The sequence below is a fragment of the Papio anubis genome, chromosome 5, assembly GCF_008728515.1.
Source record: "Papio anubis isolate 15944 chromosome 5, Panubis1.0, whole genome shotgun sequence".
NCBI lineage: Eukaryota > Metazoa > Chordata > Mammalia > Primates > Cercopithecidae > Papio > Papio anubis.
In genome coordinates, this window is record NC_044980.1 from 123,336,532 (window position 1) to 123,408,620 (window position 72,089).

General features: G+C 37.0%; 1 pseudogene; it reads left to right on the plus strand.

Moving 5' to 3' along the window:
• The first annotated feature begins 22,005 nt into the window (after positions 1–22,005).
• LOC108586209 lies at positions 22,006–22,884 on the plus strand (annotated as a pseudogene).
• Positions 22,885–72,089: the final 49,205 nt, after the last annotated feature.

Consider the following 72,089-nt stretch of genomic DNA (forward strand, 5'->3'; position numbering starts at 1 on the left):
CGCCTGTAATCCCAGCTACTCGGGAGGCTGAGGCAGGAGAATCACTTGAACCCAGGAGGAGGAGGTTGCAGTGAGCCAAGATCACGCCACTGCACTCCAACCAGGGCAACACAGCAAGACTCCATCTCAAAAAAAAAAAAAAAAAAAAGACATGAAAGACAAAATGAGTAATTTAGCATATGGAAACACTCCTACCTTGTTATTTTGGGGAAAAGTTTTATGTTATGTGAGATAAAATTGAGGATGCAAATGGCAGCAATTATCCTTCTAGGTTTATATACTAAAATACTAAAAGCTCCCTAACATGTGCACAAAGAGACATATATAAGGATGTTTATTGCATCACTTCATAATAGCAAAAAAAATCAGCACATGAACACTTATGAACTGAGAAATACGTTGGTCCTACTACTTCATGGTATCAGCAAAGTCAATCATTTGCAGATTGAAAGTATACATATTTTTTAGTCGCATCTGTACTGAACAAACTTTTCTTTCTTGCCATTATTCCCTAAAAAATAAAGTTTAACAACTATTTACATTATATTTCGTACTATAGGTAATCTAGGAATGATTTAAAATATACAGGAGGATGTGCATAGGTTGTATGCAAATACTATGCCAATTGCATCACTGACTTAAGCATCAGTCAAAGGTCGGTTGAGGAAGTCCTGGAACCAATCTCCCAAGGGATGATTGTACATAAATAAATTAGAATCCATATTATATATATTACATTAATTAAAATACATTTCATAAAATGTGTATGTGTATATATATTAAAATGAAAAATCTGTAAATTTTTTTTTTTTTTTTGAGACGGAGTCTCGCTCTGTCGCCCAGGCTGCAATGCAGTGGCGCGATCTCGGCTCACTGCAAGCTTTGCCTCCCGGGTTCACACCATTCTCCTGCCTCAGCCTCCCGAGTAGCTGGGACTATACACACCCGCCACCTTGCCCAGCTAATTTTTTGTATTTTTGGTAGAGACGGGGTTTCACCATGTTAGCCAGGATGGTCTCGATTTCCTGACTTCGTGATCCGCCCGCCTCGGCCTCCCAAAGTGCTGGGATTACAGGCATGAGCCACTGCGCCCGGTCCTCTAAACTTTTTAAATGCACTTTTTTTGGGGGGGGCGGGGGACAGAGTCTTGCTCTGTCACCCAGGCTGGAGCGCAGTAGTGCGAACTCAGCTCACTGCAACCTCCGCCTCCAAGGTTCAAGCAATTCTCTGCCTCAGCCTCCTGAGTAGCTGGGATTACAGGCACGCGCCACCATGCCCAGCTAATTTTTGTATTTTTAGTAAAGACTGGGTTTCACCATCTTGGCCAGGCTGGTCTTGAAATCTGGACCTCGTGATCCACTCTCCTCAGCCTCCCAAGGGGCCTGGATTACAGATGTGAGCCACTGCGCCCAGCCTTAAATGCACTTTAAAAAACAAATCACATGGTGGTGGGTGGTTGTACTCCCAGCTACTCGGGAGGCTGAGGCAGGAGAATGGCGTGAACTCAGGAGGCGGAGCTTGCAGTGGGCCAAGATCGCGCCACTGCACTCCAGCCTGGACAACAGAGTCAGACTCCGTCTGAAAAAAGAAAAAAAAAAAAATCACAAAACGATACGTAGAAATTTGATAATCAATGGTACAGTTATTAAAAGCACACAAAATAGTTTATCATTACAACACAAAATCATAGATAGGATGAATATAAACAATCCAGGATAGGGATTCAGGGAAGAAGGTTCAGGAAAGAAGGTAGAGAAAGGGGACAGGAAGATTTCAACTTGTATCTGCATAAAGTTTTGGTTACTTTAAAAGCAAATTGGAAGAAATGTTAACTTTATAAAATTTCGGGGAGTAACCCAATTCTATTAGGCTTTATTCTTCATTATCCCATTAAAAACAATCTTGCAAATAATTTACAATAAATTTTAGGTTGCAAATCCAGTGGATACCTGGCACTCGTCTTACTTGACCTCTTGGCAGCATTTGGCACAGGCGACCAATTGCTACTTCTTGAAACTTGACTTTCAGTAGATTATGTTTTCAGCAAACATCGGAGTTACTCTCTTCCTGACCACTATGTTGGGGAACCCCACAGGGAAAGCGACAGTTGCTTTTCTTTTTTTTTTTTTTTTTTTTTTGAGACGGAGTCTCACTCTGTCGCCCAGGCTGGAGTGCAGTGGCCGGATCTCAGCTCACTGCAAGCTCCGCCTCCCGGGTTTACGTCATTCTCCTGCCTCAGCCTCCCGAGTAGCTGGGACTACAGGCGCTCGCCATCTCGCCTGGCTGGTTTTTTGTATTTTTTAGTAGAGACGGGGTTTCACCGGGTTAGCCAGGATGGTCTCGATCTCCTGACCTCGTGATCCGCCCGTCTCGGCCTCCCAAAGTGCTGGGATTACAGGCTTGAGCCACCGCGCCCGGCTGCTTTTCTTGATGTGGAATGATCATTGACTGATCTCTCCTCCATCATGGCTTTAAATACTCTCCTCTATTTGCTGACTACTCCCAGATGAGTGCTCTGGTCCCGACCTCTCCTCAGAACTCCTGGTTCACATGGTGCAATGGCCTATTCTACATTGCAAATTTAACATATCTAACAAGAATGCTTCCCCCCAACACCCATTCTACCACATCATGAAGAATAATGTAAATAATATATCACTTCCATGCAGAAAACTTTGCTGGTGTTCTGTGACTCTTAACATCTTGATTCCTTGCTGTAGTTTCCTGAGCTTCACATGACCTGGCCTCTAACTACTTCTCCAAACAGCTCAGTAGCTTTTCCCTAACGAAGTCAAGCACAAATGCTCTTTTGTAACAATCTCTATAGCTGTTTCTTCTGCCTAAAAGCCTCCTTCAGAAATATATTTAGTTTAAGAACTCCTTTCCTGCAGCTTCTGCTTAAATGTTACCTCCTCAAAGATACTTTCTCTTATCACCATACGACTCTCTATATTCTATGCACTTAGCTTGCTTTGTCTTTTCTTCATATCAGTTTTAACCTGACATTTTATATTTATTCATTTATTTTTCTGTCTTGTATGTTTCCCCTACAAGAATTTAAGTTCCACAGGGTCAGGGACTTTGTCCATCTTGCTCGCAGCCATGTTCAATGCCTAGAACAATCTCACACAATAGAACAATCTCACACAAAGTAGGTACTCAATAAACACTTATTGAATTGCTGAATTGGCTATTAGTATATTACATTTTTTCAGTGTGTTTGAACTCTTCCGTTACAGAAAAAAAATAGTAGCAATTGTCTTAGTAGAAATAAGATTTTCTAGCACTTTCTTTACGTTTCCTTTTTTTTTTTTTTTTTTTTTAGACGTAGTTTCACTCTTGTCACCCAGTCTAGAGTGCAATGGCAATGGCACAATCTTGGCTCACTGCAACCTCCACCTCCCGAGTTCAAGTGATTTTCCCACCTCAGCCTCCCGAGTAGCTGGGATTACAGGCACACGCCACCACACCCAGCTAATTTTTGTATTTTAGTAGAGACAGGTTTCCACCGTGTTAGCCAGGCTGCTCTCCAACTCCTGACCTTAGACAATCCACCTGCCTTGGCCTCCCAAAGTCCTGGGATTACAGGCATGAGCCACTGTGCCCGGCCTAGCACTTTCTTTTCATCAAACAATTACTTTTTATTTATGTATTGAATATTTCGATCTGCAGTATGGTAATATATTATTATATTCTCAGTTCACCTATCTCAGCAGTAGATGGCAAGAAAAAGGAGAGAAATTTGTAAAGGGCAGAAGACATTTGTCTTCCTGGGAAAGACTGAGCGACATTCACTTTCTAAAGCAGTCAGGTTATTATTTTATACCATAACCTAGCAAGTGTAGCAAATATCACCTTCATGTAAGATTTAGTTTAACTCTAAAACGGAACTAATATGGGAAAACACAGGATAATTTTTAGTTGTTAATTCAAAAATGCTTTTTAATTTAATAATTGGTTTAAAATTAGAAGAGCCTTTTGGAAATAACCTATTGGAGGCAATTATTTATCCGAAGTAGAAAATAAAATCAGACCCTTCAGAGTTTCATTTGGTGGAAAGAAGGGGAAGGCTAGGAAATAACAGCAGCGATGGAGTGCATGGCAAATGCATGGCTAATTCTCAGATGCTAATACCTGAGAGTTCCCTCCTCTTACAAAGCTAGAAGGAGCCAATAATCTAAGGATGAAGGGGGCATTGCTGACTGGGTGCGTGCAAAAAGAGGTAACCGAAAAGATGCTATATTCCCAGATTAAACAAATGTGAGTCATAAAACAGTTCTTCAACTCCTATGTGAGAACCCTGGGTACCTTATCTGGAACTGTAGCAACAAAGGCAGTTATTTTCTAAAGCTGCTAGTCAAGGTTGTGGGCTCTTCAGGTGAAAATTAAGCATATGGTTTTCTGAATCTTAACAAATCCTCCTCCTTCTGGAGACTAATCATTGTTAATTTCCTCATTCCTCTATTAAAGGAATGATGCCATAATTATAAAGGGAGGGAATTACACGCCTGCATGGAAACAGATCTATGTTTATGGATTTTGAGGCCTAGTCACTCTGTTTCTAGCAGAGAACTAAAAAAGCCTGCAGCTGAGAATTCTTAGAGTTGAAAAATAGTGGTAATTGTCACAAATTACCGCATGCAGTTGCCAGCTATACTCCTAAACAATGGCCCCACTTTAGAAATACAACAAAAAATTCTTGTAGCTTTCCTTTAGAAAATGTGAGTGTTACCCTTTAACACTGTCTTGAAAATCGCTGGATTTCAACCTTATTATGCACTGTTAATCTTACTGGTATCTAAAACAGAAGTTCCATCATTTCCCAAACAGACTTTGTGTTAATGTCAAGACTCATTGGGATATACCTCAATTCTTTTTGAAATTTTGTTTTAATTAACACATTAAAATTATATATATTTATTGTGCACATGATGTTTTAATATATGTATACATCGTAGAATGGCTCAAGCAAACTAATTATCATGAGAATTATGTTGCATCCTTATTTTTTGTGGTGAAGACTCCTTCAAATCTACTCGCAATTTTCAGTAATATGAGAAATTGTTATTAATTATAGTCATCATGTTGTACAATAAATCTCTTGGACTTATTCTTCCTAGCTAACCGAAATATTATATACTGTGACCAACATCTCTCCAAAACTCCCACATAGCCCCAGCCCCTGGTAAAACACCATTCTACTTTCTAGTTTTGAGTTCCTTTTTCTTGGATTTTATGTATAAACACGATCATGTTCTAGCTTGATCTTTCTGCGCCTAGCTCATTTCACCTAACATGTCCTCCAGGTTTGTCCACATTGTTGCAAATAATAGGATAGCATTCATTTTTAAGGCTGAATAGTATTCCATTGTGTATATTATACCACATTTCATTGATTCAGCCACTGACAGACACTTAGGTTGATTCTAATGCTACAGTGAATGTGGATGTGCAGATATCTCTTTGATATGCCAATTTAATTTCCTTTAGAAGCATACCAACAGTGGGATTATTGGATCATATAATAATTCTGTTTTTAATTTTTTAGGAATCTCCATACTGCTTTCTATAGTGACTTTGCTAATTTACATTTTCCCCACATCCCTACCAACATTTATCCTTTGCCTTTTTTATAGTAGCCATTCTAACAAGTGTGAGGTAAGTATCTCATTGTGATTTTAATTTGCATTTTCCAGATAATTAGCGAGGTTGACCATTTTTTTCATGCACTTGTTGGCCATCTGTATGTCTTCTTTTGAGACATGCCTATCCAGGTCCTTTGCCCTTCTGTTAACCAGGTGTTTTGTTTTTTTTTTTTTTTCCCTTGCTATTAACTTGAGTTTCCTACACATTTTAGATATTAATCCTTTATCAGGTATATGGTTCACAAATATTTTCTCTTATTCTGTATGTTGTCTTTTCACACTATTAATTGGTTTACCCTTGCTGCACAAAAACTTTTTACTTTAAAGAAATCTCATTGTCTATTTTTTATTTCATTTCCTGTGTTTTGGGGATCATAGCCAAAAAATCATTGCCCAGACAAAATGTCATGGAGCTTTTCTCCTACGCGTTCTTAAAGTAGTTTTACAGATCCAGGTCTTAAGTCTAAGTCTTCCAATTATTTTGAATTGACTTTTGTATATGACATGAGATAAGAGTCTAATTTTATTCTTCTGCCTTTAGATATCCAGTTTCCCCAAACCATTTATTGAAGAGACTGTCCTTTCCCCATTGTGTGTTCTTGGTACCTTTGTCAAAAATCAATTGGCCATAAATGCCTGGATTTATTTCTGGGCTCTCTATTTGCCTATTTGTAATTTTTTATGCCAGTATTATGCTGTTTGAGTTACTATAGCTCTATAATATAGAGTTATATTATGTATATATTATTATTATATATTATTATTTATATTATATTATATAACATTTATATTACATTTATTATATTATATATTATAAATATATTTATATTATATTACTAATTATATATTATTATATATTATGTATATATTATTACAGATATATAATAATTTTTAATTATGTGTTTGTGTTGTTTTAAAGTTGTATGAAAAAATTCATGTAAATTGCCTAGCACCATATATAGCACATTCCAAATGCTCAAAGGATTATCTATCTCATTGTGCACAGAATTAGACATTATCATAAGGAGGAAGATTTCTGGGTTTGTCTGAGGAAATACTGATGTACAGGGTAAAGGACGCTATAGATATAAAGCTTCTTGAGAATTTGGTCAACATAAATCCTAATCAATGATGTAACATATATTATGGAATGTTTGACATTTTTTCAATTAACTTGCAAGGACCTGGAAGATATCAAAATGAAAGACATTACATTTGTCTTCAAGAAGACCTCTCCTGGTCTGGTTGTAATAAAGGCAAATAATAAATATAACATTCTAAATAAAAGAAGTAAAAGCTGTTCATAAAGGAATACACAAAGTCTTAAAGGAACTAAGAAAGGGCTTCAACCTAAAGCTTGAAAAATCACACACGACTTTTCAGAGTCTACATCTCATTTGATATATCTTAAAAGGAATCCAGGGTTGGAGAGAGGATCAAGATGAAGTTGAAGACTTAAGGAAGGGTCATATATTGAAGAATACTATGTAGCAACCTAAATATTCAGTTTTATCCTCTGAACAATAAGCATTCAATGAAGTATTTTAAGCATGAGATGAATACAGATACATGCATGCTTAGAAAGTCCTTCCAAGAATGGATATTAGCTATTAATAGATTGAAGATACACTATATTGACTGGATTAAATTTGGCTGCACTTAACAGAAATCACAAAATAGCAGTGGCTAAGTGCAAAGGTAGGCAGATACAAGATAATGTATTGGCTTCACCATCACCATCATGAAGGACCTGCCATCTTTCTCTATCATCCTTTTAGTGTTTGGGTAAAATTCTCAAGTTCACCCCGAGATGATAACTGAGGTTGTACTGAATATTCCAAAATGGAACAGAATCTGTTACACAGAATAAACAAAACAGAGAAAGAATTATTGAGTAGTTAACTAGCTGTATGCCTGGGTAACACTGATAAATACTGTTAAAATAATTCAGAAGAGTTCTGAGAACTGGCACTAGGCAGTAGCTGTGAAAGTACAAAGAAGGGATTGAATTCCAGAGATACTGAAAATGTTTATAGAGATTTTTTTCAACATTAGCAATTTGCTAAGTGATTGTGATTTCAGCTTTTGCTTTCAAGTGGAAATACCAAAAGTGCATACAAGAAGAAAATTTTCCATTTTGTACATGATGAATTTGAAGTCTATAGGGGCATTTAAATATATATCTACACCTATATCTCTTATTTATTTAGCCTATCAGAAAATAGGTAAATGAATGGGAGCATATACAAATACACAGAATAAGGGAGATATAAAGACATGTTATTATAAGTATAGTTCAGAGTGAACAGTCAGTGGAAGGCAGGCAGCATAGTATAAAAAAGCCTGTTAGGAAAATACTAAAATTCTTTGTATTGAGTAAAACATGGCTAAAAAGGAGTTTAAAATATCAGAAAGGACTGAATGGCTTAAAGATAATTGCTATTGCTATATACTCGTCTCAATCTAGGGATGAATCTGTACTTATCAAATATCAACTATGTGTCACCTGCTGTAGTAGTGCTCTGCACAAATTGCCATAAAATGGCAATAATAACTACGATGTGTTTCGTCTTACTAAGCACCATCAAAGAGCTTTATGTGATTCAGTTTATTTAATCTGTACACTAACTCTATGAGATAGATACCATTATCTACAACTTTTAGGTGAGAATATTGAAGTGCAGAATGATTAAGTAGATTGCTTAGGTTTGTAGTTAATAGGAGAAGTAACAGGAACCCAAACTGACACAGTCTGCTTCCAGAGTTTGCATTTCCAAGTAATGCACTACACATTCTTACCACAGCTATCAGAAGCATTTTATTATTACGCAAAATTTACAGATGAGAAAATTATGGCTTACAGATGTATCAGCATTAGTAATTGTGATTTCTTCTGTCAAGCAGATGGTCATATAGAACACTTCTGGTGTTTGTATTATATTTACAATGCAGAGGTGGCCCCAATACTATATAAAAAATAAATATTTTGGTTTTGGATCTGAATCATTTCTCAGACCAGATACCCAGATTATAAAATATCTGTGTAATTTTGCTTAGTTTTCAAAGATTTGATCATAAGTTAATATGTGCATGAACCAAACATTTCCGACTTGCATTTGTTCTTCTAACTCTTAACGTGTTGGTGAAGATAGGAATGTGATTTATGTCTGAAATTTCACTTTTCAACAGCGTAGGAATGTTTTAAAACAGGTTTTAACAATTGTGAATGGCAGTTTGCTCATGATTTGGCTCTCTATTATTGGTGTATAGGAATGCTTGTGATTTTTGCACATTGATTTTGAATCTCGAGACTTTGCTAAAGTTGTTTATCAGCTTCAGGAGTTTTTGGGCTCAGATAATGGGGTTTGGAACAGACACTTTTCAAAAGAAGACATTTATGTGGCCAAAAAAATACGAAAAAAAGCACATCATCACTGGTCATTAGAGAAACACAAATCAAAACCACAATGAGATACCATCTCACGCCAGTTAGAATGACGATCATTAAAAGGTCAGGAAACAACAGATGCTGGAGAGGATGTGGAGAAACAGGAACACTTTTACACTGTTGCTAGGAGTGAAAATTAGTTCAACCATTGTGGAAGACAGTGTGGCAATTTCTCAAGGATCTAGAACTAGAAATACCATTTGACCCAGCAATCCCATTACTGGGTATATACCCAAAGGATTATAAATCATGCTACTATAAAGACACATGCATGTGTACGTTTATTGCAGCACAATTCACAATAGCAAAGACTTAGAACCAACCCAAATGCCCATCAATGATAGGTTGGATAAAGAAAATGTGGCACATATATACCACGTAATACTATGCAGCCATAAAAAATAATTAGTGTATGTCTTTTGCAGAGACATAGATGAAGCTGGAAACCATCATTCTCAGCAAACTAACATAGGACAGAAAACCAAACACTGCATGTTCTCACTCATAAGTGGGAGTTAAACAATGAGAATATATGGGCACAGGGAAGGGAACACCACACATCAGGGCCTGTCAGGGGATGGGGGGCAAGGGGAGGGATAGCATTAAGAGAAATACCTAGTGTAGATGACGGGTTGATGAGTGTAGCAAACCACCATGGCACATGTATACCTATGTAACACACCTGCACATTCTGCATATGTATCCCAGAACTTAAAATATTTTTTAAAAAAAACCTCAAAAACAACAAAAAAACAGTTTTTAAGGCCAAACTGTGATCCTCTCCAAGACAGCAACATGGCCAACTTATGTATAATGATAGTTTTTATTGCTTATGTACCATACTTTAACACTGATATTGAACACATCAAGTGTTAATGTGTGATCTGATACCAATAATGATTTACTTAGCACTTAAACTGCTTATATCGGATGGCAACTGAAAAGTATAGGAACAGCTGGAGTCAGAGAAGGGAGAAAGAGTAAAACACAGGAATTGAGTCTTCAATTGGGAAAGGGTTCCCATTTTTACCTGTGTGTTCAAAATAAAAGAAACTTTTCACTTATAAGTTGGAGCTAAAAATTGAGCACACATGGCCATAAACATGAGAACAACAGACATTGCGGACTACCAGAGAGGGCAGGGAGAGGTGGGGGTTGAAGAACTACTTATCAGGTACTATGCTCACTACTTGGGTGATGGGAACCATATTCCAAACCTCAGCACTGCACAATATGCCCATGTAACAAAGCTGTAAATGTACCTCCTGTATCTAAAATACAAGTTGAAGTTCTTTTTATAAAAAGAAAAAATATGAAAGAACCAAACAGAAAAATTGTAGTTCTGAATCCTGTTTTATCATTTCATCACATATTTTTGGTATACTTCTACTTAGAATCACCAACCTGCTACACAGGCAAAGAGTGACACAACTTTTAAATAAGTTAAGTGAAAATTCAGATTAATATGTAGAGAGTAGGTTATATAATTAATCATATTAATAATTGCTTGTAGAGTTGCAGATTAACACCATTTTTCCTACAATAAACCTATTTATCTCTGAAAAAGTAATAACCAATGTCATATTTTATTATAAAATAATATATTCTTGTTACAATAAATGAAAGAGTTACATACAAATAAAACTCTAATCATTTGAACACTCATTTTTCTCCTTCTATATATAAAGTTAATAGCTTAGAATATATTCTCCATGTACTTATAAATAATACAAGCATTATGGTATGCACTTGTTTTCAGGGTTTTTGTATTTTATAAAGACATAAAATTATGCTCTAAATATTACAACTTTAAAAACTGAATTATCACTTATCATTGCATGTATATATTTTTATTTTAATAAATATTAGCCAGTTGGTTACAAAAATGTATGTAACAATCTCGTTTCCACTTTCCACCACCAAGCATGGATGCACTATTTTCTTCCCATTCCTGTCAGGAATAGTTGAAATCTTTCTGTACAGTTTTTGCCATTTCCCTTTAACTACTAGTCAATGTGATCCTCTTCTATTTTTATTGGGTATTTGAAAGTTCTCTTCTGGGATATCTTATCTTCTTTGTTAATTGTTCTATTAGATTAGTTGTCTAGTTTTGCAACATTTTTAAGAACCCTTTGATGATAATAGACATTAAGCATTTCTCATTTCACACACTCATATATGCAATATGTATGTATACAGACACACAAATCTATTATTTCTCTATTGCTTTCTTTTATGGAAGTTTTGCAACAAAAATTTTTAAATAGTCATATATTTCTCTTAATTTTTGTTATGGCTTTGCAATTCACAATCTTGGTTAAAACTAATTTAAATTCCCACCAGCAGTGTATAAGTGTTCCCTTTTCTCTGTAGCTTTGGCAACATCTGTTTTGTTTTTCTTCTATTGACTCTTGCATAGTCACCATTATGACTGATATGAGATGGTATCTCATTGTGGTTTTGATTTGCATTCCTCTAAGGGTTAGTAATAATGAGCATTCTTCCACATGTTTGTTGTCCAATTATATGTCTTCTTTGGAGAAATATCTGTTCATGGCCTTTGCTCATTTTTAATTGGATTATTCATTTTTTGATTTTTTTTTAAATTCCTTGTATTATAGATCCTGGGCAATAGATCTTTGTCGGAGGCATAGTTTGCAAATATTTTCTCCCATTCTGTGGGTTTTCTGTTTACTCTGTTGATAATTTGTTTTACTATGCAGAAACTCTTTAATTTAATTAGGTCACGCTTGTCAATTTTTGTTATCATTGCAATTGTTTTGAGAGACTAAGCCATAAATTCTTTACCAAAGCTGATGTCAGGAAGTTTATTTCCTAGGTTTTTTTCTAAGATTTGTATAATTTGAGATTATAAATTTAAAGTATTAGTATATCTTGAGTTAATTATTGTATAAAGTGAAAGGTAACAGTCCAGTTGTATTGTTCTACATATGGCTAGCCAGCTATCTCAGTGCCATTTACAGAATAAGGAGTCTTTTCCCATTGTTTATTTTGTCAACATTGTCAAAGATCAGATGGCTGTAGGTGTGTGGCTTTATTTCTGGGTTTTCTGTTTCATTCCATTGGACTACGGTCTGTTTTTGTACCAGTACCATCTTGTATTGGTTACTATAGTCTTGTAGCATAAAGTTGGGTAATATGATGTCTCTGGTTTTGTTCTTTTTGCTTAGGATTGCTTTGGCTATTCAGGTTCTTTTCTGGCTCCGTATTAATTTTAGAATCATTTTTTCAAATTCTGTGAAAAAAATGACCTTGACATTTGAATAGAAATGGCAATGAACCTGTAAATTGCTTTGGGCAGTATGGCTATTTTAAAGATATTGATTCTTCCAATCCATGAGCATGGATTACTTTTCCATTTATTTGTATTATCTGTTATTTCTTTCAGCAGTGTTTTTTAACTCTCATTGTAGAGATTGTTCACCTCCTTGGTTAGACGTATTCCTAGGTACTTCATTTTTAGTGGCTGTTATAAATGTGATTGTGCTCTTGATTTTGCTATTGACTGTAACAACATTTGTGTACAGAAAAGCTACATTGATATTGTATCCTGAAACTTCACTGATGTCATTTATCAGGTCTAAGAGAATTTTGGTGGAGTCTTTAGGGTTTTCTAGATATAAAATCATATCACCAGTGAATAAAAATAGTTTGACTTCTTTTCCTATTTGGATGCCTTTCACTTCTTTCTCTTGCCTGATTGCAATAAATGAAATCAGGCATTTGTTACATACAATAACAATTGTTACATACAATAAAACCCTAATCATCTGAATGCTCATTTTTCTCCTTCTATATATAAAGTTAGTAGCTTAGAATATATTCTCCATGTACTTCCAGTACTGGCAATGAGTGTGGGCATGCTTGTCTTGTTCCAATTCTCAAGGGGAATGCTTCCAGCTTTTGCCCATTAACTATCCTGTTGGCTGTGGATTTGTCATAGGCACCTCTTATTATTTTGAGATTTGTGCCTTCAATGCCTAGTCTGTTGAGAGTTTTTGTCATGAAGGGATGTTGGATTTTATCAAAGGTCTTTTCTGTACCTACTAAAATAATCATATAGTTTTTGTTTTGGATTCTGTTTATGTAATGAATCATATTTCTTGATTTGCATATGTTGAACCAACCTTGCATTCCAGACATAAAGCCTACTTAATCATGGTGAATTATGTTTTTGATGTGCTTATGAACTTGGTTTTATAGGATCATGTTGAGGATTTTCATGTCTATGTTCATCAGGGATATTGGCCTGTAGTTTCCCTTTTTCATTGCATCTCTGCCATACTTTGGTTCCTAGGTGATGCTGGCTTCATAAATTAGTTAGGGAGGAGCCCCTCCTCCTTGATTTTTTGGAAGACTTTCAGTAAAATTTTCACCAGTTCTTCTTTGTGTATTAGTAGAATTTGACTGTGAATATATATAATCCAAGACTTTTTTGGTTGGAAAGTTTTTAAATTCCTTACTCAATTTAGGAACATGTTATTTATCTATTTGGGTTTTCACGTTCTTCCTGGTACAGTCTTGGTAGGTTGTGTGTCCTTGAAATTATCAGTTTTCTCTAGATTTTCTAATTTCTGTTCACAAAGGTGTTCATAATAGTCTCTGAGTTTCTTTTGTATTTCTGTGGGGTCCATTGTAATGTCACATTTGTCATTTCTGATTGTGTTTATTTGGATCTTCTCTCTTTTTTCTTTGCTAGTCTAGCTAGTGATCTATCAATCTTGTTTACCCTTTCAAATAACAAACTTGGTTTCTTTGATCATTTCAGTGATTTTTGCATCTCAATTTCATTCAGTTCTTCTCTGATTTATTTCTTTTCTTCTGCTAGATATGGGGTTGATTTGTTGTTTTATTTTAGTTCCTCTATGTGTGATGTTAGATTGTTAATTTGAGATCTTTCTAATTTCTTAATGGAGGTATTTGGCACTATAAACTTTCCTCTTAGCTCTGCTTTAGCTGCATTCCAAAGACTTTACTAAGTTGTCTCTATTTTATTAATTTCAAAGACTTTTTCATTTCTGCCTTAATTTTATTTTTTACTCAAGAGTTATTTCAGAGCAAGTTGTTTAATTTCCATATTTTGTGTAGTTTTGAGACATAGTCTTAGCACTAATTTCTATTTTTATTGTGCTGTGGTCCAAGAGTGTGCCTTGTACAATTTCAATTATTTTAATTTATTGAGACTGGATTTATGACTATGTGGCCAATCTTCAAATATATTCCATGTGCTGATGAGAAGAATGTATATGCTGTGGTTATTGGGTGTACTATTCTGTAGATGTCTTTTGGGTCCAGTTTGTCAAATGTCAAACGTAAGGCCAGAATTTCTTTGTTTTCTGCCTCAATTAGGTGTCTAATGCTGTCAGTGGGGTGTTGATGTTCCCCACTACATTTATGTGGCTGTCTAAATCTTTTCTTAGGTCTAGAAGAATTTGTTTTATGAATCTGGTGCTCCACTGTTGGGTGCATATATATTTAGGATAGTTAAATCTTGTCAAATTGAACTATTTATCATTATGTAGTGCCTTTTTCTGTCCTTCCTTATTGTTGATGGTCTAAAATCTGTTTTATCTGATATAAGAATAGCAGCTCCTGCTCTTGGTGTTCCATTTGTATGGTAGGTCTTTCTCCATCCCTTTACTTTGAGCCTACTGGCATCATTACATGTGAAATGGGTCTCTTGAAGACAACAGATGATCGAGTTTTGTCTGTTTCTCCAACTTACCACTCTATGCCTTTTAATTGAGCATTTATATTGCTTTCATTTAGGATTAGTATTGATATGTGAGATTTTAATCCTGTTATGTTGTTGGCTGATTTTTTATAGAGTTGATTGTGTAATTGCTTTACATTATCTGCGGGCTATGTGCTTAAGTGTGTCTTGTGGTAGCAGGTATTGATCTTTTGTTTCCATGTTTAACACACCCTTAAAAACCTCTTATAAGGCTGGCCTGATGGTAACAAATTACCTTAGTGTTTGCTTATTGAAGAAGGATTTTGTTTCTCCTTTTCTCATAAAGTTTAGTTTGGCAGGATATAAAATTCTTGGTAGAAATTTCTTTTCTTTAAGGATGCTGAAAGTAGGTCCCCAATCTCTTCTGTCTCTAAAGGTTTCTGCTGATTAGTCCACTGCTAGCCTAATGGAATTCCATTTATAATTGACCTAACCTTTCTCTCCAGCTACCTTTAAGATTTTTTCTATTGCACTGACCTTGGTATGACTACATTTGGGAATGGTCATCTTGTATAGTATCTCATGGGTGTTCTGTGTATTTCTTGAATTTGCATATTGACTTCTAGCAAGATTAGGGAAATTTTCATGGACTATATCCTCAAAAATGTTTTCCAAGTTGTTGGCTCTCTCTCTGGACTACAAATAAGTTGTAGATTTGGTCTCTTTATATAATGCCATATTTCTCAGAGGTTTTGTTCATTTTTAAAAAATTCTCTTTACCTTTGTCTGGCTGAGTTGATTTGAAGAACCTGTCTTTGAGCTCTGAGAGTTTTTCCTTGGCTTGTTTATCCTGCTGTTAATGTTTCTGACTGCATTATTAAATTCCTGCAGTGATTTTTTTTAGTTCCAGATGTTCAGGTTGGTTCTTTCTTAAAATGGCTATTATGTATTTCAGCTCTTGGATTATTTTACTGGATTCCTTGGATTCTTTGCATTGGGTTTCAACTTTTTTCTGGATCTTGATGAGCATTCTTGCCATCTGGACTCTGAATTATATATTTGACATTTCAGTTATTTCAATATGCTTAAGCACCATTGCTGAGGTCTATTGTGCTCATTTGGAGATAAGGTCTTGCATTCATTATTAATATTACCTAAGTTAGACAACTCAACCAACTCATAGATCTCCTAGCCTTTCTGTCTCCTTAGCCAGGATTGTTGCCATTGTTCATAAAATATCCCCACCACACACAAAAATGCATGCATGCATGCATACACACTTACTTTGTCACTAATATCACATTATTTTAGAATAAAATTTCTATTATCAGACCCTAAAGATTTCCAAATAAGAAAACTAATATCTTATAATCCCTAAAATAATAGTGTCACATTTAATAATTATTTTGAAACTTAAAAATAAGAATAATATATAACATTTATCTTTTGTTCTCTTTTGTTTTCACTTCTTCATTCTTATGCCAATCTCACTTATTTTCTCAGATACTCCCTGCCTGTTTAGATTGATTATCATAAGACTGTATGTGTAGGCCAAAGTAATCAAAGAATTGGGTGGAAGTGGTCTTGTTTGTAAACATAAATTTGCTGCAGTTTTTCCCAATTGACACATTGTTTGACTAAAACAGCAAATCAATTTGGGTGAAACTGATTATTCAGTCACAGCGTTGCTTTTTACAAAGCATCAATTTATCTACCAGAAAACAAAAGCATTGTTACTTTTCACCCTAGAACTACACAGTCCCTAGAAAGTATGACTTCATCTTGAAGGCATGCCACTTCTGCAGCCTTAATGAGATCTGTGGAAACTGGAAATTGAAATGATGGGTATACAATCCTTCACAGGCAGCAGAAGGCAATTTTTCTAAACCTAAATCCTGTGATGTAGCCATTAATACTGAGTTTTTTTTTTCTCATGGATCATGGTTATATTTTCTATCTAGAGAAGTTTATATAATAAGAAACTCAAAGTCAACATTTCTAAATGTTTCTATTGTGCCAAGAATTGCTCTAAATACTTTATATTTATTAACTCATTTAGCCTTCACAGGAAACCTATGAGGCATCTATATATGAATATATGATTATTATCATCACTAGTCACATTTTATAAATAAAGAATTTATAAAAATGATCATCTAGCAAGTAATTTTAATGAGGGGTCAAAACCAGGCAGTCTGTCTTGAGTGTGTGTGTTTCATTACTATCTTATAGCACTTATGAAGACAATAAGAACTAAAAGATTTATTGACATTTAAGTTTTTCTAAAGACTTCCTTTGAATTAACTTTTAATGTGTGCAATCAAATCAAAGTTTCTAATAAGAACAATAATTACAACAGCAGCACAACCAAACCCCACATCAGAAATAGCTGGTGACGTCATAAGAAAAGGAGAAAAGAAAAAAATATGCATGCCTAGATTGTGTATTGTAGTCTCTTTTCTTTAGGTCACAGCAAGAAAGATTAATATTTCTGTGCTTTGCATCACAAATTATACCACTTGACACATTACCATTTTTTCTGATCACGATTTTGAAATAATGATTTTTAAAATTCATACAGTGAATAAATGCCATTTTGCTGATTAAAAAAGAAATGAAAAAGGAAAGCTACTTACTCTCCTTTACTGATTCTCTCATTGACTTAATATGTATTGAATACACACTCTTCTTTTTGTCTTACACTGTAGGTGCTGTCTTTACAGCTAAGAAAAAAGTCCCTGTTATAATGGAGTTTGCATTCTAGTGGGAGAGGCAGATAGAAAAGAAGTAGAGAGGCAATATAGTATAAGATAGTGATAAGCACTAGAAAGGAAAGAAAGCAGGACAAAGGGATAGTGAATCCAGGAGGGAGGACTCTGGGAAAATGACATTGAAGTAAAAACTCAAATTATGAGTAGTAACACATATAAATGTCTGAGCAGAAGAGCAAGCATAAATGAATGCTCTGAGGTGGGGACTAATTTAACATGTCCAGAGCAGTTCAGAGAGCAGTGCAATGGCAGAAAAGTGAGGGAGGGGAACAGTGGTAGATGTCGAGGTCATAGAGATAGGCAGGGACCAGATGGGTGGCAACTTGTGAGATATGATATAGATATGAGTTTCATCCTATGTGTATCACTGAAGAGTTGCAATCAGGACTATGATTTGATTTGTTTTGAATACGGCTACTGTGTAAAGACAAAACTATAGCAGGCAGTGGGAGAGGGCAGAACAATCAGCAGGCCACTGCAGACATCCAGGCTAGAGATGACGCTGTTTGCACAAGCGCACTAGTAATGGAGGTGGGGAGAAGTGGAGATTCAGAATCTATTTTAAGGTAGAGAAAACAGGACTTGCTGATGGAGTAAAGGTGGAGTAGGAAGGAAAACAAAAGATCAAGGATGATCCAACTGCTTCCTTCCATCTGTGTGGAAGAAAAAAGAACAACTTGAATGAATAGCAAAACAGCCTGAATTCAGATTACAATTATTACAGAATTTTAAAATTAAGTAAATTTGGAGCATCATACTGTTTTCATTTCCCATGTTCCCATGAAGTTTTTATTTCCAAATGGGTTTTCAATAAGATTTCCATTGATTTCCTTCTTTACCATTCAATTATTTCAATTTATTCTGCTTGCATAAGAAGGAACCTCTGGGCAATTAAATCCACTAATATTAATTTTTCATTAGTCTATTTTGTTTTTTTTCTGGCTAAAGTAATTTTTAAAACATTTGCAAACTGAACAATCTCAGTAATCTTTAATGCATTTTACTTCTAGTTTTTCTTTAGCAAGGTGCCTTGCATAATCAAATTTTCAAAAGGCTATTGTGTTTGGCTTGTTAATACTTACAACATTTTGAGTCATGTTGATTTATAGATCTTGATCTTCAAAAGAAATGCTCAAGTGGAGAAAAATACATAGTTTTTTATCATTCAGAATAGTGAAATTCCTAAAGGGAGGAAAAATTAAGGAATATGATTGCCTTCAGCCCTGACCTCAGCAGTAAACTTGTGACTCACCTGTAATGGAAAGGTCATATAATATGGATTATGTGGCAGTTGAATGAATGTGTGGCAACAAGAACCTGAGGCTGTTCTCGGATCTACAATGTCCTATTTATTCTATGCCCAATGCTTGGAGCTTGACATTTTTAACTGTACAGCTGAGCTGAACTAAGAGGAGAAAGCAAAAAGAGCATTTTGGTTTAAGCATAAGGACTTTTGAAACAATTTCAGCAATCATCTCAAAGCATAGAAATGCTTCTAATATTAATGCAATCACATTCTCTTGCTGTGGCCAACAGTCTCTGCATATTGAATGGGTTTTTACTGCTCATCTCAAGTGAACCAGGGAATTATGCATTAGGTTCCTGTTCTTCAGACAAGAAAGTCTCCTCAGCTACTCCTCAAACTCTTCCTCTCTGCAGGTGAAAGTGCTAGATTGGATTTTCTAGGAAGTAAGATAGATTTTTCTAAGTGGCTCAACCCTATAGCAACAAACAAGGCTGCTTCAGCTTCACATGGTGCCTCAATACTCCTTTCAGCTGGTGATAACTGCATTCCAAAACCAGATGAAGATTATTTACCTTAGTTTCCAACTGTTTGATCTGGAGTTTGGCCAATCACCCCTCGTCATCAGCTTTCCTCAAGCTCACTGACCTCACTGTAAGTCTCATGTCTCTGCAGTGTTTGCTTTAACTGCCATGTTTTATAATTTCAGCCAAGATTGGCACAAAAAAAAATTATACTTATTAGGTAAGAATAAGGCTTCTAAACTGAATGAATTTTCCCCCAAAAATTTGTCTCAATTAAGGCTTTCTTGATGAAGAAAAACATAGTTATGTGGGTCTAAATTACTCAGAGACTGAAAGATCAGGATGGGAATAGGAGAAATGAGCAAAGGGAAGCATAAAGAAAAGTAAAAGGAAGAGGAAGAACAAGCATAAAGGAATAAAGATGAAGTGGGGGAAGCTCTATGTACTGTGTGTGAATGTGTGTGGCATGGGTGAGTGCTCAGGAAAATCGGCACCAAACAGTAAGTCATTTCCATTTTCTCAACATTTAAAATATAGTCTATATACCTGATGTGCACTTGAGTGGCATTAATTGATAGTGATTTACTGTATTAAAAGTACCACATTCACCATTATGCTTTCAATGCAGTTATAAAGTTGCACTGAATTACCTGTTCATTTGGATTCATTTATCTTCAAGAGAAGGAATGAAATAGAATAAAATATAAATAAATGTATTTTCACAATTGTCATTAATTATTTTAAATGTGCAAAAATATTTTCCTTATGTCTCACTTTAGGAAAAATTCTAAATGAAAATTTAACCTCATATTAGAGAGGAAAAATGTTTTGTCATTTAAAAAATAATTCATCTTTGTATGTTTCAAGAGAAGTCAAAAATTACACTTTCAAGTGTTGGGAACTAATTCTGTTAAAAGACTATTGTTTTGGCTAAAAAAATTAAAAACTGTGGGGATCAGCTTTGGCCTAAAGGTGCTGGTTTAAAAGTGTTCAGTAGAAAAATGAGATGACTATACTTGACAATAATTTATTGTATATTTCAAAATAGCTAGAAGACTTGGAATATTCCCAGCACAAGAAAATGATAAATGTTTGAGGTGCTGAATATCCCAGTTACATAGCTTTGATCATTACACATTGTATGCTTTTATGAAAATGTCATATGTACCCCACAAATATATAATTATTATCAATCTATATAAATTAAAAATAAATTTCAAAAATAAAAATAATAATAATAATAATAATTCATATACTCTTTTTAAAATAGGATAGGAAATAAGACTCTCAACACATAATGTGACTTCTCAATTTTAAACTCATGTTTGCCAAGGATATTTTCTTGGTCATGTTCTCCTCTCTGAGCTCACTCTAAGCAATGCCCTTCAGTTTCACAACTTTAACTCTCACTTTGTAGTGGGTAATTTAAATTTCCTCTCCAGGCCCTCAGCTCTAAATATAAACCTAGAACTGTAGCATCCCTCCTACCTAAAATCAATGTTTTAAATTTCTTCAATATTCATCTACTAGGCTGGGCAAGATAGCTCACGCCTGTAATCCCAGCACTTTGGGAGGCCGAGGCAGGGAGATCACGAGGTCAGGAGATCGAGACCATCCTGGCTAACATGGTAAAACCCCGTCCCTGCTAAAAACACAAAAACAAAATTAGCTAGGCGTGGTGGTGGGCGCCTGTAGTCCCAGCTACTCCAGAGGCTGAGGCAGGAGAATGGCGTGAACCCAGGAGGCGGAGCTTGCAGTGAGCCAAGACCTGCACTGCAGCTTGGCCAACAGAGTGAGACTCAGTCTCCAAAAAAAAAAAAAACTAGACAATATAACAGCACCACCCTTCCGTTCAAAAATTAAACTTGTAATGAGTCATTATTATGAAAGATTGTTCAGTCTAAACTACCCATTTGATTCGTCAAGACTGTTCAAAGTTTTGGTCTCAGACTACCTTTGTAATTTCCTTCACCACTATCTTTCCTGTACGTCATATTCCACACAATCTGAGGTTGCTATTTGTCATAGACATCTTGCAGTTTCTCTCTGTGTGCCTGATCATCTTTACTCCATAGGGCAGCCATGGACATGTGCCCTTCAGAACTCTTTAAGAAAACCTGCTATAGGGAGCAGAGTTAACTGAAAGCCTGCAGCAGCCAGTCCTGTGAATGCTGAGGCCAAACTTTCCCTGGGTTACTGTTAACCAGTGACTCAGCATAGCAGAATTATGAGTGCTAGCCCATTTCTGCCCTGTGCAATATGTCTCAAATAGGCAACTTTGATTCATGGAATCCCCATCATCCTGCCTGAGACTTTCTGAGAACAATGCTATAGCCTAGAACTCTTCCTGTCTAATTCTTTCCTCTCTCCTTTCAAAAAGAACAGACATGCATCATGCTCTGAGGTTTTATCTATTCTTACACCTTCACCCTTTATTCTTCGTGTCTCCCCTCATAAATGTCTAGTACACATAGTCCCATGTTGGTGTCTGCTTCTCAGAAGACCTAAGCTGACAAACACTTCTTACCTCTGTGTATCTACTTCTACTCATCCTCCAAGATTGAATTCAAATACAATTCATCAGCAATTCTCCAATTAATTATCTGAGAGCAGCTCTTTTTCTCTTCTGATACATCATATCCTTTAATTACTCTTTTTATGGTATTTTATTCCTTCAAAATGTATGAATATGGGCTGTTTGGACCCACAGTGGCAGTGGCTGCTGTGCACGCCGACCTATGTGTGGTGGCAGCTGGGGAGCCCAAGGTTGCGCCTCTCCCGCAAGTGCTGACCTAGGTGGGTTGTGAGTGGACAGTGGCCTCGGTGACCAGCCAGCCAGGTTGAGGCTTTGGAGAACAGAGCAGAGCCTGGGCCCAGGCCTGAGCCAGGGCAGGATAGGTGCCCAACAGCCCCTGGCCCACCTGGTGGGTAGGGCAGCAACAGTGGCCTCATTAGATGAAGAGAGCTTTGCGCTGTACTTCACCTCTAATGCAGAATTTGATGCTGTGATTGGATATTTAGGGGATATTATCAAAGATGACAAGTTCTAGTTATTAGAGAAATTTTATGGACAAGTACTACTAAGAGTTTGCAGACATAGAAGAAAATAAACTCAACCTCATGCCTATTTTTAATGAATATATTTCTTTGGTAGGAAAGTATGTAGAACAGCTGCTGGAGAGGATTCCTGGATTTAACGTGGTGGTTTTCACAGCAACATTACAACACCATAAGGATGAAGTGGCTGGTGACATATTCAACACGCCGCTCACATTTACAGATTTTTCTGGCTTTTAAAGAAATATTTCTGGACTACAAAGCAGAGAAAGCAGACCAGGGACTGGACTTAAGCGGTGGTTTAATGGTAACTTTGTCGTGCAAATCATCTTCCATCCCAGAACGATCTGCTGCACTAAGTTCCTGCCTCCAGGCAATGAATGGGAGCATTCTGGATGTCACTGGTGCAATAGGCCAATAGGCTCAGCTAATTATGACAGAAGAATACATCTTAAATAGACTGACTCCATTCTGCAACTCTTCATTCGCGTTAAGTATTGATGGGTCAAAACCAAAATGATCTCACACTCCTAGACCTGTTTCTCCTGAAACACTTTTCTGCATTTTATAACCTTAGTACTCTTCCCCAAGTGCTCAGTGACCCTAGTATTCCTCCCCTCCCCAACTAGACACCTCTTTCAGGTGCTCTGAGTCAGATTCCTCTAGAGCAAGCTCATGTCAAGCATTCCACCTAGGGGGACCCTTCCGCCAGTATATGTGTTGGTATGTCAACAGTGTGGAATAATCTGCCATCACGAACCCTTCTTGTCCCAGCAGGCTCTGCATGAATCTCTTTGTGCACTCACAGCTCTTTTTTACATAGGTCAGAGTTTCAGTCCTTCAGCCTCAATGGGGCTTTTGAGTATTTGGTAGTATTTATCTAGGGTGTTCCTCAAGCCTGCTGCCTGCCTTGAGATTTCCGAATCTCCCATGTTCACAGCTTGTCTTGGCTGTAGGCATCAACAGAAACAGTGAAACTGTATCAGGACTGTTTCTGGAAGTCTTTTTGAACCATTATTTTTGAAAAATATAGATGAATATGCAGGCTAACATAGTAAATATGATCATGAAATTTCCATGATTACCCACTTAAAGATCAAGGTATCCCATGCTGTGTGCTTTTTAGTTGTTAGTGCTATGAAGACAAAAATGCTTTCTATATTGGTGTTCAATTATATCTTACTGAGTACCAATGAATGTATACTGTATGCTGGAAGTAGACCAAAAGATATTCTGTTATTACAGCATATTCAGTGTGTTTATGCATGATTGCAGAAAATGTTTTCCATATAAACCAGTTTGTTAGATTTTCTGCTGGGGTAGGTAGGGACTCCGTGATTTCTTCTTACTGTCAAAATCTTTCCTATCAAGATGGTGTTTCACTAGCCTCGCTCAACATGAGTAGGAGATAGTAAACAGCTTTACTGGTCATCTGTCTGCTTTGGTTAATACAATGTTTGGTAGAATATTATTTACCAGAAATCATGTATGTCACATCTGTATAAGAAGAAGAAACATAGTAGTTCAAGCCCCAATGTGTAACTTTGATTTTTTTAAAGTAAAAATAGAAATCTGTATTGAATTTGGATATTCTGGTTTTAAAGGATTAGTTACAAGCTATATATTTTTCTGTACTGATGTGTTGCTTATTTATACTTTGATACCATGAGTAGAAAAAAATATGAATATGTTTTATGTTGAATACTAACATAAAATAAACCATTGTCTGCAATCCAATCATTTAAAGACAATTATCCTTATCAAAAGAGAGTAAACATATAGGCCAAGATTTGAAAAATGATTGGTGAGCTTAACTTGAAAAACCTGGGTAAGCATAAAACTAATTTGAATATCATAATGATTCCTTCATGTCCAACAGTCTCCTGAATGATATGCAGTAGTATGATTACCCATAAAATATCTTTAGTCTTCAAGGAAAATTGACATTCCAGGAATTAGTAACAAATCAATCCTGTAGATTCCCATTCTCCTTGCTCATCAATGCAGTCATGGAAGTACATGTACTCTACTTTGAGATTAATAGTAAAGGACTATCATCTTTTTGGACACCAAGATTCATATGAGGATCTTCTTCTCTTCATCATTTTATCTTTCTTTCCCCTCCCTCCCTTTCTTTCTTCCCTACCACAGCCTATCACTCTACCCTTGTCTCCTTTTCCTTCCTCCATTCCTATATTTTACTTTCATCACTTTAACATAAAATGTAATACAGCATACAAAGAACTCTAACAGGAAAATGACTAGGTGCCATCAGAGGACAGGAGATTATTTCTGAAACAGGATTGAGGAGGTACATCATGAGCTCTGTCTTTAAGAAAGATTAAGAGACAGGCACAGTGGCTCACACCTGTAATCCCAGCACTTTGGGAGGCCAAGACGGGCAGATCACCTGAGGTTGGGAGTTCGAGACCAGCATGACCAACATGGTGAAAACCCATCTCTACTAAAAAATAAAATAAAAATAAAAATACAAAATTAGCTGAATGTGGTGGTGCATGCCTGTAATCCCAGGTACTCAGGAGGCTGAGGCAGGAGAATCACTTGAACCTAGGAGGCAGAGGTTGCAGTGAGCCAAGATTGTGCCATTGCACTCCAGCCTGGGCAAGAAGAGCGAAACTCTGTCTCAGGAGAAAGGAAGGAAGGAAGGAAAGAAGGAAGGAAGGAAGGGAGGAAGGAAGGAAGGAAGGAAGGAAGGAAGGAAGGAAGGAAGGAAGGAAGGAAGGAAGGAAGGAAAGAAGGGAGGGAGGGAGGGAGGGAGGAGGAAAAGAAAATTTCTAGGCAAAATTAACAACATTTGCACTAATAGAAATAAAGAAAGGGACATATTACTTACTGGTACTGGTGAAGATTTTATATGTATTAATAGATCAATACTAAATCTACATAGATAATATAATACAGAGATAATAAAGTTTATATTGCAAAGAATAGGAAAATACATCTGTTATGTCATAATAGTACATTTGAAAGTTTTCCTGATGGTAATCCTGAACTGATGGAGGTTTTAGGCTGGAGATGAATAATAAGATTTAGATTTAGGAAAGGTAATTTTGCTGGTGGTTTAATGGTGGACTAAGGGAGAGGGCTTGAGTAATACCTGTACCAATATATATTTTCATACATAACTACAGTTGCAAATAAATAGACATGCAGTCTACTCATACAGGAATTTATTGACATCCACTGAAATGCTTAGCACTGAAGCATTCTCAAATTATTACAAAATATTTACTTGGATATTACCTTAGCTTGGAAATTAGTTCATACATTCAAATAATTACTAAGTCATATGAAATGTGGACCATCTTCATAATCGTGGGTTTAAGAATGTAATACTCATGGAGTGTGAATCAAGTAAGAATGCTGTCATAGGTCAATATTAGCAAGGAATCCCAGTAACTCACAAGAAAAAGTCTGTTTATCATTGAGGCTAGCCTTGGACTGCAAGGAACTATTAAAAGGGAAATTTGGAGGATTTCTTTATACTACCACAAAATTGAAGGAAAAAGCAGCAACATTATTAGTAAGGAATCCTCAAACATGCCTCCTGAAGCCCTTCTATGCCAGCACTCTCCTAGATGACTCATGTTGTCAAAACTATTATGCATTTCAGAACATCTGGAACTCCTGGTAGGACTATGATCTCAAGCATGGCTGTCAGGGCCTCTCCTTAAGATGTAGGTGCTGCCTCATGGTGCCATGTTGATAGCCAGTGATGGTTAACATTCATTTCATTTCTCACCCAACAAGAATTCATTAGCTTCCTTGTTAAGTAGACACTTAGAAAACATATTTTTATTTGAGCTTCACAGTAACTCTATGAAATATCTATTATTACACTCATTTTATAGGTGTTTACATTGTAGCTCAAAAGATGTTAAATAACTTGCCAGTTATCACAGAGCTAGAAACATGTGGAGTAGACAATAAAACCACTGACTGACCAACTCTGATGCCTTTCTTTTAGAGCATTCTAGAATGCCGTCAATCTAAACAAATGTTCATAACTCAATGTCATAGTACTACAGATAAGTGTAAACATCAAACCTCAGGTGTGAAAGATATGTATCTCCTGGTAGATAGGGTAGGGGATGAATGCATCAGCTGGATCTCACCACTCAAGATCTAAAACATTAAATTAATAAAACTTATAACAATCCTTTCTACATTCCTACTTTGATTCTGCATCATTTTCTGACACACACCCAAAATACACACATACACACACACACACACACACACACACACATAGTCCAATAAGGCATGATTTGAAACTAATAATTTTTAAAGGGTAACCTTATAAGAAGACCCAGTAGCCTATTCAAATATGTAGGAAGACTTTCAGAAAAGCATATGGAAATTTGATTAACTGGTTTAACATATCCTGCCTTCAGCAAAGTAAAGAAAAATAATACTTTGCTTTTAAAAAGCACGATGACAGATTAATGCTTTACAGATGACTAGAAGGTAAATTTAAGACTAATTTTGAAGCTGAGAGGCTATTATTTAGAAACTCAAACGAATAGTACAAAGGCAATATGAATATCTGCAAACTAAAATAGAAGACATTATTTTCCAAAAATGTCATTTTAATTGACAAGAACATGAGATGTCACAAATAAAACCCATAGATCTGGATAAGTTCAGCAACTGGATATTAAAAATACAGAAATCAGCAGCAACAGGATTAACTGATTATAGGTAAATGGTTTTATTGGTATCAGAGTTAACATACTGTTAAAATGTACTGAAATAGTCATACTTGCTATTTGCTTTTGTTTCCCACTGATAGCAATTAAATAAGAATTATTTAATAATTTATTCAATCTGTATTTATTACATGCTTATCATCTATCAGGCATTGTTCTGGTTTGGCACTGTGGGTAAAGCAATGAACATGAGAGAAAACTCACTGCCCTTTGTGGCTTATATTCTAGTAAGAAGAGGCAGAAAAACGTTTTCCATCAATATACAGGATAGGTAAGGACAAGTGCTATGAAACGAGGAGGACAGAGACTGCCAGGGTGGGTGTCTCTTTATATAAGGTAGACAAGGTGAGCCTCTCTGATATGGTGAAAGTTGAACAAAGGCCTGAACTACATGAAGAAGTAAGCCATGCAAATATCAAGGGAGAATGGTGCAAGCAGAAAGAAGAGCAAGCACAATGGCCCTGAGTCCTTAGTGAATTCAAGAAGCATCAAGGGAGTCAAGTATAGCTAGAACACAATACATAAGGGGGCACTGGGTTAGAAAGGTAGTGGGTTCAGATCACATAGAACCTTGTTTTGAGAAAGGGGTGCATAGCATCTGACTTAACGATTTAAAAGTATCTCTGGCTACTATGGTATGGAAAATAGATTATAGAGGAACTGAGAGACCAAGGAAGAGGCCATTTTCGGTAAGCCATATTATAGCTATAATGCCTTGGTTTAGGCTAAGAGTCAAGGTGGTGAAACGTGATTGAATTCTGGATAGAGTCTAAGGGCAGGGCCAACAAGATTTGCTGATGGATTCAGTGTTAGGAATAAGTAACAGAAAGAAAAATAAAAGGACGGCACTAAGAATTTTGGCCTGAAAAAAACAGTCAAATGGAGGTGTTTCTATTTCCTAATATGGGGAAGACCATGTTGAAGCTAGAAAATTCAGTGTTCAATGTTGAGCACTTTAAGTTTTAGTCACGTATTAGACATCCAAGCAGAGATGTTAAGTAGAGAGTTCGATATGTGAGTCTGGGGTTCAGGGGAGAAGTCTAGACTGGAAATATGAATTTGGAAGTAATCAACAAAAATGTCAATGAAAAGCAAGATATCGGATGAGGTCATAAAGAAAGTAAATGTAATATATACTTCCATGTTTAAGTTGATGTTTAGTTATCAGAAATATGGGTTACTATTTCATATAAAGTGATACTCTGGCTATATATTCAAAGTTACTAGTATTTACTAATTGGTTTTAATAATATACTCAATAAACATGACTTTTTATTTTCAAGTGATTTTACTTTTAGTTTTTCTAGATTATGGAATGATTTTTAAGCTCTTTCATGATAGGGCAATGTCTTAATTATTTTGCATCTTCCCATAATACTTAGTAAAACATTTGACATAAGCTTCAATAAATGTGCTGAATTCAAAAATATATAGATATGAAAAAAATCAAAATGAAGACTCCAGATTATTTATATGATATACCTACAGCTTAGTGCTATAATAAACATGCAAATGTAAAAATATGATTTTACCTGCACTCTAGGAGTTTCACATTTGTTATTCTCCCTCACATATTCTATTTAAAAACAGAATTCCATTTTGTGATAGAATTACAGCTGCTGGTGTTCCTGGGACACTGAACTGCTGTCAGTGCTACAATAGTTATAATAATTTATCAATATTTATAGTAACCCTATAAGAAAAATTGCATTATGACTATTTTATCAATTTAAATAAAAGAAAACACATTATGCATGCAGGATTGTGGACTAACAAGTTGCAGAACTTGGATTCAAACCCATGTCAGTTCGACTTAAGAAACCAGGATTTTATTTTTATTCTACCATCATTCTTATCTGAGAAGTCTCTAAAAGTCATAAACTAATAGATGTGTGAGACTCAAATATAATAGAAAGCATATTTTTGAAAAAATTCAAGAAAGAGAGCGAGAAAAAAAGAAACTCAACCATACAGACAATGTAGAATATTGTCTCGATTCTTGCAAACATGAAAAGAGAAGCAAGATAAAGAATTATCCCCTTGTTCCTTACTATTGCATAGACATGCTTCAAGTTTATAATAACCAGGTTTAGAAAGCCATGTTGAGTCTTTGCTCTTATAGCTCTCATTGTAGATATTGACTTAACATTTGCCAAGTACCTACTATGTACCATCTCCAGTGCTAGAAGCTGAAAGCAGGAAGATAAATAACACATGGCCCCTAGTAGGCAAGGAAGTTTGCAGTTTATTGAAAGAGATAAATGAAGAAACAAAAATTATAATAAACTGAGTAAATGCTGATGTAGGAGGTTTACACAGTTATTTGATTACACAGTAGCAGCAACTAACACACTTTCTTAAGAATGTGATGCCTGAACTGAATCTGGGGGGATGAAAAGTGTTAACCAGGCAGGGAGGGTACTCCTGGAACACAGATGGTACAACCAAATGTCTGTTCAACAGCTCACTCTGGCTGAATCAGATAAGGGTTAGGGAGGGTGAGGGTGAGGGTGAGTGGTGATACATTTTCAGGGATGAGACTGGAGAGGTAAGTAGGTGATAGATCATAAAAGTCTGTCTAATTCATACCAAGAAATTTGGACATTGGCCTTGAAGAATTTCTAGCTTGAGGATGACATGATAAGATTCATAGTTTAGGAAGCCAATTGGCTGAAGTGTATAGAATTTATTTGAAGAATGGATAAGGCTATTCATTCACAGGAGGAAAAATTATTGCTTGTTGCAGTAATCAAGGTGAGCAAACATGATGCTCTGCACCAAGGGAGATGGAAAGGCACATATAGCTTAGAAAATTTGGAATTGATTGGAATTATTGACTGGATAGATATGAGAGGAAGGATAAGCCCTAGTTTCTAGGCTTTGAGAAAAGACTGTACCATGATCTAAATTGGCAAATAAGTTAGAAGAACTGGTAGGAGAAGGGTAGTTGAATAATGATGAGTTTGTTTTTTGATGTGTTGATATTGAGGAGCACATAAGGCTTGTTTGTGCAGAGCAGTAGCAAATGTATATAATAAGTCTTAATCTCAGAAGAGAGATCTGAGTAGCTGATATAAACTTGAGAGTCACAATTGAAACCATGGATATAGATGAGACCAACTCTTAGAGGGCAAAGGAGAGTAGAGAAGGATAATGAAGGGTAGCATAATAGAAGTGAAGGAAAGGAAGGGACAGGAAGGAAGGTTAAAAAAAGGGAACAGAAGGAGAAGCATACAGTATTGGGAATCCTAATATTTAAGAGGCATGCCGGCGGCCTGAGAAGGCGTTTTAGAAGGACACATTAGAAAGTTCAAAGGAAAATGGAAAAAAGTGTCATGAGAAAATCTAGAGAGAAAATTACTTCAAAAAAAAAAAAAGGCCAGGTGTGGTGCTCACACCTGTAATCCCAGCACTTTGGGATGCTGAGGCGGGCAGATCACTTGAGGTCAGGAGTTTGAAACCAGCCTGGCCAACATGGTGAAACCCCGTCTCTACTAAAAATACAGAAATTAGCTGGGCGTGGTGGCACACGCCTGTAATCCTAGCTACTAGGGAGGCTGAGGCTGAGGAATTGCTTGAACCCGGGAGGCAGAGGTTGCAGTAAGCTGAGCGACCACTGAAACTCCATGTAAAGGAAAAAAAAACACACACACACTCACACACACACGCGCACACAAAGACAAGTGCCACATAATTTCACTCACGCGGAATCTTAAAAAGCTGATCTCATAAAAGAAGAGGACAGAGTGGTGGTTACCAGGAGTCTGGGTGGTTAGTGGAGACAGAAGATGGGGAGAAGTTGGTCAAAGGACATACAATCACAGGAGGAGTTTTTAAAATGCCTACAATAGGCAAACATATAGAAACAAAAACTAGGCAAGTGGTTACCTGGGGCCAGGAGTAAGAGGAAAGGAGAAGAGGGAAGGAGAGAAATGGAGAATGACTACTAATGATTGTGGAGTTTCTGTATTGGACTATGAAAATGTATTAAAATCGGCTGTGGTGGTGGTAAAATTGGCACAGCTCTGTGAACATGCTAAAAACCAATGAACTGTACATTTTAAATGAAGGACTTGTATGATATGTGAGTTATATCTCAATAAAGCTGTTAAAGGATTAAGACGAAAGTTAGAGCTGCATCATACAAAGATATATTACACTCCCTCATTCTCATGCTACATGTTCTATCCCATAGAGCTGATAATATGTGAGATTTACTCTGTAATAAATTATAAATGCAATAAAATCCATAGGAAAGGTGACAAATAGAGGAGTATTGACCTCAAAGACGGCTGTGGCTGAATTTAATAAGCCTCTGAAACAATTTCAAAATTGCGAATTTAAAGTTTGAAACAAATTTATATTGAATAGAGCATAGAGGTTATTCCTTCAGTTCTGGGAGTTTCCACTTTTAGCAGAACATCTTGACATTGCTCTTTGCTTTCAGGTTGGCAACATTTCAAACCTCTCCATTTTCACATAAACATGTCCCAAAACAGACAGCATTCTTACATTGGAAGCAGGCTGACACATGAACCTACAGTTACATGGGCACAAACATTTAAGGGCATCTTAATTTCTTCTTCTTGATCTCAGATTTTCAAAGACCTTTCTATATTCTTTTTGTTTTTTCAGTGCTAAGGTGACAAATTATCACAAAATTTAGCACTTAAAGTCCAGCTTAGTCTGAAGCAAACCAGGAAGGTTGTTCACACTAGCAGAATACTGTAGTCTAGTAGAATATACCATGCCTAAAAGATCTACACTTCACTCAATTGAAGAAGCAGAAAATTAATATACATAAAAGTAAACCTCAGTTAAAAAAAAAAGTCAAGTGAAAGAAAATGAACACAAAAGCAGAATTTCAAAACAAAATGATAAGAACCAATCACACAATCAAGCTAGTACTAATTATGCGAAGTGCTTATATAAGAAGTAAGAAAAGTAAGGTTGTTTTCAGGGAAATTTTTCATATGGCAAAAATAACAAAGCAGACATATGATCCACCACAGTGTTTAGACTAATCTTTCATTGGTAGTATACACCATGTTTTTGTTATTCTTTTACAGCTGCTGGTGTGTCTTATATGATGACTTTAATTCTCACGTTAAATGGTTATTATATCTTTATCATTCCCTTCAAATCTGTCAATTGCTTTGTATTCTTTTTATTAGTTTTTCCTGTTGTCAACTCATATTCTAGGTGAGATATCAGAGAACAAATAGTGGTATGCGATGTTCCTTAGCTCAACAGCTGCTGTGGATGAGACAGCAAAATAATTACAGCTAAATATAAACAGCTCTCTTTCCTCAGAGGCTATGGATACTGTAATGGAGACTACCATATCTCCATTAAAATAGCTAACAAATCAGGAATAAATAGATTTTTTCTAAGTATTCATAACCTCTCAAGACCTGCCTAAAAATTTCAAACTAACATTATGAGCAACAACATTTTTTATAAAATCATATTCAATTTTTAATGAGTAGAAAATATCTCCTAATCATTATATATCAATTATATTTCTAATTTGTTTAAACCTACAGAATAACCTATAATTCCATGATTCCCTAATTTGCCTGAATAAATGGCCTTCCTTTGTTAAATATTAGCCTCCCTGCCACCACGTTGCTTTTCTTCAGCAGCCTGAACTACTGCCCAAACTTAATTTATCCCTCTCAGTTACAAATACCTAGAGTCATCATCCAAAATGTAGTCTCCCATTAATACAACTAATTAGACAAAATATACACCAAAGTTGTAGGACAAAAACCATTTGAAGTGAAATTGCATTTCTGTTTCAAGACTTCCCAAATAAACTAAAATGTCATTATTTTCATTTCCCTTTTCCTTGTGTTAAATCTAAACAAATGTAATTTCATATGGTCAGGTTTTAATTTACCTTTGGCTCTAAAGTCTTTATCCTTCATTTATGTCCTTGCTCACAGTGGGTTACAGAGAAGTGGCTAAACAATGAAAATCTTATACTTGGAACAATTGTTTCAAAGATAATTTCCATATATTAATTTATTTACCATTTACCAAAACATATTTTAGGTACTGAGAATATATTGGTAAATAAAAACAGCCAAATGTTTACCTCATTTTACTTACATTTTTATGCATTCAGGGGTTGAGGGGTAAACATTAGAAATAAACAATAAACAGTACAGACTATATATAAGTGATCTGAACAAAATAAATTTGAATCTGTGGTCAGGAGAGGGTGAAGACTACTAGATTGGTCAGTTAGAAAAGCTGAGACCTGAAATGCTAGAAGGAACCAATCATGCTTCAAGTGGCATAATTAGAGAATTCCAGATAGAGGAACAAGTAAACCATTTCTAAGTTTAGAACCTTTATGTATTTTAGAAATAGGAAAAAGAAGATGAGGATAGCTGCAACACATTAAGTGAGGACAAGAGGATAAGAGTTGAGAGAGATTAGAGGTGGAGATATTCAGGGACAAAATTATTTCAGTATTCAATAATATATTAAATAGTTTAGACTGTATTCCAAGAGCCATGCAAAGTGATTGCTGGCCAGGCAGGAGAGGGTCTAAGGAGAAGAATAACAGGAATTAATTCAGATTTATAATGATCACTCCCCGTTTCTCCTTGGACAGTGAACCATAGAGGATGTAAGAAATATATTCACTAATCCAAACACAAAGAATTGACTCAGAGACAAGAACAGGAGAAGCGAGACTTTTAATGGTAGTCTTGCAAGATCGGGTGTCTGGTAGGCAGGCACACCTGGGGCAGTTACAGCAGGTAATTTATCTCCTAGTACACGAGTCCCTTCCCCAGTTCCTTGCTGGTTGAGTACTATGGAGTTACAATTTTCCCAGACGTTGCCTAAGTTTCATTATCCCTTACAAGGTTATACCCTGGTCCCCTTCCCAGCTTAAATTTCGATTTCTTAATAATGAAACTTTCTTCCCTTTTATGGGCTGACCCCTCCTCTACATACTGTTCACTTATTGTGAACTTCTAGGTGCATGAGCCATGTGGTTTGCCACATTCGCAGACTGGCTGCCAGTACTTAGATTTATCATGCCTTGAAAACGGACCATTTAAAATGTTTTCTCACAAATTCCCTCCTCTTTTGTATCTATTTCTGATGGTCTCATTTTCATCTAAACCCTTTTGCTCCTCGAATCACTTGAGAAGTTGTTTATTTTGGTTTCTAAAAGTAGCAGGCTATTTTTCTGGTAAGACATGGGCATTTGTTTATTAACAGCTATTTCAATTAATTTCTGTGCTAGTCTGCTCACACAGAAATAATACAACACCCCACTGCTGTTAAGACTTCTACCACAATTATAAGACATGTAAGGATTGAAGCTACCATGCCTTTCTATTTTCCTAATCATCCTTCGAGTCAACCCGTAAATGGATCATCAATTCCAGCATTTTCTGCCAGTTTGTTGGCTACAGTTGTCAGTCCTTGTTAAGCATTCATGATGGTCCCATCTAGGGCAATATTTTTGGGAATGAAAGCACATTTCCCACCCAGCATGACATATACGACCCCTTTTTCTGCTAGTATTATGTCTAGTCGAAGCCTGTTTTCCCAGGCCATTCGACTGGTGGCATCTAACTGGCTAGCCACCCCCTTGAGGGCATCCTGAGTATAACTGATGAATCTCTGTTGATTACAATAGATGTAGTTAATCCAATCCACATTTTTATTGATAGCTGACCACCAGAAGATTACTGACTCAAACCCAGCAGCTATTTGGTTTGGGGCCTTAAATTTATTAGGCACCCCCACAGGGACTCCTATCAAGTCAACATATAAATTGAGATCAAAAGAATTTGTCAAATCTCCCAGTTTTGGTGGCCATGTGTGTTTTCAGGTATTTTATGGAATGCCAGGGTGAAGGGAATGGCCATCTAGACTAAAGCACAAATCCCAGTTCAATTGGATGGTAACAGGTTACAGAGGTTCCTCTTCCCACAATACCACCAGACATCAGACCAGGGTATATGGAGGCTGAGTAATTGCCATTGCCTGACTCACCGATGATATTTAGGATGTGGGTACAAGTCAATAGTTCTCCCATGGGCTTAATGAACTCTGCCCCCTGCCTAGAGAGGCAAGAGGAGTGGTTCATCTTACCTATAGAGAATGAGGTGATTGCTATGGGATCTGACCTTTGCAATACAGGAAAGAGCAATGAGAGACTCTTACAAGTCTCATTTCCCCATGCACCAGTGTCCTGGTATAGAGCCAACATGCAATGCATTCCTTCAGGATTGGTATCCCATCCTAGGGAAAATGGAACCACTTGCGCTTGAGGTTGTCCCATAGCACATGCATAGCAGTTACTCTTGTTGAGGGCTTGTACCGAAAATTTGACCCATGTCAAATGGCATTCACATCCCTGTACGCTGTCTCAGTTTCTAAGGTTTGCCTTAAATCCTTTATCTCAATTATTTCTACCCTTTTAGGGTCCTTATTTGGTGAACTAAAGTGTTTATTAGGGTCTGGGGTTGGAGTAGTCCCAGGCAAATGGGAGGCTGAGTTCTTGATTAGTTTAAGAACAGATCACCCTAGGGTGTCTTTCCTTGTGATGTTTGCCCCTAATCCATATACCCAAGGCACTACTTTTGGTTCGTGGTCTAGAACAGCTGGATTGTCAATGGTGATGAGTATAGGACTGCATTCAAATTCTGGCAGTTATTTGGTGGGAAGCCCTTGGACAGATGTAGTTTATTATTTAATGGTCTCCAGCTAGGAGTTACCCATCCCATGTTTACTGTCCAACCCTGAAATTGGGTAGTCCACCATACATCATCCCAGCTGGGGCAAGGTGATGCCCTACTGTAACCTGTGTCTGGTTCAGGGCAAAGATATTTATATGCCTGTAAGAGCTGTCTCTGATTTTCCAAATTCCCACAAGGTAAGACCTGGCAGGCATCAAATCTTATAGTCTAGGGTGCTACCATCTTGATTACATTAATTACCAATCTGACTGGGTAGGGAGGAGTCCTCTGCCAGTTTCCATTTTAGCCTTCTGCTCTTTGTATAGTAGCCCATCCCAGCCATATTAACTTCCAGGAATTGGGCCAGCCTATATTATCTTTTTAGATTTTTCTCAGAGTTAACTTTAAGGGTTCCTAGGTGACCCATGCACTTTTCACTGGTCTTTCTCTCTCCCTTCTGGGGTCTCTATTACCAGTCATTTGACTCCAGTATAGTGAGTCCACCCCCGTTCAGCTGTTCTCATGGCTGTCTCAGTGGTCAGAAGCACTTGATAGGGACCATCCCAGCTTGAGTGGAAGAAGACTTATCTTCTTTCCAAGTCTTAATCAGTAAAAAGTCACCAAGCTGGAAGTGGTAATCATGAACAACAAGAGGCAGAGTTTGAGTTAGAAGTCATTTTAACCTAAGGGATGATAGGGTGGAGGAAATGGCCAGTATATAATTTCTTAAGAATTGATCCTTGGTTTCCATAGTAGGGAGATCCATAGCTCTGCCTAAATTTGGGAGCCCATATAATAACTTGTAGGGGGGCAATCCTGTCTTTTCTTGGGGCTGTCCTAATGCTAAGGAGTGTTATTTGGAGACATTTGGTCCAAGGCATTTTAGTTTCTAAGATTAGTTTGGTGATATGCTTTTTGAAAGTTTGATTCATTCTTTGTACCTTTCCAAATGAAGGAGGAGGCCAAGGGGGTGCGATAATCCCATCTAATTTGTAAGCCTTCCATAATTCTCCTTAACACCCTTGAGGTAAAGTGACTCCCATTGTCTGAATCAATATTTCCTGTCAGGCCAAATCTAGGTACAATCTGTTCTAACATTATTTTGACCATATTCCTGGTGGTGACCATTGGAAGGGGAAAACTTTATACCCAGCTGGAAAGGTATTTACGATCACCAGTAAATACTGTAGTCTTCCTATTTTGGGCATTTCTGTGAAATCTACTTAAATGCTTTGTCTGGGAGGTCTTCCTCCCATGGCCTGTTTTCTAATCACCATTTTGTTTATGCTTTGACAAGTTATACAACTTCCACATACTTGTTTAGAGAAGTCTAAAACCCTATACACACATAATTCCTAAGTATTGCATCACACAGAGCCTGGGGTCCCCAGTGGCTCCCTTTGTGTAATATAGACATTAGTTCTTTCATCAGAGGTTTTATCATTTCTCTCCCCGCAGGAAGTACCTATTTCCCATCTTCAGTTTGAGTGACCCCTATCCTGTCCAATTCTTCCTTCTCCTCTCTGGTAAACTGGGGTCTTAATACTACCTTAGAGATGTCTGGGATCAGGCTAAATAGTCTAATTTCTTCTTCCAGGGAAGCTTGCTTACCAGCTTCATCTGCAAGCCTGTTACTTACAGCTTCTACAGTGTTTCCTTTCTGATGATCATTTACATGAACTACGGCTACCTCTTGTTGGAAGCAGGAGGCTTTCTAAAACCTGTTTGACCAGTTCCCCATGTACCAATTCTTTTTCCCTGCTATTTATTAGGCCTCACTCTGTCCAGATTTTTCCAAATGTGTGTACTACCCCACAGGCATATTTAGAATCAGTATATATAGTGCCTTCGTGGCCTTCAAGGAGCTTTAGGGCCTGGTTAAGAGCATGTAATTCACAGGTTTGGGCCAACCAGCCATTAGGTAATCTACCTTTCTCACATAAGGAACATTTATTTTCATCATTGACAGTATAATGATTATGTCTCTTGCCATCTATTAGTCGGGATGACCCATCCACAAACAGCACATCATGTAGTGGAGCTTCCCTAAAGTCTGGTCTAACTTTGGTTTGGTATTCTATGATATTTAAGCAGTTATGGTCTGACGTCTCTTTGTTCTCTTCTCCTTTCTACAGGAAACTGACTGGATTCAGGCAAATGTCTGTTGTTATGACCAAATCATCTTTTTCTACTAATATGGCTTCATATTTTAGAATCTGAGAATCCATTAACCATCTCCTGGCTTTTTAATTTAATATATTCCTGACCTGGTGTGGGGTGCTTACTATCAGGGCCCCACCAAAGGTCAGCATTTGACTCTCCTCTACCAGCAGGGCTGTGTCAGCTACTGCTTTCATACGTTCGGGTCACCTGCAAGAGACAGAATCGAGAAGCTTGGAGACAAAAGCAACAGGTTGCCTCTTCCCTCCCAAGGTTTGAGTGAGCAACCCAAGGGCCATGCCCTTGTCTACTGTTACAAACAGATAGAATGTTTTCTCTAAAGATGGGAGAGCTAGGACTGGGGCAGTAATGAGGGCCTGCTTTAGCTCCTTCACTGCCTGAAATTCCTCTGGGGACCATTACAAGGGATTAGGTTCCTCCTCTAGTAACTTGAGATACAGAATCTTTGTCTTTTGAGCATATGAGTCAATCCATAACCTACAGTAATGGGTTAAACCAAAAAAGTTTCAGAGTTCTTTCTTTGTCTTAGGCAAAGGCAGATCCACTATTTCCAATAATCTCTCTACGTTTATTCTCCACTTCCCTTCATTAATCAGATGTCCTAAATATTTAACTTCTTTTTCTACAAACTGCATTTTGTTCTTAGAGACTCACAAGCCCCTTTCTCCTAGGCAATTAAGCAATTTTGTGGTGGTTTCTGATACCTTGGCTCTCTTCTCCCCATAAATTAAAAGATAGTCTACATATTGCAATAAATGGGTTCCCCTGGAAGTTTGGGATTCCTCCAGGACTTTTTCCAAGATTTGAACAAATAAATTTGGGGCTTCCATGAAACCTTGTGGCAGCACAGTCCAGCAGTACTATTGTTTCCTCCCAGTTATAGGATTTTCCCATTCACAGGCAAAGAGGTCCCTACTTCTGAAGTCTAGGGGACATGTCCAGAATGCATCTTTAAGATCTACCACATGGAAGCACTTAGGTTCACAGGGTATCTTCCTAAGGAAATTTTAGGCATTAGGCATCACAGGGTGGTGGGTCTGAACAATTTGATTTATAGTTCTTAGATCTTGCATTATCAGGCTTTTGACTGGGAGAATTGGAGTATTGTATGGTGACATGCAGGGTTCTAATAGTCCATCTTTAATCGATTCCACTCTTACTGGTTAGAGACATTTTCTCCCTTCAAGAGATATGGGATATTGTTTTCTGCAAATGACTTCTTCTGCTTGTATTAGTTCAATCTGTAAGGGTGTGATTGTTGACCCTTCTGTTGCCTTCCCTAAGCCACACAAGGGGATTAACTTTTCTTTCCCCCTCCTCTGTTAGGAGGCCTATCATCACTTTTATTTTTCCTTCCTCTATTCCTAATTCTACACCCAATCTCACAATCAGGTCTTGACCAAGGAGGTTAGGTCCTGCTTCAGGAACATATAAGAGGGACCCCTCAATTTGTTCTGGTCCTAATCTAATTAACATTTTCTTGAATATCAGAACCTGAAATCCCTCCCCTTTTACTCATGATACTGTCAATTTTTTGTTAGAGAGTTCTGTACCCCTTCGTTGGTGAATTAGGGAAGAGCAAGCCACCTCAGTATCTACCAAAAATGTCACTTCTTCTTCCCTGGCTCCCACCTGCAAATTTATCAAGGGTTCCTGCTGGGACCTACTCAGAAGAACCCCTGACCCCCTCCCCCCACCCCCAGTCTTCATCAATGGTCATGAGGGGAATCACCTTTTCTTCTTTTTTTCCATTCAGGACATTCTGTTTTAAAATGCCCTGGCTTTCCACACTTGTAACATCCACTCATAGTTTTAGGAGCTTTTCTCTGCATTTCTCTTCTTTCTCTATGTCTCTTTTCCCTTGTCTCCTTCGAGAGGAATCTTGATCTAACATTTTTCTGACTACCTCTTCCACAGTGGAAACCATGATTTTTTTCTTTTTGTTTCTGCTTCTCTTCCTCTCTCCTTACAAAGACCTTCTGAGTTTCCCTTAGTAATTCCTCAATCGGTTTCTCATTCCATCCACCAGTCTTTTGTAATTTTTTTGTAATGTCAGGCCAGGTCTTAGTTACAAAGTTAACCATCATAAGGTCTTGCCCTACTGGGTACTCTGGATTAGATTCAGAGTATTTTCTCATCTGATCTCTGAGCCTCTGCAGGAATGCAGAGGGAGTTTCCTCTTTTTCTTGTTGAATCTCAAATGCCTTTGAGATATTTTGTGTCCTAGGAGTGGACTCTTTGATCCCTTTAATTATTAGGACCCTGAGGTCCTGCATTTGGGCCTGGTCCCTGGGATCATTATTATCTCATTTGGGATTGACATTTGGAAATTTTTGTTTGGCTGGCAAGACTCCTTGCATGAAAGACGTTGCCTCACCCAAATGGTCATGGACACTCTCCCAATCATTCCCCTTTCTTCTGCTGTGAACAGGATATTCATGATAGACATAATTTCAGTCCAGGTATAAAAGCTGGGTCCTAGGAATTGGTCCAGCTGGTCTGCTAAACTAAGGGATCTTCTAGGAGTGGTTTCATTTCCTTCTTGAAATTCCTAACTTCCTTACTTGTAAGAGGAAAATTTACAAAGCTGATCTCTCCCTGTCCCATGGGAACTTCCCTAAGTGGGAACATGCTAGATGCCTGCTGTATGGAAGGAATAGGGAAGTTCTCAATATCCTTCTTAAACTGTTTTAATTCTTTTCTTAAATTTTCATAAGAATGTAAAGGAGCAGTTGTTTCAACTCCCCCATGGTCTCCAGGTCTTTCTTCCTGTAACCCTTCTGCTGCCCCTTGATCTTCCTTTCCCCTGTTTTGTGAGACGTATAGAGGAGACAAGTATGATAGGGGGTCCCAGTGCTTTTTACTGGGTAAGGGCTTTTTACTAGGCTCTTTTTCTTCTTCTTTGAGGGGAAACATGGGGGCAATTCCTTGATCCAGCGGAAAGCATAACCTATCTCTTCTTGTGAGGATGGGGTTTTATCATTCATATAGACAAAGCTTGGCACACTCAATACTCAATTGAGCCAAATCTAGGCCAAAAGACTGAAGGCTTATGAATAGGGCCTTTGGGCCAGATAAAACAGCAATACTTCATGATTTTTTGCTTTTCCTTGTCCCTGGTTCATGGGTTGTCCCTCCAATCCTGCAGGATTCTCCCCAAAGGACTATTCAGGGAATGTCAAAGTTTTAAAGCCTCCTTCTTTGTCCCCTAGGCTAGAATTTCTGTTTCCAATCTTCGGTCAGTCTCTGTGTCTGAACATTTTCTGGTGTACTCAACTCCCACCCCCACCCCGACTAGAGGTTTCTTGCATACCCAAGAATCACTTCATCCATCTCTGGCAGTTTTCCTCATGGGAGAATGGTATCACAGATTGGGACTCCACAGTTGCTTCATATCTAGGATACATCTCAGTCACACACACACAAACTCCAAAAATGTCCAACTGACCAAGGCAGTACGTATAGTCCAATTTTCCTAACTTGTCTCTTGCATGAGTTTGCCTGGTTGCTGCCGTGCCTGCATTTCTCCCTGTGTCACCTCTGCTGCCTCCTGAATAACAGTCTCAGGTTTGTCTATGGCCTCTGCAGAGATCCAGGATGCCTGAACAGAGTGGGCCACCTAAATCAGGTGAAACATGTCTCCCCTCTCTGCTGGAGTCCCACTTCACACAGGCACAGAGGTCCCAGGTGGTCCCCCAAGTTTGTGAGAAACACATTCACCCATCCAAACCCAAGGAGTGGACTCTGAGACATGAAGAACCGTGGAAGTGAGACTTTTAATGGTGGTCTTGCAAGACCAGGTGTCTGGTAGGCAGGCACACCTGGGGCAGTTACAGCAGGTAATTTATCTCCTAACACGCAAGTCCCTCCCCCAGTTCCTCACTGGTCAAATACCGTGGGGTTACAATCTCCCCAAATGTCATCTAAGTTTCATTATCCCCCTTATAAGTTATACCCTGACCCCTTTCCCCACTTAAGTTTCAATTTCCCAGTAATGAAACTTTCTTCCCTTTTATGGGCAGACCCCTCCTCTACATTCTGTTCACTTATCGTGACCTTCTAGGTGCATGAGCCATGCAGTTAGTCACGTAGGCAGGCTGGCTGCCAGTACTTAGATTTATCATGCCTTGAAAATGGACCATTTAAAATGTTTTCTCACAGAGGAGCAAAAGGGACAGCAAGGAGACAGTTGGGAAGATATATTAATAGCCCAGGCAAAAAGAACTGTGGCTAGAACTAAGCAAAAACTGAGAACCGATCAAACTCGATATATATATTTTGAAGGCTAAATCTATAGGATTTGCTGATGAATTGGGTATGGGAGATGCTTAAAAAAGAATCAAGGATTACTCTTGACTTTCTGCTTGAGCAACTTGGTAGAGAGCTGGCTTATCAACAGAAATAAGAAAGTTGGATGCAGAAAAGAATCAGGCTTTCTTCTTGGGGCATTTCATTGTGGCTGCCTAGGAAATGTCTAACTGGATGTATCAAGTGAGCAGTTGGGCTACATTATTTCTCACTTCAGTGAGGAAGTCTGAACTGCTGTTATAAAAAGAAAAGCTAAGAGAAGAAAATGTTTCCAGTTGGAAGGAGTAAACAACTTCATGGAATTCTGTTCAAAGAAGCATGAGCCCAAAGAAATAAGCACTATATTTGGAAACTTGATTATCCTGACAAAAGCATTTTCAATGGGTGGTGGGGATGAAATCCTAACTGGAGTGGACTGAGGCAGCAACAGAGGTTGCTGAAAAGGAGATCGTGATGGATGTGGTTTTAATTTGCAGTTTCCTGATGCTGACTGCCTTTTCAAGTGCTATTGATGATGTGTGTGTTTGTGTGTGTATGTGTGTGTGTGTGTGTGTGTAGGCTTATTCAAATCTTTCACTCATTTTGAGGGTTTTAATTGACTTGTAGGACTTCTTTACATATTCTAGATACAATTCTTTTTGGCAAAATACAGTTTTTGCAAATATTTTTTCCATTCTGTGTCTTGCCTTTTTATTTCATGAATGTTGTTCTTTGAAAAACAATATGTATATTAATTTTGATGAAGCTCAAATTTATCCATTTATTTCCTTTCATAAATAGTGCTTTTTATTAGAACTGCTGAGAAATCTAGCCCACCCTTACCTTCCATGAAAATGTTCCTCTGACGTCTACAAACATTATGGTCTTGATTTCAGTTTTTATATACAACATATAATCTATCCATCTCTGCTAAATGTGTCTACTTTTTTATGAATCAGCTTATTTATCTGCTTCTGTCTGTGCATTCTTTACTAATTATGCCTGTGCTACCTATATTTCAAAGCATTAAGATTGCCTTATTTTCAAACTTTCTATGTGTAATGTAGAAAATATATTGTCACACTTTCATTTTATCCATTCAGAGGATGAATCTTTTGATAAATTTGACCTTTTTACATATATATTAATAGTGTGATATTTGTACTTTTATATAATTTTATGTTTTATGTACTTTTTATTCATTTTTTCTCCTTTCCTGATTTCTACTGAATACATTTCAGTTGTTTTCTGTTTAACACTTTGGAAATAGGAGGTGGGGTTCAGACACCAGACCAAAATGAGGACTAGCTAAAACAGGTCCAGGTGGAAGCAGATTTCTGTAAAACATGTCCACCGGTATGTCATGTCAGTTTCCATTGCCATGGCAACACTGGGCAGTTATTGTCCTTTTCCATGGCAATGACCTTGACAACCTGTAAGTCGATACCCTTTTCCTAAAATTTTCTGCATAAACCACCTCTTAATTTGCATATAATTAGAAGTGGGTATAAATATTGAGTTCAAAACCACCTCTGAGCTGCTATTCTGGGCACACTGTGTATGGGGTAGCCCTGCTCCACAAAGAGTTATGCATCTGCTGCTGCTGTACAGTGCCGCTTCATTCAAAATTGCTGTTTAACACCAGTGGCCTGCCCTCAAATTCTTTCTTAAGTGAAGTCACGAACCCTCCCAAGCTAATCCCCAATTCTGGAGCTTGCCTATCCTGTATCACTTATATATACTAATTTCCTTTATGCTGGCTGTCTGTAACATAAATGTATAATCATATATACTAAGTCACATCAATTTATTAAAATTATTAATATTTTCTCCCTAACAAGATAAGTACTTTCCTCACTCTCATTTCTTTTTAGTTGCAAAGCCTCATATATTTTATTACTCATAATTTCTTACAGTATCTCCAGGTTTCTTTCACTTGAAGCATCAAAACTTTTTCAAAAGAGTTTTTTCAATATGGATTTTTGTATGCCTATAAATATTTTTATTATTTACAAACATTTGAGTAAAATATGGCCAAATATAAAACTCTAAGTTCAAATTCTTTTATATTAAAATATCATTAAAATACTTACATAAAGTAGCAAATATGTATGATGAACAAATCTAGAGATCTAATGTACAACATGAAGACTATAGGTATTAAAATTATACTGTGTATGAGATTTATTCTAAAATTTTAGCTGCTGTTGCCACAAAACAAAAATAAAGTTGATAACTATGTGAGATAATGAATATGTGAATTTGCTTCACTATAGTAATCATTTTACTGTCTATATCTATCCCGTAACATCATGTTTTATACCTTAATTATACACAATAAAGTGTATTAAAAATAAATAAATAAAACCACACTTTGTTATTTTATTTTCATTAAAGAATTACACACATACAAAATGGTGCAAAATCATAAAGGTACAGCTCAATGAATTATCTCAAATGAAATACACTCACATTAGATGAAGAAATAGAACATTTCTAACATCTGAAAAGCCCTGGTCATAGCTCCTCCAGTCACTACTTCTTCAACCTCCTGAAATGTATCCACTATCCTACTTCTAATATTGCAGATTAGACACGTGTGTGTGTGTGTGTGTGTGTGTGTGTGTGTGTTTTGTAATGAATAGAGTCATACTGAGGTAGGAAACAAAGGGAACTTGTTTTCTGGTCACAACCCTGCTGACCAAAACAGGATCTTGTCCAGACAGGATAAAGTGAAGAAACTGGCAGGAACCACAAGATAATAATGAGGGTCATCCCTAGCTGCCCTCATTATTAGCCACATAAGACAATACCACCAGTTCCATGATAGCTTATAAATACCATGCAACAATCCAGACCCTTTACCATGGTAACAACCTGGACGTTACCGTCCCTTTCCTTAAAAGTTCTAAGTACATTTCGGGAGGCTGAGGTGGGCAGATCAAGATGTCAAGAGATCGAGACCATCCTGGCCAATATGGTGAAACCCCATCTCTACTAACAATACAAAAATTAGCTGGGCATGGTGATGCATGCCTGTAGTCTCAGCTACTTGGGAGGTTGAGGCAGGAGAATCACTTGAACCCGGGAGGCAGAGGTTGCAGTGAGCCGAGATTGTGCCACAGCACTCCAGCCTGGTGGCAGAGTGAGACATCATCTCAAAAAAGAAAAAACAAAAAGTTCTAAGTAATCTACCCCTCGATACCTCAATATCCATTGACCCACCTTTTAATTTGCATGCAATTGAAAATGGATTTACATAAGTATAAATACAGTTGCCAAAAGGCTACATATCGCTAACTCTGGGCCCACTGCCTATGATTTAGCCTTGCTTTAGGAAGAGCAGTACCATTCAATAAAATGTTGCTGTCTACCACCACCAGCTTGCCCCTGAATTCTTTCCTGGATGAAGCCAAGAATCCTCTTTGAAGCCCCAGTTTGGGGCTCACCTGTGTTGCATAATCTGGCAACAATAAAAGGATGAAGACAGCAAGTGAGAGGCAGTGACCAACACAGCAGTACGATAGCAGAGACAGCAGCAATTGTAGTCTTTTAGCAACTGTATTTATAAGATGGGTTTCCACCATATTGCAGCTCCTTTATGATTAAGGAGGAGTATCTAATCTCCAAGGGAGGAATGAGGTAGGAGACCATCAGGACTTGTTTTCTTGTCACAAATATGCTGATCAAAACAGGATCTGGTCCAGACAGGATAAAGTGAAAAAACTGGCAGAAACCAGCAAATGGGGATGAAAGCAATCCCTGGCTGCCCTCATTACTCGTTAACATAAGACACTACTATCAGTGCCATGACAGTTTACACATGCAATGGCAATGACCCAGAAGTTACTACCCCTTTCCTAAAAATTTCTAAATAACCTACCCCTCAATTTGCATTGACCCACCCCTTAATTTGCCTGTAAGTGAAAGTGGATTTACATGAGTATAAATACAGTTGCCAAAAGCCCATACATTGCCAACTCTGGGCACACTGTCTAAGGAGTTAGCCCTGCCCAGCAAGAAATAACCATTCAATAAAAATTTGCTGTCTAACACTACTTGCTCACCCTTAATTTTTTTCCTTGGTGCATTAATCCATTCTCACATTGCTATAAAGAAATTCCTCAGACTAGGTAATTTATAAAGAAAAGAGGTTTACTTGACTCACAGTTCTGCAGTCTGTATGGGAAGCATGACAGCATCCGCTTGGCTTCACGGGAAGCCCATGGAAACTTACAATCATGCCAGAAGGCAAAGGGGGATTAGGCATATCACATGGCCAGAGCAGGAGCAAGAGAGACAGGAGGAGGTGCTACACACTTTCAAATGACCAGATCTTACGAGAACTCACTCACTATTTCAAGGATAGTACCAAGGGATGGTACTAAACCATTCCTGAGAAAACCACCCCCATGATCCAATCACTTCCCACCAATCCTATTTCCAACATTGGGGATTACAATTCAATATGAAATTTGGGAAGGGACTGCATCCAAACTATATCACTGGATGAAACCAAAAATACTGCACGATAAGCCCCAATTTGGGGGCTTTTAAAATTGTGAAATTATATATTATTAATTCATGTTCATTTATAAAATCATAAATTACACAGCATACTTTTGGTAGATTACAATTCCTCTTTCAAATATGCTGCTGGGTTTTGTTACCATGAGTTTTCTTTCTCCTGGTTGTCACTTACTGATGTCTTGGCCATAAGGAAGGTAGAGTGGATCAACTAAAAGTCACATGAGTCTTGGATCTCAAACAGAAATTTTAAAGAAAAGGTACAGAAGACGCAATGATTAGTAATCCACCTCTTAATTAGTCAGATTTAATTTCAAAAAGAAAGTTTGAGAGAATACAACCTAAATTATTTTACTAACAGTATTTTTCTAGTCATACTACAGGTTGGGTTAAGTTAAACATGATAAGTAAATAATTATTTCTTTTGGTAGACCATTCACTTGGTAAGCAAAGAAATAAAAATTTGCCACATGACAATTGCATCAACTTCCAATTTGAGGACAATTAAACATCAATATTTCATACTGCGTATCTTTCATTAATTACCCACACTGATGATCTTCTATTTTATTGTCCCAGAGGCCACTAGTTGCTAACTGAATTTGTCTCCTGCTCCTTCCCTAGGATTAGAACATATTTTATTTTTCTGCTGCAGCTGACTTACAGTAAAGCAGCTGGATTGTTTTCCATGTGGGTCTCTGCCCCTGCTCTTTCTCACTGGTCAGACCTGGGGCCACAGCACAGTCACACTACCCACATCTGAGCACTCTGGCAGGTGGTAGCTCTGCATTTCTCTGACACAGAGCTCCTAGAGGTAACAGACCAGCCTGTCATTTTTGCCACTGCTGAAACACCTCTCGTCACCCACCCAGTCTGTCTTTCCTGTGAGCCCCTGAACCCCTGCTTTTCACCAGGCAGGGCCCCTGGCTCAGGGTAGTGCAGCTGCCCCATCTCTGGCTGAACATTCCCATTAGTACAGCTCTGGATTTCACTGTGGTGGAGATCCCAGAGGCAACTGGAAGTCCTTCTACCACTGACACTGTAGTGGTACCACCCTTGCTGCACTCTGTCTGGGAAACAAAGACCCTGATTGCTTTGCTGGCACTTCCAGCACTCTGTAGCTGCCATATAGAGAGGAGTCTGGCTTCTCTTCCCTGTGAGCCCCTGCCGCTCCTGCTCTTCACCAGGCAGGGCCCTCAGCTCAGGTACAGAGTGCAGTTGCCGCATACCTAGTTAAACATTCCCACTGGCAGTGGCTCTGTGTCTCTCTGGGATGGAGACCCAGGATGGTGGGTCTTTGCTGCAACCAAGCTGAGAAAGGGACACAGAACCTGGGTGCTTTACTCCCACATCCAGCAAGCCACAGCTGCCTTACAGGGAAGATGTTAGAGTAGGTAGCTAGGCAGACATGAGAAGGGCAGGGGAGGGCACCTCCAAGGAATTTCAGGCAGCCATCAGGTGATGATCAGGTGCTTGTTAAACTGTCTCGCTATAATAATAATTGGTTGCAGCTGTCACCAAGGTACGGCCCTTTCAATACATAGAAAACACCAGAGGCTGGTGATTAGCATCTTTCCAATGAGATCTCAGGAGTAGGGTGAGTGGACTCAAGCATGTGCACTAAGAGGCAAAATGGAGGAGCTTAACTGGTATATGACCTTCCTCTAGGAACACTCAACTGGTAAGGGAAAAACTCCTCAAATGAGTATACACACAACTTCAGTAAATACATTGCACATGTGGTCCCTCCTAAGTGCTGGCAGGCTGCTGCACAGGTGAACAGCCCACCCCAAGGGAAGAATCAGGGGAGAAGAGATGCAAACATGCCTATGTATAAATCCCTAAGTCAAAGGCCAAACATCATGCTTCATTCTTTCAAGTCACCCACTTGGTCCTCTTCCAAGCGTACTTTACTCCCTTTTGTTCTTGATCTAAAACTTTTTAATAAACTTTCACTCCTGCTCTAAAACTTGCCTCTGTCGCTCACTCAGCCTTATGACCCTTGGATGAATTCTTTCCTTCAAGGAGGCAAGAATCGCTGCAGACCCATATGGACCCATATGGAATCCTCACTGCTAACAGAGGCCAGATTATATTTCCTGTAATCCCTCCACCACTCCTGCTCTTCACCATGCAGGGCCCCCTGGCTTAGGCCCACAGCACAGCTGTCATACTCTGGGCTTATCATTCTAATAAGAATAGGCAGCAGCTCTGCATTTCTCTGTGGTGGAGCCCCAAGAGACAAATAAAAGGCCTTCTGCCATTGCTACTGCCAAGGTCCTTCCCCTGCAACCCCCAAGCTGGGGAGGAAACAAAAAGCTTGAACTCTCTCAGGGATGTAATTCTCAGCCAGGGAGTCTCAGCTAAGATCTGTGGCCAGCATTCACATGGGAGAGGAATACACACTCTCAGAGCATTGAGAGGGATCATGGCTGCAATCATGAGGAAATACAGAAGAGTGACATGGCTAAGATCCTACCTACTGACCATTATGCTTAAGTGACATCAACTGGATCACAGCCCAAACTTCAACAGCAAAAATTACTTTGCTAATATACCCTCCTATAAAACCAGGTACAAGAATTCAGACACAAATAAAGACCTTGCACAAAGCCTCAGCCTCTGAAAACATCCAGAAACTAAGTCAACTGACTATACTCAAATTACACCACAGTTAAAGGAATATCAGCTCACACAGATTAGAAAGAACCAGCACAAGATCTCTAGCAAATTTTTATTTTTATTTTTTTGAGACGGAGTCTCACTCTGTCACCCAGGCTGGAGTGCAGTGGGGCGATCTCGGCTCACTGCAAGCTCCGCCTCCCGGGTTCACGCCATTCTCCTGCCTCAGCCTCCTGAGTAGTTGGGACTTACAGGTGCCCACCACCACGCCCGGCTAATTTTTTGAATTTTGGGTAGAGACAGGGTTTCACCGTGTTAGACAGAATGGTCTCGATCTCCTGACCTCGTGATCCATCTGCCTTGGCCTCCCAAAGTGCTGGGATTACAGGTGTGACCAACCGTGCCTGGTCCTTAGCAAATTTTAAAGCCAGAGTCTCTCCTTACCTCCAAAGGGCAGCACTATCTCCCCAGCAATGGTTCTTAACCAGACTGAAATAGGTGAAATGACCCTCACAGAATTCAGAATCTGAATGACAACAAAGATTATCAAGTTTCAGGAAAAAGTTGAAACCATTTAGAAGGAATCTAAGGAATTCAGTAAAATGATTCAAAAGAAGAAAAACAAAATAGCCACTTTAAGAAAGAAACAAACTACGTGTGCATGTGTCTTTATAGCAGCATAATTTATAATCCTTTGGGTATATACCCAGTAATGGGATGGCTGGGTCATATGGTACTATTCATAATAGCAAAGACTTGGAATCAACCCAAATGTCCATCAGTGACAGATTGGATTAAGAAAATGTGGCACATATACACCATGGAATACTATGCAGCCATAAAAAAGGATGAGTTTGTGTCCTTTGCAGGGACATGGATGCAGCTGGAAACCATCATTCTTAGCAAACTATCACAAGAACAGAAAACCAAACACCGCATGTTCTCACTCATAGGTGGGAACTGAACAATGAGATCACTTGGACTCAGGAAGGGGAACATCACACACTGGGGCCTATGATGGGGAGGGGGGAGGGGGGAGGGATTGCATTGGGAGTTATACCTGATGTAAATGACGAGTTGATGGGTGCAGCACACCAACATGGCACAAGTATACATATGTAACAAACCTGCACGTTATGCACATGTACCCTACAACTTAAAGTATAATAATAATAAATAAATTAAAAAAAAAAAAAAAAGTTTGTAGCCATACACTGTTCCTGAAATCACAGTGTGTATAACACTGGAATAGTGAATTTATTGTATTGTGTGATTTAAATGTAATGAAAGGCAATAAATAGAAAAAAAAAAAAAAAGAAACAAACTAAGCTGATAGAGCTGAAAAACTTGCTACAAGAATTTCATAACACAATCGGAAGTATTAACAGTACAATAGACCAAGCTGAGGAAAGAACCTCAAAGCTCAAAGAACAGTTATTCCAATTAACTCAGTCAGACAAATATAAAGAAAAAAATGCAAAAATTATCACCTTTGAGAAATATGGGATTGTTTAGAGACAAAATCTATGATTCATTGGTGTTCCCAAGAGACAAGGAGATCAAACAACTAGAAAAAAAAAATTGAGGCTATTTTCCATAAAAATTTTCCCAATCTTGCTAGAGAGGTCAACATGCAAATTCAGGAAATTCAGAGAACCTCTGCAATATATAGTATAAGACAAACATCCCCAACACACATAGTCTTCAGATTATTCAAGGTCAGTGTGAAAGAAAAAATATGAAAAGCAGCTACAGAAAATGGGCAGGTCACCTACAAAGGGAACCCCACAGACCTAACAACAGTGGACCTTTCAGCAAAAACCCTACAAGCCAGGAGAGATTTGGGGCCTATGTTAAAGAAAAGAAATTTCAAACAAAAATTTCACATCTGGCCAAACTAAGCTGCATAAGCAAAGGAGAAATAAAATCTTTTTAGACAAGCAACCACAAAGTAAATGTGTTATCATCAGACCTTCCTTACAAGATGTCCTTAAGGAAGTGTTATACATGGAAACAAAACACATTGAATGTAAATGGGCTAACCACCCCACTTAAAAGGCACAGTGACAAATGGATAAAGAACCAAGGCTCAACTCTGTGCTGTCTTCAAGAGACCCATTTCACATGGAAAGATATCCACAGGCTCGAAATAAAGGGATGGAGAAAGATCAAGCAAATGGAAAACAGAAAAAGGCAGGGATTGCTATTCTTATTTCAGACAAAACAGACATTAAACCAACAATGATCAAAAAGGACAAAGGAGGACATTAAATAATGACAAAGGGATCAATTCAACAAGAATACCTATCCTAAATATGTATTCGCTGAACACAGGCACACCCAGATTAATAAAGCAACTTCTTAGAAATCTATGAAGAGACTTAGATAACCACACAATGATAGTAGGAGCCCTGAACATCCCACTGACAGTTTTGGACAGATCATCAAGGCAGAATACTAACAAAGATATTTGGAATCTAAACTTAATGCTTGACCAAATGGACCTAACAAACATCTACAGAACACTACCCTCAACAAGAACAGAAAATACATTCTTCTCATCTGCACATGGTACATACTTTAAAATTGACCACACACTTGGCCATAAAGCAATTCTCAACAAATCCAAAAAGATAAAAATCATACCAATCACACTCTTGGACCACAGCATGATACAAATGAAAATTAATACCAAGAAGAGCTCTCAAAACCATAAAAATATGGAAATTAACAACCTGCTCCTGAATGACTTTGGGTAAAGAATAAAATTAAGGCAAAGATTTAAAAAATCTTTAAAACTAATGAAAATAAAGGCACAACATACCAGAATATTTGGGACACAGCTAAAGTGTGGTAAAGAAGAAAGTTTACAGCACTAAATGCTTACATTAAAAAGTTAGAAAGGTCTCCAATGAATAACCTAACATTACACCTAGCAGAACTAGAAAAACAGGAGCAATCTAATCCCAAAGCTAGCAGAAGAAAAAATAATAACCAAAATCAGAGGTGAACTGAATGGAATAAAGATGAGAAAAATCATACAAAAGATCAACGGAACTAAAAGTTGGTTTTTGGAAAGAATAAATAAGATAGATAGATAGACTCCTAGCTAGACAAAGAAAAAAATGGAGAAGATCCAAATAAACACAATTAGAAATGAAAAGGTAATATTACCACTGACCACATACAAATACAATAAAACACTCAGAGACTACTACAAATAATTCTATGCACACAAAACAGAAAACCTAAAAGAAATGGATAAACATTTAGAAACATTCAACCTCCCAATTGAACAAGGAAAAAATAGAAACCCTGAACAGATCAATAACAAAATCCAAAATTGAATCAGTAATAAGAAATCTACCAAACAAAAAAATGCTCTAGACTATATAGATTCACAGCCAAATGTTACCAAATATAAAAAGGAGAGCTTGTACCAATCCTACCAAAAGTATTATAAAAAATTGAGGAGGAGGGATTCCTACCTAACTCATTCTATGAGGCCAGCATCATTCTGATACCAAAATCTGGCAGAAACACAACATGAAAAGAAAACTTCAGGGCAATATCTCTGATGAACATAAATGCAAAAATCCTCAATAAAATACTAGCAATCTGAGTCCAGCATCACATAAAATAGCTAGTCCACCATGATAAAGTAGGCTTTGTCCCTAGGGTGCAAGTTTGATCCAACATAAACAAATCAATAAATGTCATTCATCACATATATAAAACTAAAGAAAAAAACACATTATTATCTCAGTAGATGCAGAAAAGGCTTTCAATAAAATTCAACATCCCTTCATGTTAAAAATTCTCAACAAAGTAGGCATCAAAGGAACATATCTCGAAATAATGAGAGGTATCTAAGAAAGACTCACAGCCAACATCATACTGAATGAGCAAAAGTTGGAAGATTCCCCTTGAGAACTAGAACAGGACAAGGATGCTCACTCTCACCATTGCTATTCAACGTAGTACTCAAAGTTTTAGCAGAACAAGAAGTCAAGAGAAAAAATAAAATGCATACAAATAGGATGAAAGGGAGTCAAACTATCCCTCTTCACAAAAGATACGATTCTGTACCTAAAAGCCCTCATAGTCTCTGCCCAAAGGTTCTTAGTTCTGTTAAACAATTTCAGCAAAGTTTCAGGACACAAAATCAATGTTCAAAAATCAGTAGAATTTCCATACACCAATAACATCAATAACCTCTAAGCTGACAGCCAAATCAAGAATATAATCCCATTCACAATGGCCACAAAAGGAATAAAATACCCAGGAACAGAGCTAACCAAGGAGGTGAATGATCTCTACAATGAGAATTACAAAATACTGCTTACAAAATCAGATATGACACAAACAAATGAAAAAATATTCTATGCTCATAGATAGCAAGAATCAATATTGTTAGAATGACCATACTGCAGAAAGCAATTTATAGATATTTACAGGTTGAATGCTATACCTATCAAACTACCAATGACATTTTCCACAGAATTAGAAAAAAAAATACTCTAAAATTCAGTGAGAACCAAAAAAGAGCCTGAATAGCTAAAGCAACCCTAAGCAAAAGGAACTATACTGCAAGGCTACAGTAACCAAAACAGCATGGTACTTGGTATAAAAACAAACACACAGACCAATGGAAGAGATTAGATAACCCAGAAACAAAGCAAGCCACACACCTACCACTATCTGATCTTTGACAAAGTGGACAATAACAAGCATTGGGGAAAGGACTCCCAATTCAATAAATGGTGCTGGGATAACTGACTAGCCATATGCAGAAGAATAAAACTGGACCCCTATCTTATGCAATATACAAAAATCAAATCAAGATGGATCAAAGTCTTAAATGTGAAACCTAAAATTATAAAAACCCTAGAAGAAAACCTGGGAAATACCATTCTGGACATCGGGTCTGACAAAAATTTCATGACAAAGACTCTAAAAGCAATTACAACAAAACAAATATAGACAAGTGGGACCTAATTAAACTAGAGCTCCTGCACAGCAAAAAGAAACTATCAGTAGAGTAAACGACAATCTACAGAATGGGAGAAAATATTTGCAAACTATTCATACACTCAAGAAGGATCTAATATCTAGAATATATAAGGAGTGTAAATAAATCCACAAGTAACAAACAACGCACCCCACTTTTAAAATGGATAAAGGATATGAACGAACGCTTCTCAAAGGAAGACATACATGTGGCCAATAAGCATATGAAAAAATGCTCAATATCACTAATCATTAGGGAAATGCAAATCAAAACCATAATGAAATACCATCTCACACCACTCAGAATGGCTATTATTAAAAGTCAAAAAATAACAGATGGCCGGGCGCGGTGGCTCAAGCCTGTAATCCCAGCACTTTGGGAGGCCGAGACGGGCGGAGCACGAGGTCAGGAGATCGAGACCATCCTGGCTAACACAGTGAAACCCCGTCCCTACTAAAAAAATACAAAAAACTAGCCGGGCGAGGTGGCGGGCGCCTGTAGTCCCAGCTACTCGGGAGGCTGAGGCAGGAGAATGGTGTAAACCTGGGAGGCGGAGCTTGCAGTGAGCTGAGATCCGGCCACTGCACTGCAGCCTGGGTGACAGCGCGAGACTCTGTCTCAAAAGAAAAATAAAATAAAATAACAGATGCTGGCAAGGTTGCAGAGAAAATGAAACTCTTACACACTGCTGGTGGGAATGTAAATTAGTTTAGACACTGTGGAAAGCACTCTGAAGATTTATCAAAGAACTTGTAATAGAACTTCGATTTGACCCAGTAATCCCATTACTGTGTATATGCCCAAAGGAATATAATTCATTCTATCATAGAGACACATGCACACATATGTTCACTGCAGCACTGTTTACAATAACAATGACATGGAATCAACTTAGATACTTATCAATGGGTGAACTGGATAAAGAAAATGTGGCACAGATATACCATGGAATACTATGTATTCATAAAGAAGAATGAGATCATGTCCTTTGCAGCAACATGAGTGGAGCCGGAGGACGTTATCCTAAGCGAATTAACAGAAAACCAAACACCCAAACGCCGCATGTTCTCACTTATAAATGTGAGCTAACTATTGAGCGCACATGGCCACAAAGAAGTGAACAAGAGACACTTGGGTGTACTTGAGGATGTAGGGTGGGAGGAGGGTGAGGATTGAAAAACTGTCAGATATGATGATGATTACCTGGGTGATATTATTTGTACACCAAACCCCATGACACACAATTTATCCATGCAACCCGCCTACACATGTATCCCTTGAATGTAAAATACAAGTTGGAAAGAAAAAAAAAATTAATAACTCTTTTTAAAAACATTACACGCCTGCATTTAAACCTGTATTTCCCAGCTTTCTTTAGAAATAGTAGTAGCCAATGAGATAAAAGCAGATAGTTAATTGTAAGCAGGTATTTAGAGAAATGTTCTTTAGAGTTGGCTCACTATATTTGAAATGTGTCCCTTTATGTTTACTTCTTCCTTCTTTATGCCTCAAAGAAGAACACCTCTGTCATCATGCTTCCTTGAGGCTATTTTGGGAGATGAAAAAGGGCAAACAAAAGAGAAGTTGCATAACCATACCATAATAGTATATTCTTGGGCTACTAACAATAACTGCAAGCAATTTGATTCTCATAACTTTCATTCACAGCTCTCTACATTAATTATAATCTATCATCTCTGTATATTTACAAAAATAACTCACAAGGCAAAATTTAAGTTTTGAAATATAAAAACAAAAAATGTAAGTTATTATTCTAAACATAGCTATGATTTTATGATTTAATATGAAGTACTGAAGTACAATAGTCCATTTACAATATAACAGCACAAAAAGATTCACTGTCTTCTTCATGGAATATATCTACATCTTTAGAGATATGTGTGTGTGTGTGTATGTGTGTGTGTGTGTGTGTGTGTGTGTGTGTGTGTTCAGGTTCAGGGTTCTAAACTATTTTTGACTATGTTCCAGTGGACACTTGCTTTGCAAATATAACACATGACCTACTTGCAAACAAAAGCATAGGAAAGAACTTTCACCTTTCGTTTGCAATATTATCAACATTTTGGCCCCTGCTTAGTTTTCAGATACTTGGTGCTAATATTTCCCAAAGTTGAATCTCATGATACATCATAGTTTAGATAATGTTTTAAAAAATTAACTATTAAACTATTAATATTTAAACTTGTGCAGCAATCAATATTAATGGGAAACTTTCCATTTGCCCTTAAATTTTGTCAATGTATTACTTCAAAAAATTTGATTATTTTTATTATCCTTCACAGTAGAATTGTGAACTATATAAATATCTTGTAATTCTTAATTATCAGAAAGTGAAGCCTCAGCAATTTGCATCCTTTAATTGTAACATGAATTAATTTAGATAAAATGGATACTACAGTTTACATTTGCTAAGCCTGTGTAATAAGAACCTGCTTTAAAAAATAAACTTTTTTTCAGGGAGTATGTAAAGAGATAAAGAAAACATTTTATACCCCTAATTTTCAGATAAGGTCCAAAGAGGCCACACATCTATCTAATGTGATAGGTAAATAAAAAACTTGGAAATATAGTTCATATTCCCTACCATCGGTATGTTTTTTCCACAATTTTCCTCTATCTTTTTACCCCTATAAATGACTTCATGATATGTGCAACAATATTGATGCATCTCAAAATAAATATGCTTCATGAAAAGAGCCAAAGAATAATAGATACTATATGGTTTCATTTTATATAAAATTCCAGAAAATACAAATGAATTTTTAGTGACAGACAGCAGATTAGTGGCTGCCTAGAGATGGAAGGGGGTGAGTATCAAGGAAACATTTGAGAATGAAAGGTTTGTTCCGTGTGTGTGTGTGTGTGTGTGTGTGTGTGTGTGTGTGTGTGAGAGAGAGAGAGAGAGAGAGAGAGAGAGGTGGACTCCTGTTCTTGTTACCCAGGTTGGAGTAAAATGGCAGGATCTTGGCTCACTGCAACCTCTACCTCCCCGGTTCAAGTGATTCTCCTCCCTCAGCCTGCCAAGTAGCTGAGATTACAGGTGCCCGCCACCACACCCAGCTAATTTTTGTATTTTTAGTAGAGATGCGGTTTCACCATGTTGGCCAGGCTGGTCTCAAACACCTAACCTCGCGATCTGCCCACCTCGGCTTCCCAAAGTGCTGGGATTGCAGGCGTGAGCCACCGTGCCTGGCCTCATTTTCTTAAATGCAGTGATGGTGTCACAGGGCTATACATATATCAAAAATTATAAATTATATACCTTAAATTTTAGCAGTTTATTTTAGGTTGTCAATTATACTTAAATAATCTGTTAAAATAAATGAATTCAGTTGAATTAAAAGCCAAAATATAAAAACAGCCAAGTTTCAACATTTAAACAAAGGTATTTGCGTGGTTTAGAATTTAAAAAAATAAACATACAAAGTACAATCACAAAGGTGAAAGCTGGAAATTTTGACTATATTATTTTTAATTGTTGAACAGAAGTCACAATAAACTAAGGCAAAGACTGAGAAAATATAAAGCTTGTTTCTAAATTAACTTCTACAGTGAATTTTGAAAACAAAAAAGCTCGATTTAATCATTCCACTATATATATAGTTTAAAACATCTTGGTGTACATAATAAATACATACAAGTAAAACTAAATTTGAAAAAGTTATAAAAAATTAAAACTTAATTTGAAAATGGAAACAGGATATGAGTAGGCAATTCACAGAACAGGAATCAAAAGTGATTAATAAAATGCTGAAAAGAGGCTCAACCTTACTGATAACTATAGCAATGGAAATTAAAATGATCATGAGTTACTATTTGTACATAAGCGACTGATAAAAATGTTAAAACACTGATAAAAAAATATTGGCAAAGATGTGGAACAACAAGAAATATTTACATTGCTGGTGCTTGTTTAAGTTTGTTTAACTGTTTTCAAGTTATTGATGTATCTTTTAAATTGGAAGATGCACATTCTTTATAATGCAGCAAATCCACTACTAGGTATGTACCCCAGGAATATTGTAGCATAAGTGCGTAGAAGACAAGTACTACATTGTCCTTTGCAGCATTTGCAATATTGATGGCTGTAGACAGCCTAATTGTTCATCCAACAGAAATTAATAAACCTTTCTTATAATGTATTACTACATTAGTTTAAAAAGGCAGTTCTCAACCAGGGGTGATTTTGTCCTTTCAATGTCTGGGGACATTTTTGGTTGTCACACCTGGGAGTGAAGATGCTCCACTGCCATGATTACCAGGAAGGTAAGAGTGAGCATGTTTTTAAGGATCTTTTCAGTGAGTGGTGGCTAGGAATGTTGCTAAACATCCTACAGTGCACAGGAATGCCTCTTTCACAACAAAGAATTATCTGACCTACAATGTCAATAATTTCAAGGATGAGAAATTGATTTAAATGAAACTATATTAAATGGAAATAATATATGAACGCTGGTACTGACTTATTTTGGGAACATTGGAGAATAAAATAATGTTGGTGGCATTTAGCTATTTTGATTTTTAAGCATAATTAACATATCTGCAGCAAACAAGACAAAATACCTAGTTTAGTTAAATACAGATGGTGAGTCCTTGAAACATTATTATAAAATTGTTTGTATATTTAATATCCTTTTTTTTCTTTGAGGCAGAGTTTCCCTCTCGTTGCCCAGGCTGGAGTGCAGTGGTGCTATCTCGGCTCACTGCAACCTCCACCTTCTGGGTTCAAGTGATTCTCCTGCCTCAGCCTGCCAAGTAGCTGGGACTACAGGCGCATACCACCACACCCGGCTAATTTTTGTATTTTTAGTAGAGACGCAGTTTCACCATGTTAGCCAGTCTGGTCCCAAACTCCAGACCTCAAGTGATCTGCCCGCCTCGGCCTCCCAAAGTCCTGGGTTTACAGGTATAATATTAATTTTACTGTTAAAAAATAAAAAAACTAGTTACTGAATTCCTGAATTATTTTTTTTAAAGAAGCAACTCTCAAAAAGCACCATAAGACGGAAACTAGAGGTTAAAGAATAAGGAAAATAACTTTTAATACTTAATCAGTAAAATCATAACATAAAGCCAAAATCATATTTTAGAACCATGTAAATAAAATTAACTTTCGTTAAACTCTATCAAAAAAGGAGAAAAAATGAATTATTATTAGCTGGAAAAGGAAAATATAATGCCAAAAAGATAGAGGGATATTACAGTAACAAAAACACTCACCACAAAAATAAACAGCAGAGAATATAAACAATTAACAAAGAAGAAAATAAGTATGCAATAATAATAACTTGATAATGAAACAAGAATAATGTCGATAACCTATAATACACCTTCAATAAACAATTGAAAATGTATACAAAGCAATTAAATATTACATAGTCATTTAAGAAGATGTTATAATGTTTAAGGACAGTTTTTTAATACAGGGAAATTATGTATAACATTAAATTTTTTTAAAATAGTAAATACAGGATGATCTTACGTATATAAATAATTGAAAACAAAAGGTTAAAGAGCAAATATGCCTAAATGCTAACTACATTTACCTTCAGGTGATAGGACCATGAGTGCTTTGTTCTCCCTCTTGCTTCTTTATAAGTTTTGTACTTTGAATGATTTACTATATTCAAAAAAACTTAAAGCTATATTATCAGCCCTGCCTCTGCCATATAAAGTCTTATTATGACTCTTAATTTTTAACATTATTTTTATTTTGAATTGTATAAAAGCATTAGACTAATTATAACATATTATCTGGGGGGAGGACTCGTGTGATTCAAACTCATCAAGTGTGATTCAGATGTTCATCTGTGAAATGATGGGTACCTTCATGTCCCCAAATTAACAACAAAATACATGATATGTTCACTATAAAACATTAGCATAAGTAACAGAAAATTCATCTTCTGGGACAGAAAAAAACTTGTATTGAGCAGCAGGAAATGGGCTCTGATGCTCTCTGGGACCAGCTTAAAAACTCTGTCACTGAAACTAAGACTCCTACTCAATGACTCAAGCAGCTGTGATGAACTGTGTAATCACAGTTGCAGACTGCTGGCATAACGACCAGTGATGCTACAGAAGCTATTATGAAACAATAGCAAACTGCTGTTCTATGAGCATTAAGGCTGTACCTATTTCATACTGAAGATCCATAATCATGAGAAATAGAATTGAGCAATAAACAAAAGTCATGCTACTTTAAGGCAAATCCAGTGTGACTCACTAAAAAAATATGTTATATATTTATGATTCCTTATTCTGGAAAAGTGTACCTCACTAAAAACCAGGTATTATTAAAAGATAAAGATTTTTCCAATTTATCAGGACTATCACAATCAGTCATTTGGTATGAATGTGTCCATTGATTCAAAATCACTCAACTATTTCTCTTCAGAAGTTATTCTCCCCTTGATTTTTGGCCTCATCTTATCTGGATTCTTTTACCTTATCCTCAAACTATATTAGTTTCCTTCACCATACCCTATTCATCAAGCAACCTATTAACATGTGTATTACTTCCCCAGCAAAAAGCATATCTCTGTTCCTCTCCTCTCCTACTCTCTCTTCTCCTCTCTCCTCCTTTGCTACCCCTCTTTTCTGTTCTTCTTGTTGCAACTACATTCATGCATCACCTAACAATGGGGATACGTTCTGACAAATGCATCATTAGGCAATTTGGTTGCTGTGAGAACATCATAGAGTGTACTTACACAAACCTAGATGTCACAGCCTAGTACACACCTAGGCTATATGGTATAGCCCATTGTACCTAGGCTACAAACCTGTACAGCATGTTATTACGCTGAATACTGCAGGCAATTGTAACACAATGATAAGTATTTGTGTATCTAAGCATAGAAGATGTACAGTAAAAATATAGTAATATATATTATGGACCACCATCATGTGTGCCACAATGGACCACTATCATATAAGTAGTCCATTGCTGACTGAAATGTTTTTATGTGGTGCTTGACTGTATTATCTTACAAATATCTACTGGACAGGTACAATATTCCAAACATTTTAAGTGCTTTATATGCACTATCAATTTCATCCTCTGATTTGATCCTCTAAACAATCTTATAAGGTAATACTTTTTTCTTCCCTTTTAGGTGAAGACACTGAGGCAGACAGCATTTAACTTACTTGTCCAGGGTTACAAAAGTGCTAAGTGTTACAGTTAACCAAGACACAAAACTATGGAGGAGAAGCCTGTGTGTCATGACGGTATAAATTCTTTCCAGTTGATTGTATGATTCTGATGTCCAAGGTCCTAATTAGTACATTTTCATTATAAAAAAAAACTGCACAAGAATGCTTGCTTTGATATTTTTGATCCTCTTATTTCTCATCTATTATAATACTATATTCTTAGGCCTCGGTTCTGAAATGAAGATCCTTAAGCTGGTTCAACAGGGTCTGTTCAGTTTATAACTTCATCTGATGCATCATCTCTATGTTCTGTATCATAGAGGCAGGAACAATTTTCACAATCACTATAGGGATTTAGGATTAATCAGCCTAACCCATACTCCTCTTCATCAAATAAGCATAGCTACTGGGTTTACATCAACTGCTTATGACCCATAAATTATATATTCTAATCTACCCTTCCAAACTTGCAGGGGTTTCTCATTTTCTAAAGTTCGACTTTCAAATGTCTAGTTAATCTGACTTTTATCAGCAGTATGACTGTGCTAAACATGAAGGGTAGTAAAGCAAGACACTGAAGAGACAATTTCTGTCTATACATCATTTTTCTTCCCAAAAACTTGGTATTATGTGTCTTTTTCACTTTAGCCATCCTGGTGAGTGTGATTTTGTATCATATTGAGGTTTAATCTTGCATTTGGCTAATAACCAATGAGGTTGAACACTTTTCATGTGTTTACTGCTATTTGAATATGTCCTTCTATAAAATGTTCAAAACATTTGCCCATTGGGTTGTTTGACATCAATTTGAAGTAATTTTTACATGTTCTGGATGTGGCACATATATTCTGGATAAGATAAAAAATTCAAACATTTTTCCCACCCTGTGATTTGCCTTTCACCCTCTTAAGCATATCTTTGATACCATTAAGCTCATAAAAATTGAGGTTCTTAATTTTAATGTAATTCACGTTATTTTTCCTACCTGCTTAGTTCTGTGTCCTGTTTTTAAAAAATTGATATCAAAGGCATTCTGTTTCCTTTTGGATGTTATGTTACCTTTTATATTCCAATAAATAATCCATCTGAAATTGATTGATGTGTTTATTATAAACAAATGGTTAAAATTATTTTTCTTCACATATTTATTGAATTGACCCAAGAAAATGTAATGAAAAGATTCTCCTTCCCCCGCGGCACTACAATGCCACATGTGTAAATAAGTCAAGTGACCATATATGTCTGACTTTGTCTCTAGACCCTCACTTCTGTAGTATTCTATTCCAAGATACATAATCCCAACCTAATCATAAAAAAGACAATATACCCAAAGGAATATTAATCATTCTATCATAAAAACACATTTGCATGAATGTTCATTGCATCACTTTTCACAACAGCAAAGATATAAAATCACCCTAAATGCCCATCACTGATAGACTGGATAAAAAAAATGTGGCACATATACACCATAGGATACTCTGCAGCCATAAAAAAGAATGAGATCAGGTCCTTTGCCAGAACATGGATGGATCTGGAGGTCATTATCCTTAGCAAACACAAACAGAAAACCAAATATCACATGTTCTCACTTATAAAGGGGTGCTAAATGATGAGAACGCATGAATACATAGAGGGGAACAACAAACACTGAGGCCTAGCAGAGGGACAAAGTTGGGAGGAGGGAGAGGACCAGGAGAAATAACTAATGAGTATTAGCCTTAACACCTGGGCGATGAAATAATCTGTACAACCAACCCTCATGACAGGAGTTTACCTATACAACAAACCTGCACATATACTCATAAACTTAAAAGGTAAAAAATAAATGAAAAAAAAATCAGACAAAAATTAAGGGACATTCTACGAAATAACTGACCACTATTCTTGAAAAATGTCAAGGTCATAAAAACAAGAAAAGACTCATGAATTGTCACAAGTTGAAGGAGACTAAGGATCCCTAACAACTAAATACCATGTAGGATCCTAGATTGGATCATGAAACAGGAAGGACATTGGTGGAAAAGACTGTTCAAGTCTGAATTAAGTTGTAGTGTAGTTAATGATACACTGCTGATGTTAATTTCTTGGTTTAGATTATTGTGTTGTGGTTTTGCAAGATGTTAACATTAGCTAAGCTGAATGAAGAATTTATAGAATACTCTGTACTATTTTTTTAGATTTTTCAGTAAGTCTAAAAATGAGTAATAAGATGTGGTAAATTTTATTTTCCTACCCCCCAAAATTTCTCAGAATTATATGCCCAACTTATCTTTTGATTATTTTAGTTGCTGTTAATGCGTTTCTGGAATATCTCATGGTTTCTTTTTTCTCATAGTAAAAACAATAGTTCCACTATCCCAGAATTTATCCAGAATGTCTTCCCTATGGTCAAAAGTTTGGAAACCCATTTCCTCTCTTTTACAGAAAAAAAAAGAATATGTGCAGATTATGGCAGTAAGTCTGGGCCTATAGCATAACTTAGATCTTTAGTAGGCAATATTTCTAGGGGATGTAAATTCTATTTACTTCTGGTATGAGTAAATATCTAGAGAATGCCTGTTTTTGTATATTTTATTAATCTTATTCTTTTAATCTGAAGGTTTCTGTTTTCCTTCACCTTTTGGAAATTTGAAATTACATTCTAACATTTTAATATTGTATATTCCGAGTGTTTATATGAATTTATCTTATCATCAAGTTAAATTCACTCTGTCAATCATTATTCCATTTCTAATAACTTTTTCTTGTTTCCCTGTGTTCTCTTTTCATTACATCCTATTCTTTTATACTACAGTACATTCTAGACTCTTCTAACTCCTGAATAACTATTTTCCTTTTAGAGCTTGTTTTTCATTTTGGTCTTTTTATTTCTCGTCGATTATTTTTCTTTCTGGTTATTCTTGATTGTTTTTTCATATATTAATAAACATAACATTATTAATCTATACAATGAATATGGATTTTTCCCTGTTATTTTTTGGATAAAGTTGGGTCCCTGGAAGGCTTCACCACTGAAAGGTCACCGTAGGGTGCATATGCCTATAGTACAATGTCAGACTGAGCACTACCTGAATCGCAGAATGAGGAAGGCTTTTCTCTGGAAACACTAATATTCACATTATAAGGCTTAAATTAAAGAAGAATCCTCAGGTTTTCCATTCAAGAATAAAACTCATTCTACCAGGGAGTCTAGTGATAGGGGTATGGGAATGGAGGTGTAGTGAGAGAAACAAGAGGAGGGAAAGGAGAAGGTGTAGAAACTGATTAACTGTCATTCAGAAAGACCTTCGGCTAATGTCAGCTGTTTAGTCCTCTTCCTAATCCTAGTCCTCTTCCTAATCCTAGACCTATACTCACAACTAGGACTCATTAAAAAGAATTGCTTTCACCCCTGCCAAGGCTCTAGCTTCTACTGCTTTGCTGTGCCTGTAAACCAACTTTAATTCACTTTTCTTCTTCCACAAATATATTAAAATTGCTTCAATGATTACTTCCTCCCAATCTCCCTGCTATTAAAGGTTCATTCTCTCTTTTTTTGGATTTGTATAAAGCCTTTTCAAAGAAGTCACAGAAGAGTGGAGAAGAATGTTTGTGTGGCCACTCTACCATATTAAACATGAATTTTTTAAAAATGCATTTTAAATCTAGTTCCCAACTTCCATATGTATATATTATGTTCAAAATATTACAGGTTAAAGCAATAAATAGTATAAATAAGTTGATTATAGTTCATTGTGGAATCACAACACATCCAGAACTCCGAAAAAGGAATGATATGAAAATACAAAGCATTAAGAAAATAAATCATATAAACAAACATGAATCATAAATAGTAAAGGCTAGGGCAGGTTTTTAACTTTTATTTTTTAAATAAAACTTTAAAAGTTAAAGGCAGGTTTTTAACTTTTATTTTTTAAGATATGCTATGCATATATTTTCAGAATGTGTTGAGCTGGCTGCAGACTGCTACACACTGTTCATAAGGCAATTTCAATTATTTGTTATATCATGCTCGAAAGGGGCCACTACAAACAGAGGGCACATAGGCCAGGGGTGAGCAGAAGCTGAGTAGTCCCTGAACCAGGGAGTTAATACCTTCTATCCCATTTTATTTCTCATTTACCTCTTAGCTTGTTGAAGAGGATAAATGAGCGAAAGTTGTGCCAGTTTAGAGATATTTGTGTGCCATTTTTCTTGGTGCTGACAACATCGCAAACCCCCGTCTTTACCTTCAGATATTGTTACTTATAACAATACAAGACTTACATATCCATATATTTAAAAAAACATATATTAAATAATGGTATCTGCCACTTAATTTGGCAGTTCAGATGGCAGAAGTTCTTCATTTAAAGAGAGTTAATTAGATGAGATGTGATGAGAAGCTTTTCAAAATTCCATTCAAGGATGAATCTCAGGTGATAAATAATAAATGGATGAATTTTGCATTTAAACACACACACATAAGAAATGGAATTCAGAATAACTTAGTTTAGAATAGATTGCCTGTTCATTAATGAGAATTTGTGCTTTAATAATTCTCACTGAAATATACATTTAAAAATTTAGTCTCTGAATCAGCATTATTTATGTAAATGATTTAACCAAAGATTTATTGAAATGTATATTAGTTCATTAAAAATTCTTTATGAAGAAAATGATATTTAATGGCTTTGTGAGTCTTGTTAATGTTCCCATCCTGTGATTCACCTGCAGTTTCCACCAAACCAAGACTCACAGTGATCACTGGGTACCACAGCAAATATAATTTCAAACTTTATATTTTTTATAACCATCTAAATGTTTGAACACTGACTAAATTTTGAATTTCTATTCTATTTGCTGTAAATAATTATCATCATAACCCAGTTAAGCTCTGATGATTTGGCAAGGCATGAAGAAAGAAAAGCAAAAAAGAATAAAACTTTCAATGTTAACTTTTAAAAAGCAAAATGAAACCACTATTTCAAATTTTAAGGGAGGACATCAATTTTTATCCAGCATCAATTCTCTATTAAAATATGGAGAATTATGCAGTAATATATCAATAAAAATATTAACACTTTATATCAATTCATAGTTTACTTATCATGACTTGTTTTTAAGCTTCACAATAAATCTATGGGGTAAGTTTAAATATATCCATTTCAGACATGAGGACAGAGTATAAATGACAATAAGAATCATATCTGTGTTTCAAAACCAGGGAATTTTTACCAGTTGCTATGGTTTAAATATTTGTCCCCTCCAAAATGCATGTTGAAACTGAATCTCCAATGTGGTAGTACTGAAAGCTGTGCTATTAAGAGGTAATTGAGTCATAAAGGCTCTGCCCTCATGAGTGGATTAATCCATTCATGCATTAATGGCATAATAAATGAATAGGCTATCATGGGAGTGTCATTAGTGGCTTTACAAGAGGAGAAAGAGAAACCTGGCTGGGCGCGGTGGCTCATGCCTGCAATCCCAGCACTTTGGGAGGCCGAGGCAGGTGGATCACGAGGTCAGGAGATCTAACATGGTGAAACCCTGACTCTACTAAAAAATACAAAAAATTAGCTGGGCATGGTGGCGGGTGCCTGTAGTCCCAGCTACTCAGGAGGCTGAGCTTGCAGTGAGCCGAGATTGTGCCACTGCACTCTAGCCTGGGCAACAGAGCGAGACTCCGTCTCAAAAAAAAAAGAAAAAAAGGGAGAAATCTAAGCTAGTGTGCTCAGCCACCTTACCATACAATGCCCTGCACTATCTCAGGAGCTCTAGAGAATCTCTACCAGCAAGAAGGCTCTCTCAAGATGCAGGTCCTCAGCTTTGGACTTCTCAGCCTTCATAACTGTAAGAAATAAATTACTTTCCCCTTTGTTTATAAATTACACGGTTTTAGGTGATATAAGAAACAGAAAACAGATGGAGACACCAATTGACAGTCAAATAATTGCCCATTATACTATAGTTATCTTTATATTGCCCATCATAACCTGACATAAATTATCTCAAATATATTTAGTTTTTACTTTCCATCTAAATATTTGATATAACTTTAGACAAACTTTTTATAACACATTCTATCCTGATGTGGTAAACAGAGCATAAGCTTTGTGTCATATGTTAACATGGTTTGTGCTGCACACAGCTAATTTTCATTCAAAATACTCCGTATAAATTATGCCAAACTCAGGCCATCATCCTTTCACTTCAAATTGGTAACACTTTAACAACTCCTCTCCACAACTTTCCCTGTTTATCTGTAAATGCCTTTCTGGCACTATCATTTTGCTTATCCTATCAAGATACAGTCCCAAAAACTAAATGTACCAAAGGCTCATATATAAAACATTATCTGTTTTGGCATATTCTTTCTCCTTATCTTTGTGAAACTTGAACTTAGGAATTAGGTTCCAGATAATTTGCACTATTCTACTCAAGCAGGCTCTCTCTAAATAACAGCAAAGATAGCACTGGACAATTCTAGGAAAACAATGTCTTTTTAATACTCTTGAACTCTTGGAAAGAGAGCTACTCTCACTTTCCCATGCAGGCAAATAATTCCAGGACGAAAATCTCTGCTTGGCCTTACCTGGATAGTGCCCACCTCTGGACTGAATACATGGAAATACACTACTCTCATGGAAGCTGTTATCTCATGATAACTCCTGTGGCAGGGGGGCATGATTGTCTAACTAGGTGGGAGAGGAGTAGCTCCAATACGGAATAGTGGAATTCTTACTACAAAGAGGGCAAATGAAGACTGATCAGGCAAAAGCATTTATTTACTCTATTTGCAAATATCTTTTAAGGACAAATGAGTGTCATCCTCTCTATGCAGCCTTCCCCATTTGTTCCCCTGAGATATCTACGAGACATGTTTAAGTAAACATTCATCACAGCATAGGGTGGCTGAGGCAGGAGAATTGCTTGAATCCAGGAGGTAGAGGTTGCAGTGAGCTGAGATTGTGCCACTGTACTCTAGCCTGGGTGACAGAGAGAAACCCTGTTTCAAAAACAAACAAACAAAAAAATCACAGCATAGTGTACCATTTTGTGTACTGATCTGTTTCATCTGTAGACCATAATTCCTTGAGGACTGGGCCTCTATCTTAGCCATTTCTGTGTGCTCAATACGTACATAGTATTGAGCCCAGAGTAAATCATGAAATTGTTCCTTATATTAGTATATGAAAAGCTTAAGTTCTTTGTCTTTTTTTACACTTGCGCATGTTCAAAATAGCATACACATGAACAACGACTTTAGCTCTGCAAAAAAAAATTTTGCAGAAATATGATTTAAATATAATGGTTTTGGCTTTCGCAATAGACGATATGAAAACTGTGTCTGTATCTTTTGTAGAATAGCTCCTGATGACGCAATGCATTATGTTGATCAATGTCCCTATTTAAAAACTTATTTGAAAGTGTATTTAAAATCTGACAGTGAAAATTACTCTTCATAGTCACTGTTCACACAAAATACATCTCTCCTTATCATCTGCTATATTTTCTTTTGTTAGATAATGAGAATTCAGTAATGCCTGCTTCCATTTTGCCTTGACTATAAAGCAACAAATAGATAAAATTAAAGCCTAATTGCCTTAGCCTAATTTAGGCTATTTTTCTGGTATAATTGTTTTCTAATCTAGTTCTCCAGTTAATCATGAATAAAAATCACCCAGGGCACTTGTTTAAAATACATGTTTCTAGGTTCTACTCCCTGAGATTCTGATACTATCAAATTATGAGTTTTTGTATTTAGAACTTTTGACTGGTTTGGAAATTGGTAAGTAAATATGCGTGTTTTAATTCTTAAAAGGGTATAGGAACAAAACATATTTTCAAACAGAGGGACAAAGAACTTACAACGAACCTTACTGGGTCCTGCTTCATGTACCACCCAACTTGGTAAGACACTCCAACAGGGGTTATCAGACACCCTATATAGCAGTGATCCTACTGGCATCAGGTTGGTGCCCCTCGAGGTCAGAGATCCAAGAGGAAGGAGCAGGCACCCATCTATGCTGTTCTCCAGCCTCCCTGTGTGACATCTGCAGGTGCTAGAGTGAGCCAGATGAATACGGCCTGAAGTGAAAGCCCAACAAATCACAGCAGCCCTATAGAAGAGGCACCTGATCATTGAAAGAAAAACAAACAGAAACCACCAACAAAAGCAACAATAACAAAAATGTTCCTGCAAAAAACCCATTCAAGAGTCAGTAGCCACAATGATCAAAACTAGACAAACTCAGGAAGATGAGAAAGAATCAACAAAAAAATGCTGAAAACCCAAAAGGCCAGAGTGTCTCTTCTCCTCCAAATGATCACAATGCCTCTCCAGCAAGTCCACAGAACTGGATGAAGGTCGAGATGAATGAACTGACAGGAGTCAGCTTCAGAAGATGGGTAATAGCAAACTCCTTTTAGCTGAGCTAAAGGAGCACATTTTAACCCAATGCAAAGATACTAGGACACTTGAAAAAAGGTGAGAGGAGCTGCTAACTAGAATACCCAGTTTAAGGAGAAACATATATGACCTGATGGAGCTGAAAAACACAGCACAAGAACTTCGTGAAGCATACACAACTATCAATAGCTGAATTGACCAAGTGGAAGAAAGGATATCAGAGTTTGAAGACCACCTTGCTGCAATAAGGCATGCAGACAATCTTAGAGAAAAAAGAATGAAAAAGAACAAACAAAGCCTCCAAGAAATAAGAGACTATGTGAAAACACTGAACCTATGATTGACTGGAGTACCTGAAGGAGACAGGGAGAATAGAAACAAGCTGGAAAACATGCTTCAGGATATTATCCAGGAGAACTTCCAGAATCTAGCAAGGCAGGTCAACATGCTAATTTAGGAAATACAGAGAACACCACTAAGATACTGCATGAGAAGATCAACCCCAAGACACATAATCATCAGATTCTCCAAGGTTGAAATGAAGGGAAAAAAAAATTAAGCCAGAGAGAAAGGCCACGTTACCTACAAAGGAAAGCCTATCTGACTATCGGCAGACCTCTCAGCAGAAACTCTACAAGCCAAGAGAGAGTGGGGGCCAATATTTAACATTCTTAAAGAAAAGAATTTTCAACAGAGAATTTCATATCCAGCCACACTAAGCTTCATAAGTGAGGAGAAATAAAATCCTTTACAGACAAGCAAATGCCAAGGGATTTTGTCACCACCAGGCCTGCCTTGCAATAGCTCCTAAAGGAATCTCTAAATATGGAAAGGAAAAACTGGTACCAGCCACTGCAACAACACACCAAAATATAAAGACCAATGATACTATAAAGAAACTGCATCAACTAGTGTGCAAAATCAACAGATAGCATCAGGATGACAGGATCAAATTCACACATAACAATATTAACCTTAAATATAAATGGGCTAAACGCTCCAATTAAAAGACACAGACTAGAAAACTGGATAAAGAGTTAAGACCCATCGGTCTGCTGTATTCAGAAGACCCATCTCACGTGCAAAGACACACACATAGGTTCAAAATGAAGGGATGGAGGAAAATTTACCAAGCAAATGGAAAGCAGAACAAAGCAGGGGTTGCAATCCTAGTCTCTGGCAAAACAGACTTTAACCAATAAAGATCAAAAAAGACAAAGAATGGCATTAAATAATGGTAAAGGGATCAATTCAACAAGAAGAGCTAACTATCCTAAATATATATGTACCTGATCTAGAAGCACCCAGATTTATTGAACAAGTTCTTAGAGACCTACAAAGAGACTTAGACTCCCAAACAATAATAGTGGGAGACTTTAACACCTCCCTATCAATATTAGATTAACGAGACAGAAAATTAACAATGATATTAAGGACTTGAATTCAGGTCTGGATCAAGTGGACCTAATAGACATCTACAGAACTCCCCACCCAAAATCAACAGAATATACATTCTTCTCAGTGCCACATGGCACTTATTCTAAAATTAACCACATAATTGGAAGTACAGTACTCCTCAGCAAATGCAAAAGAACTGAAATCATAACAAACAGTCTCTCAGACCACAGTGCAATCAAATTACAACTCAGGATTAATAAACACTCAAAACTACACAATTACATGGAAATCGAACAATCTGCTCCTGAATGACTCCTGGGTCAATAATGAAATTAAGGCAGAAATCAAGAAGTTCTTTGAAACCAATGAGAACAAAGGGACAACATACCAGAATTTCTGGGGCACAGCTAACACAGTATTAAGAGAAAAATTTATAACACTAATTGCCCAAATCAGAAAGCTAGACAGATCTCAACTCAACACCCTAACATCACAATTAAAAGAGCTAGAGAAGAAAGTGTAAACAAATCCAAAGGCTAACAGAAAACAAGAAATGACTAAGATCAGAGCAGACTCGGAGGAGACAGAGACACGAAAAACGCTGCAAAAAGTCAACAAATCCAGGAGCTGGTTTTTGAAAAAAATAACAAAATAGGCCACTAGAC